The sequence below is a fragment of the Hordeum vulgare genome, chromosome 7H (assembly GCF_904849725.1).
Source record: "Hordeum vulgare subsp. vulgare chromosome 7H, MorexV3_pseudomolecules_assembly, whole genome shotgun sequence".
In the NCBI taxonomy this organism is placed as follows: Eukaryota; Viridiplantae; Streptophyta; class Magnoliopsida; order Poales; family Poaceae; genus Hordeum; species Hordeum vulgare.
Genome location: NC_058524.1, coordinates 160,352,761 through 160,424,849, shown reverse-complemented (window position 1 = coordinate 160,424,849; position 72,089 = coordinate 160,352,761). Strand labels below are relative to the sequence as shown.

The 72,089-nt window shown below is 48.2% G+C and overlaps 1 protein-coding gene across 2 annotated transcripts; it reads left to right on the top strand.

Moving 5' to 3' along the window:
- Positions 1-49,615: 49,615 nt before the first annotated feature.
- LOC123406919 (copper-transporting ATPase PAA1, chloroplastic) lies at positions 49,616-69,823 on the top strand. 2 transcript variants are annotated; one of them, XM_045099939.1, is made up of 17 exons: positions 49,616-50,233; positions 51,017-51,070; positions 51,187-51,340; positions 57,224-57,298; positions 57,416-57,693; positions 57,915-58,094; positions 58,846-58,944; positions 59,069-59,218; positions 59,969-60,115; positions 61,224-61,274; positions 61,352-61,524; positions 61,832-61,964; positions 62,320-62,417; positions 62,832-63,069; positions 68,566-68,769; positions 68,901-68,981; positions 69,133-69,823. In XM_045099939.1, exons 1-17 carry the CDS (start codon positions 49,790-49,792, stop codon positions 69,379-69,381), a joined length of 2,808 nt encoding a protein of 935 aa, XP_044955874.1. In that variant the 5' UTR covers positions 49,616-49,789; the 3' UTR covers positions 69,382-69,823. The 2 variants fall into 2 exon arrangements, with proteins under 2 accessions (XP_044955874.1, XP_044955873.1); XM_045099938.1 differs by having other exon boundaries at positions 57,915-58,145.
- Positions 69,824-72,089: the final 2,266 nt, after the last annotated feature.

Below are 72,089 nucleotides of genomic sequence, written 5' to 3'. Positions count from 1 at the left end.
TTACTTTGATAGTTTGATATGTGGGTGGACCAGCGCTTGGGTACTGCCCTTACTTGGACAAGCATCCCACTTATGAATAACCCCTCTCGCAAGCATCCGCAACTACGAAAGAAGAATTAAGACAAAGTCTAACCATAGCATTAAACTAGTGGATCCAAATCAGCCCCTTACGAAGCAACGCATAAACTAGGGTTTAAGCTTCTGTCACTCTAGCAACCCATCATCTACTTAATACTTCCCAATGCCTTCCTCTAGGCCCAAATAATGGTGAAGTATTATGTAGTCGACGTTCACATAACACCACTAGAGGAAAAACAACATACAACATATCAAATTACTGAACGAATACCAAATTCACATGACTACTATTAGCATGACTTATCCCATGTCCTCAGGAACAAAAGTAACTACTCACAAAGTATAATCATATTCATGACCAGAGAGGTAATAAGTAGCATCAAGGATATGAACATAAACTCTTCCACCAAATAATCCAACTAGCATCAACTACAAAGAGTAATCAACACTACTAGCAACCTTACAAGTACCAATCGGAGTCGTGAGACGGAGATTGGTTACAAGTGATGAACTAGGGTTTGGAGATAAGATGGTGCTGATGAAGATGTTGATGGTGACGAGTCCCCTCCGATGAGAGGAGTCTTGGTGATGACGATGGCGATGATTTCCCCCTCCGGGAGGGAAGTTTCCCTCGCAGGATCGTCCTGCCGGAGCTCTAGATTGGTTCTGCTCAAGTTCCGCCTCGTGGCGGCGGCGAAACCACGAAAAAGCTCCTCCCTGATTTTTTTTCCTGGACGAAACCCTCCATATAGCAAAAGAGGGGGGCCAGTGGGCTGCCCACAAGTCCCCATGGCGCGGCCTGGGGGGGTGGCCGCGCCGTGCAGGCTTGTGGGCACCCCCTGGTGCCCCTCTGACACTTCTTCGGCCCAGTATTTTTGATAAATTAGGAAACAAATCCCCCAGGTTGCGCCATGCAGTCTTGTGGGCACCCCCTGGTGCCCCTCTGGCACTTCTTCGGCCCAGTATTTTTGATAAATTGGGAAAAAATCCCCGTTGATTTTCACGGCGTTTGGAGTTGCGCAGAATAGGTATCTCAACTTTGCTCCACTTTGAGGCCAGAATTCCAGTTTCCGGTATTCTCCCTCTTCATGTAAACCTTGCAAAATAAGAGAGAAAAGGCATAAGAATAGTACCGTGAAGTGAAATAACAGCCAAAGAAGCGATAAATATCAACATGAAAACATGATGCAAAATGGACGTATCAGATACATGGAGGGGCCGGAATGGCGTTGGTTAGTGAAGTGGCATCGGAGGACAATCGCCTCGGTCGAGCTCACAACCGGTCCTAGGGTTTGCGACTGCGTCCCCCGATAGGCACATCGAGGTGGAGGAGGGGCAATAGAGGGGGAGGTGTCATATGGGAAGGGAGCTGCGACGACGTCATGTTAGCAGCAACATCGGAGCATGAGCACCTTTTTGTCTGAAGGACATACAAGGTTTTTAGCAAGGAAGAGAGGTGGAGCATAGATGATCATGCTTCGTGAAGGATTCCAATGGCATCTCCAAAGCCGACCCAAAAAAGTCTCTCGTATATGTCCATTTCTATGTCCGGACGTGGTGTGCACACATGATAAACGGAGGGAGCAATCCAACGCTAATTACAAAGTATCTGAGAGGGGGTATAAAAAATTGGTGGGGATCATGCATGTGGTGTGGTGTCTGGTTGGGAGGAGAGAGGGGAGAGGGGAGAGGGGAACCATGCATGTGCGGGGAGAGAGAACAAAGCAGGACCATGTGAAGCCTTTTGGTTGGTCAAGTAGATGTCCGGACTCCAGTATATCTCCCCCACTTTTGTGTGCACTTTGGCGAAAAACAGACGTTTGAGCGACTTCAGAATTGATGCAGAACTGCATTGAATTGTAAAAGTGAACAAAAATGTTCAGTCGGATAATATACTGCAGTTTTGTGGGTATGCCTTGGGGATGCCCTAACCGACCGCTAGAGTAAAATCCCATGGCTCAATGTATTTCTCAAAGAAACAGTAAAAGTAAAAAAACACATCTCAGCTAGAGAAGCATCAAAGTACAACACTGGAAACACACAGGATTGAAGCTAGCTTACCAACTTTAATTCTTTGTAATATACTAGCACATATGCCCGTGCGTTGCAACGGTAGAAAAATTGAACATGTACTCAAATTTAGTGAAAATTATATGTGCAAACACAATTGTTCTTCACTACAAAGAAAGTATTAATTGTCCCGTCCATTATTTACAAGCATGCTATCCATTGCAAAATGGAATTTGGTAAATCTATTTCAATAAGAACGTGTATTAATTGAATATGTAGTATAAGGTTAGGTTACCTCGACCCATATTTACTCAAGCTTGTGTAATACTCAGAGAAGCGAAATGACAAACAATATTGTTCAAATATAAGCGGTGCATCCCTCAAGATGAATCACGATCTTGAGTACAAATTCAAATGCTCATTTGTACAATCCATTATTTAAAAGCTTTAAATCAGATCGTCACACCACAATAACTTTGGTGCATTGTGAATCTCAAATTGTACCGCAAATATTCACAACAAGCACATGGAAGATCTATTTTGGAGGAGCTAATTCTTCAGGTTGTGAGGTTGTGGTGTTCTGCACACATTCATCTAGAGAACATGGTTGTGTGCAGCCAGACATTCAGAATGCACGTATCGTTCTCTTGTACAAATTAATACAACTTCAGGTACATCAAGATCATATTTTTTAGAACTGTGTATGTGAGCTCAGTGCGAAATATATTAGACACACACAAACTAGGATGCATCTATAATAACCATCAGTCTGCCATCTACATATTACATAAAGTCAACTTAGTCGAGAGAGCGGAACAAAATAAGGAGGGGGGAAAGGGCACAAAGGATTTAGCAAGGTGAGAAAAATCTTACTTGGACCTGTGCTGGGCAATGAGCAGTAGTACATGATGGGGTCATAGTCCTAGGGTAGGGTCATAGGCCTGTCCTACAGGTCCTACCCAAGGACTACCCCAAGCAAGGGACAGGACCTTAAGTATGCCCGACTGTATTAAGGTGCCCCCATCATCCAGTCGGTAACGGGCCCAGAATCATCCAGTCAGAGACTAAGACTCGGAGGACACCGGACCTACCGACTGGATACACACGGTGCGTTGTAACCTCCCTGGAGGGAAACTGCCATACGTTTCCGGGTGCATTAACTAGCATTTATAGCATACGTTACCTGTAACGCATGCATTCAATCGCCACTACTCCACCCTTGAATCAGAACCGTTGTGGAGGGCAGCGCGCTCTATATAAGCCGCCCTCCCCCACTGGTAAAAGGGTAAGAAAAACATTGTACTCCATATTACACTTGGTAACAAGCTCCAAGAGCACTGAGACATAGGTGTTGGAATTATGCCCTAGAGGCAATAATAAATATAGTTATTATTATAATTCCTGTATCAAGATAATCGTTTATTATCCATGCTATAATTGTATTGAATGAAGACTCATTTACATGTGTGGATACATAGACAAAACACCGTCCCTAGCAAGCCTCTAGTTGGCTAGCCAATTGATCAAAGATAGTCGATGTCTTCTGATTATGAACAAAGTGTTGTTGCTTGATAACTGGATCACGTCATTAGGAGAATCACGTGATGGACTAGACCCAAACTAATAGACGTAGCATGTTGATCGTGTCATTTTATTGCTACTGTTTTCTGCGTGTCAAGTATTTATTCCTATGACCATGAGATCATATAACTCACTGACACCGGAGGAATACTTTCTGTGTATCAAACGTCGCAACGTAACTGGGTGACTATAAAGATGCTCTACAGGTATCTCCGAAGGTGTTAGTTGAGTTAGTATGGATCAAGACTGGGATTTGTCACTCCGTGTGACGGAGAGGTATCTCGGGGCCCACTCGGTAATACAACATCACACACAAGCCTTGCAAGCAATGTGACTTAGTGTAAGTTGCGGGATCTTGTATTACGGAACGAGTAAATAGACTTGCCGGTAAACGAGATTGAAATAGGTAAGCAGATACTGACGATCGAATCTCGGGCAAGTAACATACCGAAGGACAAAGGGAATGATATACGGGATTATATGAATCCTTGGCACTGAGGTTCAAACGGTAAGATCTTCGTAGAATATGTAGGATCCAATATGGGCATCCAGGTCCCGCTATTGGATATTGACCGAGGAGTCTCTCGGGTCATGTCTACATAGTTCTCGAACCCGCAGGGTCTGCACACTTAAGGTTCGACGTTGTTTTATGCGTATTTGAGTTATATGGTTGGTTACCGAATGTTGTTCGGAGTCCCGGATGAGATCACGGACGTCACGAGGGTTTCCGGAATAGTCCGGAAACGAATATTAATATATAGGATGACCTCATTTGATTACCGGAAGGTTTTCGGAGTTACCGGGAATGTACCGGGAATGACGAATGGGTTCCGGGAGTTCACCGGGGGGGCAACCCACCCCGGGGAAGCCCATAGGCCATAAGGGTGGCGCACCAGCCCTTAGTGGGCTGGTGGGACAGCCCAAAAGGGCCCTATGCGCCATACAAAGGAAAATCAAAGAGAAAGAAAAAAAAGGGAGGTGGGAAGGAAGGGAAGGACTCCCACCCACCAAACCAAGTCCAACTCGGTTTGGGGGGGAGCCTTCCCCCCTTGGACTCGGCCGACCCCCTTGGGGCTCCTTGAGCCCCAAGGCAAGGTCCCCTCCCTCCCACCTATATATACGGAGGTATTGGGGCTGATTTGAGACGACTTTTCCACGGCAGCCCGACCACATACCTCCACGGTTTTTCCTCTAGATCGCGTTTCTGCGGAGCTCGGGCGGAGCCCTGCTGAGACAAGGTCGTCACCAACCTCCGAAGCGCCGTCATGCTGCCGGAGAACTCTTCTACCTTTCCGTCTCTCTTGCTGGATCAAGAAGGCCGAGATCATCATCGAGCTGTACGTGTGCTGAACGCGGAGGTGTCGTCTGTTCGGTACTAGATCGTAGGACTGGTCACGGGATTGTTCGCGGGGCGGATCGAGGGACGTGAGGACGTTCCACTACATCAACCGCATTCACCAACGCTTCTGTTGTACGATCTACAAGGGTACGTAGATCACTCATCCCCTCTCGTAGATGGACATCACCATGATAGGTCTTCGTGCGCGTAGGAAATTTTTTGTTTCCCATGCGACGTTCCCCAACAGTGGCATCATGAGCTAGGTTCATGCGTAAATGTCTTCTCGAGTAGAACACAAAAGTTTTTGTGGGCGGTGATGTGCGTTTTGCTGCCCTCCTTAGTCTTTTCTTGATTCCGCGGTATTGTTGGATTGAAGCGGCTTGGACCGACATTACTCGTACGCTTACGAGAGACTGGTTTCATCGTTACGAGTAACCCCGTTGCTCAAAGATGACTGGCAAGTGTCGGTTTCTCCAACTTTAGTTGAATCGGATTTGACCGAGGAGGTCCTTGGATGAGGTTAAATAGCAACTCATATATCTCCGTTGTGGTGTTTGCGTAAGTAAGATGCGATCCTACTAGATACCCCTGGTCACCACGTAAAACATGCAGTAACAAAATTAGAGGACGTCTAACTTGTTTTTGCAGGGTATGCTTGTGATGTGATATGGCCAACAATGTGATGTGATATATTGGATGTATGAGATGATCATGTTGTAATAGAAAATATCGACTTGCACGTCGATGGTACGGCAACCGGCAGGAGCCATAGGGTTGTCTTTATACTAACGTTTGTTCTTGCAGATGCGGTTACTATTTTGCTAGGATGTAGCTTTAGTAGTAATAGCGTGAGTAGCACGACAACCCCGATGGCAACACGTTGATGGAGATCATGGCGTGGCGCCGATGACAAGAAGATCGTGCCGGTGCTTTGGTGATGGAGATCAAGAAGCATGAGATGATGGCCATATCATGTCACTTATGAATTGCATGTGATGTTAATCCTTTTATGCACCTTATTTTGCTTAGAACGACGGTAGCATTATGAGGTGATCTCTCACTAAAATTTCAAGACGAAATTGTGTTCTCCCCGACTGTGCACCGTTGCTACAGTTCGTCGTTTCGAGACACCACGTGATGATCGGGTGTGATAGACTCAACGTTCACATACAACGGGTGCAAAACAGTTGCGCACGCAGAACACTCGGGTTAAGCTTGACGAGCCTAGCATGTGCAAACATGGCCTCGGAACACATGAGACCGAAAGGTCGATCATGAATCATATAGATGATATGATTAGCATAGGGATGCTTACCACTGAAACTATACTCAACTCACGTGATGATTGGACTTGAGCTAGTGTAAGTGGATCATGAACCACTCAAATGACTAGAGAGATGTACTTTTTGAGTGGGAGTTTAGCGAATAATTTGATTAAGTTAAACTCTAATTATCTTGAACATAGTCTAAGTCCACTTTGAATATATTTGTGTTGTAGATCATGGCTCACGCGACAGTCATCCTGAATTTTAATACGTTCCTAGAGAAAGCTAAGTTGAAAGATGATGGAAGCAACTTTGTAGACTGGGATCGTAATCTTAAGCTAATCTTACAAGCTGGGAAGAAGGATTATGTCCTTAATGCTGCGCTAGGAGATGAACCACCCGCTACGGCTGATCAGGATGTTAAGAACGCTTGGTTAGCACGTAAGGAGGACTACTCAATAGTTCAATGTCCAGTCTTGTATGGCTTAGAACCGGGACTTCAACGTCGCTCTGAGCGTCATGGAGCATTTGAGATGTTCCAGGAGTTGAAGTTTATCTTTCAGAAGAACGCCCGGATCGAGAGGTATGAGACCTCTGATAAGTTCTATGCTTGCAAGATGGAGGAAAACTCGTCTGTCAGTGAACATGTGCTCAAAATGTCTGGGTACTCAAACCGTCTAGCTGAGCTGGGGATTGAACTCCCGCAAGAGGCTATCACTGACAGAATCCTTCAATCACTACCGCCAAGCTATAAAGGCTTTGTGTTGAACTACAACATGCAAGGGATGAACAAGTCTCCCGGCGAGTTGTTTGCGATGCTGAAAGTCGCAGAGTCTGAACTCCGTAAAGAGCATCAAGTGTTGATGGTGAATAAGACCACTAGTTTCAAGAGAAACGGCAAAGGCAAGAAGGGTAATTCAAAGAAGAGCGGCAAGCCTGTTGCCAATCCGACGAAGAAACCCAAAGCTGGACCTAAGCCTGAAACGGAGTGTTACTATTGCAAGGGTATGGGTCACTGGAAGCGCAATTGCCCCAAGTATCTGGCAGATAATAAGGCGGCCAAAGAAAAATCAGGTATATTTGATATACATGTTATTGATGTGTACTTAACCGGCTCTTGTAGTAGTGCCTGGGTATTCGATACCGGTTCTGTTGCGCATATATGCAACTCGAAACAGGAACTGCGGAATAGACGAAGGCTGGCGAAAGATGAAGTGACGATGCGCGTAGGAAATGGTTCCAAGGTTGATGCAATCGCCGTCAGCACAGTTTCACTTCAGTTACCATCATGATTAGTGATGAACTTAAATCATTGTTATTTAGTGCCTGCGTTGAGCATGAACATTATATATGGATCTTGTTTATTGCGAGACGGTTACTCTTTTAAGTCAGAGAATAATGGTTGTTCTATTTCTATGAGTAACATCTTTTATGGTCATGCACCTAATGTGAGAGGATTGTTCATATTGAATCTTGATAGCGATACGCATATACATAACATTGAGACCAAAAGAGTTAGAGTTAACAATGATAGCACCATATTTTTGTGGCACTGCCGCTTAGGTCATATTGGTGTAAAGCGCATGAAGAAACTCCATGTTGATGGACTTTTGGAGTCACTTGACTTTGATTCACTTGACACGTGCGAACCATGCCTCATGGGCAAGATGACTAAGACTCCGTTCTCCGGAACAATGGAGCGTGCAAGTGACTTGTTGGAAATCATACATACCGATGTGTGTGGTCCGATGAGCGTGGAGGCACGCGGCGGATATCGTTATTTTCTCACCTTCACTGACAATTTGAGTAGATATGGTTATGTCTACTTGATGAAGCACAAGTCTGAAACATTTGAAAAGTTCAAGCAATTTCAGAGTGAAGTGGAAAATCATCATAACAAGAACATCAAGTTCCTACGGTCTGATCGTGGGGGTGAATATCTGAGTTTTGAGTTTGGTACTCACTTAAGACAATGTGGAATTGTTTCACAGTTAACACCGCCTGGAACACCACAGCGTAATGGTGTGTCCGAACGTCGTAATCGTACTCTATTAGAGATGGTGCGATCTATCATGTCTCTTACTGATTTGCCGTTATCGTTTTGGGGTTATGCATTAGAAAGAGCTGCATTCACTTTAAATAGGGCACCATCAAAATCCGTTGAGACGACACCATACGAACTGTGGTATGGCAAAAGGCCAAAGTTGTCGCTTCTAAAAGTTTGGGGATGTGATGCTTATGTCAAAAAGCTTCAGCCTGAAAAGCTGGAACCCAAAGCGGAAAAGTGCGTCTTCATAGGTTACCCAAAAGAGACAGTTGGGTACACCTTCTATCTCAAATCCGAGGGCAAAGTGTTTGTTGCTAAAAACGGAGCTTTTCTCGAGAAGGAGTTTCTCTCGAGAGAATTGAGTGGGAGGAAGATAGAACTTGACGAGGTTGTCGAACCTCTCATCCCTCTGGATGGTGGCACAGGGCCAGGGGAAACCTCTGTCGTTGCAACGCCGGTTGAGGAGGAAGTTAATGATGATGATCATGAAACTCCAGTTCAAGTTTCTATCGAACCACGCAGGTCGACGAGACCACGTGCTGCTCCAGAGTGGTACGGTAATCCCGTCTTATCAATCATGTTGTTAGACAACAATGAACCTGCAAATTATGAAGAAGCAATGGTGGGCCCAGATTCCAACAAATGGCTAGAAGCCATGAAGTCCGAGATAGGATCCATGTATGAGAACAAAGTGTGGACTTTGGAGGTACTACCTGAGGTCCGCAGGGCTATTCAGAACAAATGGATCTTTAAGAGGAAGACGGACGCTGACGGCAATGTGACCGTTTATAAAGCTCGACTTGTGGCAAAGGGTTTTTCACAAGTTCAAGGAGTTGACTACGATGAGACATTCTCACCCGTAGCGATGCTTAAGTCCGTCAGAATCATGTTAGCAATAGCTGCATTTTTCGATTATGAAATCTGGCAAATGGATGTCAAAACGGCGTTCCTTAACGGTTTCCTTAAGGAAGAGTTGTATATGATACAACCCGAAGGTTTTGTCGATCCTAAGAATGTTAACAAGGTGTGCAAGCTCCAGCGATCCATTTATGGACTGGTGCAAGCATCTCGGAGTTGGAACAAACGCTTTGATGAGGTGATCAAAGCATTTGGGTTTATACAAGTGGTTGGAGAATCTTGTATTTACAAGAAAGTGAGTGGGAGCTCTGTGGCGTTTCTAATATTATATGTGGATGACATATTACTGATTGGAAACAACGTAGAGTTTTTGGAGAGCATAAAGGGTTACTTGAATAAAAGTTTCTCTATGAAGGACCTAGGAGAAGCTGCTTACATTCTAGGCATTAAGATCTATAGGGATAGATCAAAACGCGTGATAGGACTTTCACAAAGCACATACCTTGATAAAGTTTTGAAGAGGTTCAAAATGGAACAGTCCAAGAAAGGGTTCTTGCCAGTTTTACAAGGTACGAGATTGAGTAAGACTCAGTGCCCAGCAACTGATGAAGATAGAGAGCATATGCGCTCCGTCCCCTATGCTTCAGCCATAGGTTCTATCATGTATGCAATGCTGTGCACTAGACCGGATGTTAGCCTGGCCATAAGTATGGCAGGTAGGTTCCAGAGTAATCCAGGAGTGGATCACTGGACAGCGGTCAAGAATATCCTGAAGTACCTGAAAAGGACTAAGGAGATGTTTCTCGTGTATGGAGGTGATGAAGAGCTCGCCGTAAAAGGTTACGTCGATGCAATCTTTGACACAGATCCGGACGACTCTAAGTCGCAAACCGGATACATATTTATTCTTAATCGGGGTGCGGTAAGCTGGTGCAGTTCCAAGCAAAGCGTCGTAGCTGATTCTACATGTGAAGCGGAGTACATGGCTGCCTCGGAGGCGGCTAAGGAGGGTGTCTGGATGAAGCAATTCATGACGGATGTTGGAGTGGTGCCAAGCGCACTGAATCCAATAACCTTGTTCTGTGACAACACGGGTTCCATTGCCTTAGCAAAGGAACCGCAGTTTCACAAGAAGACCAGACACATCAAACGACGCTTCAACCTCATCCGCGACTACGTCGAGGGAGAGGACGTAAATATATGCAAAGTGCACATGGATCTGAATGTAGCAGACCCGCTGACTAAACCTCTTCCATGGCCAAAACATGATCAACACCAGAACTGTATGGGTGTTAGATTTATTACAATGTAATTCACATGGTGATGTGAGGGCTGGATTATTGACTCTAGTGAAAGTGGGAGACTGTTGGAATTATGCCCTAGAGGCAATAATAAATATAGTTATTATTATAATTCCTGTATCAAGATAATCGTTTATTATCCATGCTATAATTATATTGAATGAAGACTCATTTACATGTGTGGATACATAGACAAAACACCGTCCCTAGCAAGCCTCTAGTTGGCTAGCCAGTTGATCAAAGATAGTCGATGTCTTCTGATTATGAACAAAGTGTTGTTGCTTGATAACTGGATCACGTCATTAGGAGAATCACGTGATGGACTAGACCCAAACTAATAGACGTAGCATGTTGATCGTGTCATTTTATTGCTACTGTTTTCTGCGTGTCAAGTATTTATTCCTATGACCATGAGATCATATAACTCACTGACACCGGAGGAATACTTTGTGTGTATCAAACGTCGCAACGTAACTGGGTGACTATAAAGATGCTCTACAGGTATCTCCGAAGGTGTTAGTTGAGTTAGTATGGATCAAGACTGGGATTTGTCACTCCGTGTGACGGAGAGGTATCTCGGGGCCCACTCGGTAATACAACATCACACACAAGCCTTGCAAGCAATGTGACTTAGTGTAAGTTGCGGGATCTTGTATTACGGAACGAGTAAATAGACTTGCCGGTAAACGAGATTGAAATAGGTATGCGTATACTGACGATCGAATCTCGGGCAAGTAACATACCGAAGGACAAAGGGAATGATATACGGGATTATATGAATCCTTGGCACTGAGGTTCAAACGATAAGATCTTCGTAGAATATGTAGGATCCAATATGGGCATCCAGGTCCCGCTACTGGATATTGACCGAGGAGTCTCTCGGGTCATGTCTACATAGTTCTCGAACCCGCACGGTCTGCACACTTAAGGTTCGACGTTGTTTTATGCGTATTTGAGTTATATGGTTGGTTACCGAATGTTGTTCGGAGTCCCGGATGAGATCACGGACGTCACGAGGGTTTCCGGAATAGTCCGGAAACAAAGATTGATATATAGGATGACCTCATTTGATTACCGGAAGGTTTTCGGAGTTACCGGGAATGTACTGGGAATGACGAATGGGTTCCGGGAGTTCACCGGGGGGGCAACCCACCCCGGGGAAGCCCATAGGCCATAAGGGTGGCGCACCAGCCCTTAGTGGGCTGGTGGGACAGCCCAAAAGGGCCCTATGCGCCATACAAAGGAAAATCAAAGAGAAAGAAAAAAAAGGGAGGTGGGAAGGAAGGGAAGGACTCCCACCCACCAAACCAAGTCCAACTCGGTTTGGGGGGGGAGCCTTCCCCCTTGGACTCGGCCGACCCCCTTGGGGCTCCTTGATCCCCAAGGCAAGGTCCCCTCCCTCCCACCTATATATACGGAGGTATTGGGGCTGATTTGAGACGACTTTTCCACGGCAGCCCGACCACATACCTCCACGGTTTTTCCTCTAGATCGCGTTTCTGCGGAGCTCGGGCGGAGCCCTGCTGAGACAAGGTCATCACCAACCTCCGGAGCGCCGTCACGCTGCCGGAGAACTCTTCTACCTCTCCGTCTCTCTTGCTGGATCAAGAAGGCCGATATCATCGTCGAGCTGTACGTGTGCTGAACGCGGAGGTGCCGTCCGTTCGGTACTAGATCGTGGGACTGACCGCGGGATTGTTCGCGGGGCGGATCGATGGACGTGAGGACGTTCCACTACATCAACCGCGTTCACTAACGCTTCTGCTGTACGATCTACAAGGGTACGTAGATCACTCATCCCCTCTCGTAGATGGACATCACCATGATAGGTCTTCGTGCGCGTAGGAAAATTTTTATTTCCCATGCGACGTTCCCCAACAGTGGCATCATGAGCTAGGTTCATGCGTAGATGTCTTCTCGAGTAGAACACAAAAGTTTTTGTGGGCGGTGATGTGCGTTTTGCTGCCCTCCTTAGTCTTTTCTTGATTCCGCGGTATTGTTGGATTGAAGCGGCTTGGACCGACATTACTCGTACGCTTACGAGAGACTGGTTTCATCGTTACGAGTAACCCCGTTGCTCAAAGATGACTGGCAAGTGTTGGTTTCTCCAACTTTAGTTGAATCGGATTTCACCGAGGAGGTCCTTGGATGAGGTTAAATAGAAACTCATATATCTCCGTTGTGGTGTTTGCGTAAGTAAGATGCGATCCTACTAGATACCCCTGGTCACCACGTAAAACATGCAACAACAAAATTAGAGGACGTCTAACTTGTTTTTGCAGGGTATGCTTGTGATGTGATATGGCCAACGATGTGATGTGATATATTGGATGTATGAGATGATCATGTTGTAATAGAAAATATCGACTTGCACGTCGATGGTACGGCAACCGGCAGGAGCCATAGGGTTGTCTTTATACTAACATTTGTGCTTGCAGATGCGGTTACTATTTTGCTAGGATGTAGATTTAGTAGTAATAGCATGAGTAGCACGACAACCCCGATGGCAACACGTTGATGGAGATCATGGCGTGGCGCCGGTGACAAGAAGATCGTGTCGGTGCTTTGGTGATGGAGATCAAGAAGCATGGGATGATGGCCATATCATGTCACTTATGAATTGCATGTGATGTTAATCCTTTTATGCACCTTATTTTGCTTAGAACGACGGTAGCATTATGAGGTGATCTCTCACTAAAATTTCAAGACGAAATTGTGTTCTCCCCGACTGTGCACCGTTGCTACAGTTCGTCGTTTCGAGACACCACGTGATGATCGGGTGTGATAGACTCAACGTTCACATACAACGGGTGCAAAACAGTTGCGCACGCAGAACACTCGGGTTAAGCTTGACGAGCCTAGCATGTGCAGACATGGCCTCGGAACACATGAGACCGAAAGGTCGATCATGAATCATATAGATGATATGATTAGCATAGGGATGCTTACCACTGAAACTACACTCAACTCACGTGATGATCGGACTTGTGCTAGTGTAAGTGGATCATGAACCACTCAAATGACTAGAGAGATGTACTTTTTGAGTGGGAGTTTGGCAAATAATTTGATTAAGTTAAACTCTAATTATCTTGAACATAGTCTAAGTCCACTTTGAATATATTTGTGTTGTAGATCATGGCTCACGCGATAGTCATCCTGAATTTTAATACGTTCCTAGAGAAAGCTAAGTTGAAAGATGATGGAAGCAACTTTGTAGACTGGGATCGTAATCTTAAGCTAATCTTACAAGCTGGGAAGAAGGATTATGTCCTTAATGCTGCGCTAGGAGATGAACCACCCGCTACGGCTGATCAGGATGTTAAGAACGCTTGGTTAGCACGTAAGGAGGACTACTCAATAGTTCAATATCCAGTCTTGTATGGCTTAGAACCGGGACTTCAACGTCGCTCTGAGCGTCATGGAGCATTTGAGATGTTCCAGGAGTTGAAGTTTATCTTTCAGAAGAACGCCCGGATCGAGAGGTATGAGACCTCCGATAAATTCTATGCTTGCAAGATGGAGGAAAACTCGTCTGTCAGTGAACATGTGCTCAAAATGTCTGGGTACTCAAACCGTCTAGCTGAGGTGGGGATTGAACTCCCGCAAGAGGCTATCACTGACAGAATCCTTCAATCACTACCGCCAAGCTATAAAGGCTTTGTGTTGAACTACAACATGCAAGGGATGAACAAGTCTCCCGGCGAGTTGTTTGCGATGCTGAAAGTCGCAGAGTCTGAACTCCGTAAAGAGCATCAAGTGTTGATGGTGAATAAGACCACTAGTTTCAAGAGAAACGGCAAAGGCAAGAAGGGTAATTCAAAGAAGAGCGGCAAGCCTGTTGCCAATCCGACGAAGAAACCCAAAGCTGGACCTAAGCCTGAACGGAGTGTTACTATTGCAAGGGTATGGGTCACTGGAAGCGCAATTGCCCCAAGTATCTGGCAGATAATAAGGCGGCCAAAGAAAAATCAGGTATATTTGATATACATGTTATTGATGTGTACTTAACCGGCTCTTGTAGTAGTGCCTGGGTATTCGATACCGGTTCTGTTGCTCATATATGCAACTCGAAACAGGAACTGCGGAATAGACGAAGGCTGGCGAAAGATGAAGTGACGATGCGCGTAGGAAATGGTTCCAAGGTTGATGCAATCGCCGTCGGCACAGTTTCACTTCAGTTACAATCATGATTAGTGATGAACTTAAATCATTGTTATTTAGTGCCTGCGTTGAGCATGAACATTATATCTGGATCTTGTTTATTGCGAGACGGTTACTCTTTTAAGTCAGAGAATAATGGTTGTTCTATTTCTATGAGTAAGATCTTTTATGGTCATGCACCTAATGTGAGAGGATTTTTCATATTGAATCTTGATAGCGATACGCATATACATAACATTGAGACCAAAAGAGTTAGAGTTAACAATGATAGCACCATATTTTTGTGGCACTGCCGCTTAGGTCATATTGGTGTAAAGCGCATGAAGAAACTCCATGTTGATGGACTTTTGGAGTCACTTGACTTTGATTCACTTGACACGTGCGGACCATGCCTCATGGGCAAGATGACTAAGACTCCGTTCTCCGGAACAATGGAGCGTGCAAGTGACTTGTTGGAAATCATACATACCGATGTGTGTGGTCCGATGAGCGTGGAGGCACGCGGCGGATATCGTTATTTTCTCACCTTCACTGACGATTTGAGTAGATATGGTTATGTCTACTTGATGAAGCACAAGTCTGAAACATTTGAAAAGTTCAAGCAATTTCAGAGTGAAGTGGAAAATCATCGTAACAAGAAGATCAAGTTCCTACGGTCTGATCGTGGGGGTGAATATCTGAGTTTCGAGTTTGGTACTCACTTAAGACAATGTGGAATTGTTTCAGAGTTAACACCGCCTGGAACACCACAGCGTAATGGTGTGTCCGAACGTCGTAATCGTACTCTATTAGAGATGGTGCGATCTATCATGTCTCTTACTGATTTGCCGTTATCGTTTTGGGGTTATGCATTAGAAAGAGCTGCATTCACTTTAAATAGGGCACCATCAAAATCCGTTGAGACGACACCATACGAACTGTGGTATGGCAAAAGGCCAAAGTTGTCGTTTCTTAAAGTTTGGGGATGTGATGCTTATGTCAAAAAGCTTCAGCCTGAAAAGCTGGAACCCAAAGCGGAAAAGTGCGTCTTCATAGGTTACCCAAAAGAGACAGTTGGGTACACCTTCTATCTCAAATCCGAGGGCAAAGTGTTTGTTGCTAAAAACGGAGCTTTTCTCGAGAAGGAGTTTCTCTCGAGAGAATTGAGTGGGAGGAAGATAGAACTTGACAAGGTTGTCGAACCTCTCATCCCTCTGGATGGTGGCGCAGGGCAAGGCGAAACCTCTGTCGTTGCAACGCCGGTTGAGGAGGAAGTTAATGATGATGATCATGAAACTCCAGTTCAAGTTTCTGTCGAACCACGCAGGTCGACGAGACCACGTGCTGCTCCAGAGTGGTACGGTAATCCCGTCTTATCGATCATGTTGTTAGACAACAATGAACCTGCAAACTATGAAGAAGCAATGGTGGGCCCAGATTCCAACAAATGGCTAGAAGCCATGAAGTCCGAGATAGGATCCATGTATGAGAACAAAGTGTGGACTTTGGAGGTACTACCTGAGGGACGCAAGGCTATTCAGAACAAATGGATCTTTAAGAGGAAGACGGACACTGACGGCAATGTGACCGTTTATAAAGCTCGACTTGTGGCAAAGGGTTTTTCACAAGTTCAAGGAGTTGACTACGATGAGACATTCTCACCCGTAGCGATGCTTAAGTCCGTCAGAATCATGTTAGCAATAGCTGCATTTTTCGATTATGAAATCTGGCAAATGGATGTCAAAACGGGGTTCCTTAACGGTTTCCTTAAGGAAGAGTTGTATATGATACAACCCGAAGGTTTTGTCGATCCTAAGAATGTTAACAAGGTGTGCAAGCTCCAGCGATCCATTTATGGACTCGTGCAAGCATCTCGGAGTTGGAACAAACGCTTTGATGAGGTGATCAAAGCATTTGGGTTTATACAAGTGGTTGGAGAATCTTGTATTTACAAAAAAGTGAGTGAGAGCTCTGTGGCGTTTCTAATATTATATGTGGATGACATATTACTGATTGGAAACAACGTAGAGTTTTTGGAGAGCATAAAGTGTTACTTGAATAAAAGTTTCTCTATGAAGGACCTAGGAGAAGCTGCTTACATTCTAGGCATTAAGATCTATAGGGATAGATCAAAACGCCTAATAGGACTTTCACAAAGCACATACCTTGATAAAGTTTTGAAGAGGTTCAAAATGGAACAGTCCAAGAAAGGGTTCTTGCCAGTTTTACAAGGTACGAGATTGAGTAAGGCTCAGTGCCCAGCAACTGATGAAGATAGAGAGCATATGCGCTCCGTCCCCTATGCTTCAGCCATAGGTTCTATCATGTATGCAATGCTGTGCACTAGACCGGATGTTAGCCTGGCCATAAGTATGGCAGGTAGGTTCCAGAGTAATCCAGGAGTGGATCACTGGACAGCGGTCAAGAATATCCTGAAGTACCTGAAAAGGACTAAGGAGATGTTTCTCGTGTATGGAGGTGACGAAGAGCTCGCCGTAAAACGTTACGTCGATGCAAGCTTTGACACAGATCCGGACGACTCTAAGTCGCAAACCGGATACGTATTTATTCTTAATGGGGTTGCGGTAAGCTGGTGCAGTTCCAAGCAAAGCGTCGTAGCAGATTCTACATGTGAAGCGGAGTACATGGCTGCCTCGGAGGCGGCTAAGGAGGGTGTCTGGATGAAGCAATTCATGACGGATCTTGGAGTGGTGCCAAGCGCACTGAATCCAATAACCTTGTTCTGTGACAACACGGGTGCCATTGCCTTAGCAAAGGAACCGCGGTTTCACAAGAAGACCAGACACATCAAACGACGCTTCAACCTCATCCGCGACTACGCCGAGGGAGAGGACGTAAATATATGCAAAGTGCACACGGATCTGAATGTAGCAGACCCGCAGACTAAACCTCTTCCAAGGCCAAAACATGATCAACACCAGAACTGTATGGGTGTTAGATTTATTACAATGTAATTCACATGGTGATGTGAGGGCTGGATTATTGACTCTAGTGCAAGTGGGAGACTGTTGGAATTATGCCCTAGAGGCAATAATAAATATAGTTATTATTATAATTCTTGTATCAAGATAATCGTTTATTATCCATGCTATAATTGTATTGAATGAAGACTCATTTACATGTGTGGATACATAGACAAAACACCGTCCCTAGCAAGCCTCTAGTTGGCTAGCCAGTTGATCAAAGATAGTCAGTGTCTTTTGATTATGAACAAAGTGTTGTTGCTTGATAACTGGATCACGTCATTAGGAGAATCACGTGATGGACTAGACCCAAACTAATAGACGTAGCATGTTGATCGTGTCATTTTATTGCTACTGTTTTCTGCGTGTCAAGTATTTATTCCTATGACCATGAGATCATATAACTCACTGACACCGGAGGAATACTTTCTGTGTATCAAACGTCGCAACGTAACTGGGTGACTATAAAGATGCTCTACAGGTATCTCCGAAGGTGTTAGTTGAGTTAGTATGGACCAAGACTGGGATTTGTCACTCCGTGTGACGGAGAGGTATCTCGGGGCCCACTCGGTAATACAACATCACACACAAGCCTTGCAAGCAATGTGACTTAGTGTAAGTTGCGGGATCTTGTATTACAGAACGAGTAAAGAGACTTGCCGGTAAACGAGATTGAAATAGGTATGCGGATACTGACGATCGAATCTCGGGCAAGTAACATACCGAAGGACAAAGGGAATGATATACGGGATTATATGAATCCTTGGCACTGAGGTTCAAACGATAAGATCTTCATAGAATATGTATGATCCAATATGGGCATCCAGGTCCCGCTATTGGATATTGACCGAGGAGTCTCTCGGGTCATGTCTACATAGTTCTCGAACCCGCAGGGTCTGCACACTTAAGGTTCGACGTTGTTTTATGCGTATTTGAGTTATATGGTTGGTTACAGAATGTTGTTCGGAGTCCCGGATGAGATCACGGACGTCACGAGGGTTTCCGGAATAGTCCGGAAATGAAGATTGATATATAGGATGACCTCATTTGATTACCGGAAGGTTTTCGGAGTTACCGGGAATGTACCGGGAATGACGAATGGGTTCCGGGAGTTCACCGGGGGGGCAACCCACCCCGGGGAAGCCCATAGGCCATAAGGGTGGCGCACCAGCCCTTAGTGGGCTGGTGGGACAGCCCAAAAGGGCCCTATGTGCCATACAAAGGAAAATGAAAGAGAAAGAAAAAAAAAGGGAGGTGGCAAGGAAGGGAAGGAGTCCCACCCACCAAACCAAGTCCAACTCGGTTTGGGGGGGAGCCTTCCCCCCTTGGACCCGGCCGACCCCCTTGGGGCTCCTTGAGCCCCAAGGCAAGGTCCCCTCCCTCCCACCTATATATACGGAATTGGGGCTGATTTGAGACGACTTTTCCACGGCAGCCCGACCACATACCTCCACGGTTTTACCTCTAGATCGCGTTTCTGCGGAGCTCGGGCGGAGCCCTGCTGAGACAAGGTCATCACCAACCTCCGGAGCGCCGTCACGCTGCTGGAGAACTCTTCTACCTCTCCATCTCTCTTGCTGGATCAAGAAGGCCGAGATCATCGTCGAGTTGTACGTGTGCTGAACGCGGAGGTGTCGTCCGTTCGGTACTAGATCGTGGGACTGATCGCGGGATTGTTCGCGGGGCGGATCGAGGGACGTGAGGACGTTCCACTACATCAACCGCGTTCACTAACGCTTCTGCTGTACGATCTACAAGGGTACGTAGATCACTCATCCCCTCTCGTAGATGGACATCACCATGATAGGTCTTCGTGCGCGTAGGAAAATTTTTGTTTCCCATGCAACGTTCCCCAACAGTAGGGCTATTACCTCCACCGTAGAGGGGCCTGAACTTATACAACCTCACCGTAGCTAGGACTCTGCCCATCTCATTCGTACCCTACACATCTACTGTCAGGCTTATACCCACGACAGTTGGCGCCCACCATGGGGCAGGCGTCTAAGCGACTTCCGACGAGTTTGCGACTACTTCCTTTCGTCATGTCGTCCGGTGGAGGTTCGAGCATGGGTCACCAGATGCTCTTGCTCCTTCGTCGTCGACGATTCGGCGTGGCTTCGGGATGCACCTCTCGACGTCGGGGCGCTTCCCCGTCGCGGGGCCACGCACTCCGTGCTGGCACTCGCGGCGTTCTTCTTCTCCAACAATCGGCTCCATTGCCGGCTTGCACCTTCGTCACGCGCCACAGCAGGCGATCTCGCAGTCCGCGCCTACAACATTGGGTGCAGCATGCCCGAGCGCGCCAATTCGCGTCCTCTCAGGTGGCAGTCCTGGAGTCTGTTGTAGTCGCCCCACGCTCCTAGTGCTCGGACTCGGTTCCGACTGAGCTTCCTATCGAGTACGTGGGTCGTGGGCCTGCAGCAGAAGTACACATGGCCAACTCCCATGAAGATCCTCGTCAAGCCGACCGAGGTGAAGTTGGCGAAGCATCCGGTGCGCGTCGTCCGCCTCGTCGTTCTACCAGCCGACACACTCGGCGGAGCAACGTGGAGGTGTTCCGCACACCTCTCCTCAACCTGGCCGCGGCTGCCCAGATTGCCGATTCCCTCCAGCCGACTGATTCAGAGGCAGGAAGGGGAATCGAACAAATCCGAGCCCTGTTGCGCACGGCGCAGCAGCAGAATTCGGCAGTCTCCGAGTAACACAATCGGATCCGCAATAGCTCCGTCCATGCAAACACGCATAGAGCGGTTCACAGCCCTGGATCTCATCAGTATCGTCGTCGCTCACGCACCCCTCCGCGGGGTGGACCCTACGGGTCCCGGCATCATGATGATCGTCATTCAGTCGGCGACACTTACGACCTAAGACCCGACGCAAGGGGCCGAATCGCTCAGCAAAGAGTCGACAGGGGTCGAGCCCACCGCGATGGCCGCGATATGGACCGTCCGAGTGGAAGCGGGGCCATCGTATCTGGCCCCGAGTGTTTTAGTCGAGCCATCCGCCCGACTGATATCCCGCCCAACTTCCGATTGGCTGCGGGAATCGGTAAATTCTCAGGAGAGTCCAAGCCCGAAACATGGCTAGACGACTACCGAGTGGCGGTCCAGACCGGAGGAGGATACGACCATGTCGCTATGAAGCACCTCCCTCTGATGCTCGACGGCTCGGCCCGAGCTTGGCTGAACCAGTTGGCCCCCTCAAGCATTTACAGTTGGGCAGATCTATCCCGAGTGTTCATCAGAACCTTCAAAGGAACGTGCAAGCGCCCTGCAGGTCTTGTGGAGCTTCAGCACTGTGTCCAGAAGCCGAATGAGCCCTTGCGCGACTTCATCCAGCGATGGACGACTCTTTACCACACGGTGGAGAACGTCACCGAGCATCAAGCAGTCTGCGCCTTCAAGGCAGGCGTGCGGTACAGGGAGCTGTACTTGAAGTTTGGTCGAACCGGCGACATCTCCATGAGCAAGATGATGGAGGTAGCAACTCGCTATGCAAATGGCGAAGAACAGGACCGCATCCGGAGCGGTAAACACAAGACAGTCGGCGACGCCGACGGAGGTAACACTCGGAAGCAGAAACCGAAGGTTTGTTGGAATTATGCCCTAGAGGCAATAATAAATATAGTTATTATTATAATTCCTGTATCAAGATAATCGTTTATTATCCATGCTATAATTGTATTGAATGAAGACTCATTTACATGTGTGGATACATAGACAAAACACTGTCCCTAGCAAGCCTCTAGTTGGCTAGCCAGTTGATCAAAGATAGTCAGTGTCTTCTGATTATGAACAAGGTGTTGTTGCTTGATAACTGGATCACGTCATTAGGAGAATCACGTGATGGACTAGACCCAAACTAATAGACGTAGCATGTTGATCGTGTCATTTTATTGCTACTGTTTTCTGCGTGTCAAGTATTTGTTCCTATGACCATGAGATCATATAACTCACTGACACCGGAGGAATGCTTTGTGTGTATCAAACGTCGCAACGTAACTGGGTGACTATAAAGATTCTCTACAGGTATCTCCGAAGGTGTTAGTTGAGTTAGTATGGATCAAGACTGGGATTTGTCACTCCGTGTGACGGAGAGGTATCTCGGGGCCCACTCGGTAATACAACATCACACACAAGCCTTGCAAGCAATGTAACTTAGTGTAAGTTGCGGGATCTTGTATTACGGAACGAGTAAAGAGACTTGCCGGTAAACGAGATTGAAATAGGTATACGGATACTGACGATCGAATCTCGGGCAAGTAACATACCGAAGGACAAAGGGAATGACATACGGGATTATATGAATCCTTGGCACTGAGGTTCAAACGATAAGATCTTCGTAGAATATGTAGGATCCAATATGGGCATCCAGGTCCCGCTATTGGATATTGACCGAGGAGTCTCTCGGGTCATGTCTACATAGTTCTCGAACCCGCAGGGTCTGCACACTTAAGGTTCGACGTTGTTTTATGCGTATTTGAGTTATATGGTTGGTTACCGAATGTTGTTCGGAGTCCCGGATGAGATCACGGACGCCACGAGGGTTTCCGGAATAGTCCGGAAACGAATATTGATATATAGGATGACCTCATTTGATTACCGGAAGGTTTTCGGAGTTACCGGGAATGTACCGGGAATGACGAATGGGTTCCGGGAGTTCACCGGGGGGGCAACCCACCCCGGGGAAGCCCATAGGCCATAAGGGTGGCGCACCAGCCCTTAGTGGGCTGGTGGGACAGCCCAAAAGGGCCCTATGCTCCATACAAAGAAAGATCAAAGAGAAAAATAAAGGGAGGTGGGAAGGAAGGGAAGGACTCCCACCCACCAAACCAAGTCCAACTCGATTTGGGGGGGGAGCCTTCCCCCTTTGGACTCGACTGACCCCCTTGGGGCTCCTTGAGCCCCAAGGCAAGGTCCCCTCCCTCCCACCTATATATACGGAGGTATTGGGGCTGATTTGAGACGACTTTTCCACGGCAGCCCGACCACATACCTCCACGGTTTTACCTCTAGATCGCGTTTCTGCGGAGCTCGGGCGGAGCCCTGCTGAGACAAGGTCATCACCAACCTCCGGAGCGCCGTCACGCTGCCGGAGAACACTTCTACCTCTTCGTCTCTCTTGCTGGATCAAGAAGGCCGAGATCATCGTCGAGCTGTACGTGTGCAGAACGCGGAGGTGCCGTCCGTTCGGTACTAGATCGTGGGACTGATCGCGGGATTGTTCGCGGGGTGGATCGAGGGACGTGAGGACGTTCCACTACACCAACCGCGTTCACTAACGCTTCTGCTGTACGATCTACAAGGGTACGTAGATCACTCATCCCCTCTCGTAGATGGACATCACCATGATAGGTCTTCGTGCGCGTAGGAAATTTTTTGTTTCCCATGCGACGTTCCCCAACAGTGGCATCATGAGCTAGGTTCATGCGTAGATGTCTTCTCGAGTAGAACACAAAAGTTTTTTGTGGGCGGTGATGTGCACTTTGCTGCCCTCCTTAGTCTTTTCTTGATTCCGCGGTATTGTTGGATTGAAGCGGCTTGGACCGACATTACTCGTACGCTTACGAGAGACTGGTTTCATCGTTACGAGTAACCCCGTTCCTCAAAGATGACTGGCAAGTGTCGGTTTCTCCAACTTTAGTTGAATCGTATTTGACCGAGGAGGTCCTTGGATGAGGTTAAATAGCAACTCATATATCTCCGTTGTGGTGTTTGCGTAAGTAAGATGCGATCCTACTAGATACCCATGGTCACCACGTAAAACATGCAACAACAAAATTAGAGGACGTCTAACTTGTTTTTGCAGGGTATGCTTATGATGTGATATGGCCAATGATGTGATGTGATATATTGGATGTATGAGATGATCATGTTGTAATAGAAATATCGACTTGCACGTCGATGGTACGGCAACCGGCAGGAGCCATAGGGTTGTCTTTATACTAACGTGTGTGCTTGCAGATGCGTTTACTATTTTGCTAGGATGTAACTTTAGTAGTAATAGCATGAGTAGCACGACAACCCCGACGGCAACACGTTGATGGAGATCATGGTGTGGCGCCGGTGACAAGAAGATCATGCCGGTGCTTTGGCGATGGAGATCAAGAAGCACGTGATGATGGACATATCATGTCACTTATGAATTGCATGTGATGTTAATCCTTTTATGCACCTTATTTTGCTTAGAACAACGGTAGCATTATGAGGTGATCTCTCACTAAAATTTCAAGACGAAATTGTGTTCTCCCCGACTGTGCACCGTTGCTACAGTTCGTCGTTTCGAGACACCACGTGATGATCGGGTGTGATAGACTCAACGTTCACATACAACGGGTGCAAAACAGTTGCGCACGCGGAACACTCGGGTTAAGCTTGACGAGCCTAGCATGTGCAGACATGGCCTCGGAACACATGAGACCGAAAGGTCGATCATGAATCATATAGATGATATGATTAGCATAGGGATGCTTACCACTGAAACTATACTCAACTCACGTGATGATTGGACTTGAGCTAGTGTAAGTGGATCATGAACCACTCAAATGACTAGAGAGATGTACTTTTTGAGTGGGAGTTTAGCGAATAATTTGATTAAGTTAAACTCTAATTATCTTGAACATAGTCTAAGTCCACTTTGAATATATTTGTGTTGTAGATCATGGCTCACGCGACAGTCATCCTGAATTTTAATACGTTCCTAGAGAAAGCTAAGTTGAAAGATGATGGAAGCAACTTTGTAGACTGGGCTCGTAATCTTAAGCTAATCTTACAAGCTCGGAAGAAGGAATATGTCCTTAATGCTGCGTTAGGAGATGAACCACCCGCTACGGCTGATCAGGATGTTAAGAACGCTTGGTTAGCACGTAAGGAGGACTACTCAATAGTTCAATGTGCAGTCTTGTATGGCTTAGAACCGGGACTTCAACGTCGCTTTGAGCGTCATGGAGCATTTGAGATGTTCCAGGAGTTGAAGTTTATCTTTCAGAAGAACGCCCGGATCGAGAGGTATGAGACCTCCGATAAATTCTATGCTTGCAAGATGGAGGAAAACTCATGTGTCAGTGAACATGTGCTCAAAATGTCTGGGTACTCAAACCGTCTAGCTGAGCTGGGGATTGAACTCCCGCAAGAAGCTATCACTGACAGAATCCTTCAATCACTGCCGCCAAGCTATAAAGGCTTTGTGTTGAACTACAACATGCAAGGGATGAACAAGTCTCCCGGCGAGTTGTTTGCGATACTGAAAGTCGCAGAGTCTGAACTCCGTAAAGAGCATCAAGTATTGATGGTGAATAAAACCACTAGTTTCAAGAGAAACGGCAAAGGCAAGAAGGGCAATTCGAAGAAGAGCGGCAAGCCTGTTGCCAATCCGACGAAGAAACCCAAAGCTGGACCTAAGCCTGAAATGGAGTGTTACTATTGCAAGGGTATGGGTCACTGGAAGCGCAATTACCCCAAGTATCTAGCAGATAAGAAGGCGGCCAAAGAAAAATCAGGTATATTTGATGTACATGTTATTGATGTGTACTTAACCGGCTCTCGTAGTAGTGCACGGTATTCGATACCGGTTCTGTTGCTCATATTTGCAACTCGAAACAGGAACTTCGAAATAGACGAAGGCTGGCGAAAGATGAAGTGACGATGCGTGTAGGAAATGGTTCCAAGGTTGATGCAATCGCCGTCGGCACAGTGTCACTTCAGTTACCGTCAGGATTAGTGATGAACTTAAATCATTGTTATTTAGTGCATGCGTTGAGCATGAACATTATATCTCGATCTTGTTTATTGCGAGACGGTTACTCTTTTAAGTCAGAGAATAATGGTTGTTCTATTTCTATGAGTAACATCTTTTATGGTCATGCACCGTATGTGAGAGGATTGTTCATATTGAATCTTGATAGCGATACGCATATACATAACATTGAGACCAAAAGAGTTAGAGTTAACAATGATAGCGCCATATTTTTGTGGCACTGCCGCTTAGGTCATATTGGTGTAAAGCGCATGAAGAAACTCCATGCTGATGGACTTTTGGAGTCACTTGACTTTGATTCACTTGACACGTGCGAACCATGCCTCATGGGCAAGATAACTAAGACTCCGTTCTCAGGAACAATGAAGCGTGCAAGTCACTTGTTGGAAATCATACATACCGATGTGTGTGGTCCGATGAGCGTGGAGGCACGCGGCGGATATCGTTATTTTCTCACCTTCACTGACGATTTAAGTAGATATGGTTATGTCTAGTTGATTAAGCACAAGTCTAAAACATTTGAAAAGTTCAAGCAATTTCAGAGTGAAGTGGAAAATCATCGTAACAAGAAGATCAAGTTCCTACGGTCTGATTGTGGGGGTGAATATCTGAGTTTCGAGTTTGGTACTCACTTAAGACAATGTGGAATTGTTTCACAGTTAACACCGCCTGGAACACCACAGCGTAATGGTGTGTCCGAACGTCGTAATCGTACTCTATTAGAGATGGTGCGATCTATGATGTCTCTTACTGATTTGTCGTTATCATTTTGGGGTTATGCATTAGAAAGAGCTGCATTCACTTTAAATAGGGCACCATCAAAATCCGTTGAGACGACACCATACGAACTGTGGTATGGTAAAAGGCCAAAGTTGTCGTTTCTTAAAATTTTGGGGATGTGATGCTTATGTCAAAAAGCTTCAGCCTGAAAAGCTGGAACCCAAAGCGGAAAAGTGCGTCTTCATAGGTTACCCAAAAGAGACAGTTGGGTACACCTTCTATCTCAAATCCGAGGGCAAAGTGTTTGTTGCTAAAAACGGAGCTTTTCTCGAGAAGGAGTTTCTCTCGAGAGAATTGAGTGGGAGGAAGATAGAACTTGACGAGGTTGTCGAACCTCTCATCCCTCTGGATGGTGGCGCAGGGCAAGGGGAAACGTCTGTCATTGCGACGCCGGTTGAGGAGGAAGTTAATGATGATGATCATGAAACTCCAGTTCAAGTTTCTGTCGAACCACGTAGGTCGACGAGACCACGTGCTGCTCCAGAGTGGTACGGTAATCCCGTCTTATCAATCATGTTGTTAGACAACAATGAACCTGCAAATTATGAAGAAGCAATGGTGGGCCCAGATTCCAACAAATGGCTAGAGGCCATGAAATCCGAGATAGGATCCATGTATGAGAACAAAGTGTGGACCTTGGAGGTACTACCTGAGGGCCGCAAGGCCATTCAGAACAAATGGATCTTTAAGAGGAAGACGGACGCTGACGGCAATGTGACCGTTTATAAAGCTCGACTTGTGGCAAAGGGTTTTTCACAAGTTCAAGGAGTTGACTACGATGAGACTTTCTCACCCGTAGCAATGCTTAAGTCCGTCAGAATCATGTTAGCAATAGCTGCATTTTTCGATTATGAAATCTGGCAAATGGATGTCAAAACGGTGTTCCTTAACGGTTTCCTTAAGGAAGAGTTGTATATGATACAACCCGTAGGTTTTGTCGATCCTAAGAATGCTAACAAGGTGTGCAAGCTCCAGCGATCCATTTATGGACTGGTGCAAGCATCTCGGAGTTGGAACAAACGCTTTGATGAGGTGATCAAAGCATTTGGGTTTATACAAGTGGTTGGAGAATCTTGTATTTACAAGAAAGTGAGTGGGAGCTCTGTGGCGTTTCTGATATTATATGTGGATGACATATTACTGATTGGAAACAACGTAGAGTTTTTGGAGAGCATAAAAGGTTACTTGAATAAAAGTTTCTCTATGAAGGACCTAGGATAAGCTGCTTACATTCTAGGCATTAAGATCTATAGGGATAGATCAAAACGCCTAATAGGACTTTCACAAAGCACATACCTTGATAAAGTTTTGAAGAGGTTCAAAATGGAACAGTCCAAGAAAGGGTTCTTGCCAGTTCTACAAGGTACGAGATTGAGTGAGACTCAGTGCCCAGCAACTGATGAAAATAGAGAGCATATGCGCTCCGTCCCCTATGCTTCAGCCATAGGTTTTATCATGTATGCGATGTTGTGCACTAGACCGGATGTTAGCCTGGCCATAAGTATGGCAGGTAGGTTCCAGAGTAATCCAGGAGTGGATCACTGGACAGCGGTCAAGAACATCCTGAAGTACCTGAAAAGGACTAAGGAGATGTTTCTCGTGTATGGAGGTGACGAAGAGCTCGCCGTAAAAGGTTACGTCGATGCAAGCTTTGACACAGATCCAGACGACTCTAAGTCGCAAACCGGATACGTATTTATTCTTAATGGGGGTGCGGTAAGCTGGTGCAGTTTCAAGCAAAGCGTCGTAGCAGATTCTACATGTGAAGCGGAGTACATGGCTGTCTCGGAGGCGGCTAAGGAGGGTGTCTGGATGAAGCAGTTCATGATGGATCTTGGAGTGGTGCCAAGCGCACTGAATCCAATAACCTTGTTCTATGATAACACGGGTGCCATTGCCTTAGCAAAGGAACCACGGTTTCACAAGAAGACCAGACACATCAAACGACGCTTCAACCTCATCCGCGACTACGTCGAGGGAGAGGACGTAAATATATGCAAAGTGCACATGGATCTGAATGTAGCAGACCCGCTGACTAAACCTCTTCCACGGCCAAAGCATGATCAACACCAGAACTGTATGGGTGTTAGATTTATTACAATGTAATTCACATGATGATGTGAGGGCTAGATTATTGACTCTAGTGCAAGTGGGAGACTGTTGGAATTATGCCCTAGAGGCAATAATAAATATAGTTATTATTATAATTCCTGTATCAAGATAATCGTTTATTATCCATGCTATAATTGTATTGAATGAAGACTCATTTACATGTGTGGATACATAGACAAAACACTGTCCCTAGCAAGCCTCTAGTTGGCTAGCCAGTTGATCAAAGATAGTCAGTGTCTTCTGATTATGAACAAGGTGTTGTTGCTTGATAACTGGATCACGTCATTAGGAGAATCACGTGATGGACTAGACCCAAACTAATAGACGTAGCATGTTGATCGTGTCATTTTGTTGCTACTGTTTTCTGCGTGTCAAGTATTTGTTCCTATGACCATGAGATCATATAACTCACTGACACCGGAGGAATGCTTTGTGTGTATCAAACGTCGCAACGTAACTGGGTGACTATAAAGATGCTCTACAGGTATCTCCAAAGGTGTTAGTTGAGTTAGTATGGATCAAGACTAGGATTTGTCACTCCGTGTGACGGAGAGGTATCTCGGGGCCCACTCGGTAATACAACATCACACACAAGCCTTGCAAGCAATGTAACTTAGTGTAAGTCGCGGGATCTTGTATTACGGAACGAGTAAAGAGACTTGCCGGTAAACGAGATTGAAATAGGTATACGGATACTGACGATCGAATCTCGGGCAAGTAACATACCGAAGGACAAAGGGAATGACATACGGGATTATATGAATCCTTGGCACTGAGGTTCAAACGATAAGATCTTCGTAGAATATGTAGGATCCAATATGGGCATCCAGGTCCCGCTATTGGATATTGACCGAGGAGTCTCTCGGGTCATGTCTACATAGTTCTCGAACCCGCAGGGTCTGCACACTTAAGGTTCGACGTTGTTTTATGCGTATTTGAGTTATATGGTTGGTTACCGAATGTTGTTCGGAGTCCCGGATGAGATCACGGACGTCACTAGGGTTTCCGGAATAGTCCGAAAACGAAGATTGATATATAGGATGACCTCATTTGATTACCGGAAGGTTTTCGGAGTTACCGGGAATGTACCGGGAATGACGAATGGGTTCCGGGAGTTCACTGGGGGGGCAACCCACCCCGGGGAAGCCCATAGGCCATAAGGGTGGCACACCAGCCCTTAGTGGGCTGGTGGGACAGCCCAAAAGGGCCCTATGCGCCATACAAAGAAAAATCAAAGAAAAAGAAAAAAAAGGAGGTGGGAAGGAAGGGAAGGACTCCCACCCACCAAACCAAGTCCAACTCGGTTTGGGGGGGGAGCCTTCCCCCCTTGGACTCGGCCGACCCCCTTGGGGCTCCTTGAGCCCCAAGGCAAGGTCCCCTTCCTCCCACCTATATATACGGAGGTATTGGGGCTGATTTGAGACGACTTTTCCACGGCAGCCCGACCACATACCTCCACGGTTTTTCCTCTAGATCGCGTTTCTGCGGAGCTCGGGCGGAGCCCTGCTGAGACAAGGTCATCACCAACCTCCGGAGCGCCGTCACGCTGCTGGAGAACTCTTCTACCTCTCCGTATCTCTTGCTGGATCAAGAAGGCCGAGATCATCGTCGAGCTGTACGTGTGCTGAACGCGGAGGTGCCGTCCATTCGGTACTAGATCGTGGGACTGATCGCGGGATTGTTCGCGGGGCGGATCGAGGGACGTGAGGACGTTCCACTACATCAACCGCGTTCACTAACGCTTCTGCTATACGATCTACAAGGGTACGTAGATCACTCATCCCCTCTCGTAGATGGACATCACCATGATAGGTCTTCGTGCGCGTAGGAAATTTTTTGTTTCCCATGCGACGTTCCCCAACAAGGTTCCGCCCACACCGCAAGCAGAAGCTGCAGCTGTCACCAGCGCCAAATTCAAGGGCAAAGGGAAAGCGCAGTTCACCCCCAAAAAGAAGCCTTTCAACAATCCCATCCTGGACCAGCCTTGTCCAATCCATACGAAGATGGATGAGGAAGGTAACCCCATATACGCAAAGCACACCACTCGGCAGTGCCGTCTCCTGATTCAGGGTTTCAGCGAAGGGCAGCCGAGTGAGAAGAATCCTGAACAGGATGAGGAGGACAAGGAGGATTCGTTCCCCCAAGTCCATGCAACCCTCATGATCTTCGCTGACGTCGAAAGCAAGAGTCGACTGAAGCTAGTGAACAGAGAAGTCAACATGGCCGTCCGATTGCCCCCAAGTTTCTCAAATGGTCTCAGACTGCGATTACCTTCGATCAGTCGGATCATCCAACACATGTCCCCACCCCAGGAAGGCAGGCTCTGGTCGTCGATCCGGTGGTGGAAGGAGTCCGACTGCGCAAAGTCCTAATGGACGGCGGCAGCGGATTGAATATTATGTATGCCGACACTCTCAAGGGAATGGGCATTCCGATGTCCAGACTCAGCGAGAGCAATATGCAGTTCCACGGAGTCGTCCGAGGGCGGAAGGCCAAATCACTCGGCCAGATCGCAATGGAGGTCATCTTCGGCTCCGACAAGAACTTTCGCAAGGAGAAGCTCACGTTTGAGGTGGTGGACTTCCAGAGCGCTTACTATGCAATTCTGGGCCGCCCGGCATATGTGAGTTTCATGGCACGACCGTGTTATGTGTACTTGAAGTTGAAAATGCCCGGTCCAAAAGGCGTTATCACCATCACCGGCAACCGTCAGCGAGCTGAGGAATGCCTGCAAGAGGGATCAAGAATCGCCGACCATCAGATGGCCGTACTCGAGCTCGACGAATACAAGAAGACAGTCGACCCTGACGACTTGATGCGCTCGAAGAAGCCAGCTTTTGAGTCCGCGTTCCAGTCGGCGGGAGAGACTAAGAAGGTCAGCATCCACCCGACGGATGAGTCAGCCGCCCCGACAAACATCTCCACCACCCTGGATCCCAAATAGGAAGCCGAGCTCACCCAATTCCTCCATGAGAACTGGGACATCTTTGCATGGAAGCCATCTGACATGCCGGGGGTACCTAGGGAGTTGGCTGAGCATCGACTGCATGTGGATCCCGCTGCTCAGCCCGTCCGAGAGCGCCTGCGCCGGTCCGCCGCGCACAAAAGGAAGGCAATCGGAGAAGAGGTGGCTAAGCTGCTAGCTGCCAGATTCGTTCGCGAGGTTCACCACTCCGAGTGGCTCGCCAATGTAGTCATGGTGCCCAAGAAGGACAAGTCACTCCGAATGTGCATTGACTTCAAGCACCTCAATAAGGTCTGCCCGAAAGACCATTTTCCGCTCCCCCGCATAGATCAAATTGTCGATTCGACTGCGGGATGTGAGCGTTTATCATTTCTTGATGCCTACTCGGGTTATCATCAGGTCCGTCTGTATGGTCCCGATGAGTTGAAAACAGCTTTCATCACCCCGTTTGGGTGCTTCTGCTACATCACCATGCCTTTTGGTCTGAAGAATGCAGGAGCTACCTTTATGCGCATGATCCAAAAATGTCTCCTCGACCAGATCGGTCGCAATGTGGAAGCATACATGGATGATATCATAGTCAAGTCCCGCAAAGGTTCCGACCTGCTGACTGACTTGGCAGAAACATTCCCCAACCTTCGTAGGTACGATATCAAGCTAAATCCTGCCAAGTGTTCATTCGGTGTTCCCAGCGGAAAGTTACTCGGTTTCTTCGTTTCCGAACGAGGGATCGATGTTAACCCCGAAAAGATCGGGACCATCGTCCGAATGGAGAGGCCGGTCACAATACACGATGTTCAACGACTCACATGTTGCTTAGCAGCTTTGAGCAGGTTCATGAGTCGACTCGGCGAAAAAGTACTTCCTATGTACCGACTCATGAAGAAATCAGATACCTTCGAGTGGACAGACGAAGCCCAAGTCGCGTTCGACGACCTCAAAGTCCTACTTTCCACCCAGCCGGTTCTTACTGCTCCGCTCAGTAAAGAGCCCCTTCTTCTATATATCGCGGCCACAAATCAAGTGGTTAGTACTGTTCTTACAGTCGAGCGAGAGGAGGAGGGCAAAGCTTACAAAGTTCAGCGGCCAGTGTACTACGTCTCCGAGGTTCTGACCCCTTCCAAGCAGAGGTATCCCCATTATCAGAAGCTTATCTATGGGATCTATTTAACTGCGAAGAAGGTTGCCCATTATTTCCAAGACCACTCGGTATCTGTCGTTTCTGATTCTCCTTTGTCGAAAATTCTCCACAATCGAGACGCGTCAGGCCGAGTGGCGAAGTGGGCGATGGAGATGCTGTACTGTGACATCAAGTTCGAGGCCAAGAAAGCTATTAAGTCTCAAGCCCTGGCTGATTTTATAGCAGAATGGGTAGAACAACAGCAACCGACTCACATCTACTCGGCTCATTGGACAATGTTCTTCGATGGGTCTAAGATGTTGAATGGATCCGGCGCTGGCGTTGTGATCGTATCACCAAAGGGTGACAAGCTCAAGTATGTGCTTCAGATACACTTTGATTCCTCTAACAATGAGGCAGAGTATGAAGCTCTTCTCTACGGATTGCGCATGGCCATCTCACTCGGTGTCCGTCGCCTGATGGTCTACGGCGATTCAGACTTGGTGGTCAACCAAGTGATGAAAGAGTGGGACGTAAGGAACCCCACTATGACAACCTAGTGCAATGCAGTCAGGAAGCTGGAGAAGAAGTTTGAAGGTCTAGAACTTCATCATGTTCCAAGACTGAAGAACCAAGCGGCGGACGAGTTGGCGAAGCTCGGATCCACTCGGAGACCCGTCCCGAGTGATGTCTGCCTCGAGCACCTCCATCTTCCTCCAGTCAAAGAAGATCCCTTCACGGAAGAGCCAGTACAACCCAAGAGCGCAACAGATCCGACTGAAGTCGATGTGCCTGCTATGGTTGATCTGGTCACAGAGATTCTGGTAATCATTCCCGATTGGACTGTGCCGATTATGGCATATATCCTAAGGCAAGAACTTCCAGAAGATGAAGTCCAAGCCCGACAAATAGTTCGCAGGTCAAAGGCGTTCACTGTCATTGACGGTCAATTGTATAAGGAGAGTGTTTCAGGCGTTCTCCAACGTTGCATTTCCCCAGAGGAAGGGCAGTTGATCCTAGAGGATATCCACTCAGGAACCTGCGGCCAACATGCTTCTTCAAGAGCAATCTTCGCCAAGGCGTTCAGGGCTGGATTCTTCTGGCTGCATGCTAACGAAATGGCCAAAGCTATGGTCGATCGATGCGAAGGCTGTCAGTTCTACTCCAACAAGTCCCACAAGCCAACATCTGCACTAAAGACAATCCCACTTGTGTGGCCATTTGCAGTTTGGGGATTAGACACAGTCGGACCATTCAAGACAGGCCAAGGAGGCTACACACATCTGTTGGTGGCAGTCGACAAGTTTACAAAGTGGATAGAAGCTAAGCCCATCAAGAAACTCGACGCCTCCACAGCCGTGAAGTTTGTCAGAGACATCATCTCCATATTCGGAGTGCCTCACAGTATAATCACGGACAATGGGACAAACTTCGACTCGGACAGATTCAAAGGTTTCTGCGCGAGTCAAGGTATCCGAGTGGATTTTGCTTCCGTAGCACATCCGCAATCCAATGGACAAGCTGAGCGTGCAAATGGACTTATCCTTCAAGGTTTGAAGCCTCGACTCTTGCGAGAGATAGGACATGCTGCTGGTGCATGGGTAATCGAGTTACCTTCAGTACTTTGGGGCCTCCGCACCACTCCAAACAGATCAACAGGGCGATCACCGTTCTTCCTCATCTATGGAGCAGAAGCGGTCCTTCTGAGTGACCTGCTTCACAATGCCCCGCGAGTCGAACTCTTCTCCGAAGCCGAAGCAGAACAAGCAAGGCAAGATGGAGTCGATCTTCTAGAGGAGGAGCGCGAGATGGCACTTACTCGCTCAACAATTTATCAGCAAGATCTGCGACGTTTTCACGCACGACATGTCAGAAGCCGCACGTTCCAGGCTGGCGATTTGGTGCTCCGAGTGGATCAGCAAAGACCACACAAGTTGGCTCCGGCCTGGGAAGGTCCTTTCATCATTTCAAAGGTGCTGAACAACGGGGCATACAGACTCTACAACATTCAGAAGGAGACCGACGAACACCGCGCGTGGAACGGAGACCTCCTCAAGCGTTTTTATACGTGATCGCCGACTGAAGCAGTGTAACGAACAAGTTTTGGAGAAATAATATACAGCAGATTCATTTCTTTTGCAGATTCAGAGTTCTTCCGTGGTTGCAGACTACGGTCACGAAAAAAAAACTTAGCTGCGATCCCGAATCGTCTAAGTAACACCTATCTCCGAGTGTGCACTTCACGTCGCACTCGGGGGCTTAGCTGCGATCCTGCATCGCCTAAGTATTAACTATCTCCGAGTGTGCACTTTACGTCGCACTCATGGGCTTAGCTGCGATCCTGCATCGCCTAAGTATTAACTTCCTCTGAGTGTGCACTTTACGTCACACTCGGGGACTTAGCTGCGATCATGCATCGCCTAAGTATTAACTTATCCGAGTGTGCACTTCACGTCGCACTCGGAGGCTTAGCTGCGATCCCGAATCGCCTAAGTGACAACTTCCTTCGAGTGTGCACTTCACGTCGCACTCGGGGACTTAGCTGCGATCCTGCATCGCCTAAGTGTTAACTATCTCCGAGTGTGCACTTCACGTCGCACTCGGGGACTTAGCTGCGATCCCGAATCGCCTAAGTAACACCTTCCTTCGAGTGTGCACTTCACGTCGCACTCGGGGACTTAGCTGTGATCCTGCATCGCCTAAGTATTAACTTCCTCCGAGTGTGCACTTTACGTCACACTCGGGGACTTAGCTGCGATCCCGAATCGCCTAAGTGACAACTTCCTTCGAGTGTGCACTTCACGTCGCACTCGGGACTTAGCTGCGATCTTGCATCGCCTAAGTATTAAACTTCCTCCGAGTGTGCACTTTACGTCACACTCGGGGACTTAGCTGCGATCCCGAATCGCCTAAGTGACAACTTCCTTCGAGTGTGCACTTCACGTCGTACTCGGGACTTAGCTGCGATCTTGCATCGCCTAAGTATTAAACTTCCTCCGAGTGTGCACTTTATGTCACACTCGGGGACTTAGCTGCGATCCCGAATCGCCTAAGTGACAACTTCCTTCGAGTGTGCACTTCACGTCGCACTCGGGGACTTAGCTGCGATCTTGCATCGCCTAAGTATTAACTTCCTCCGAGTGTGCACTTTACGTCACACTCGGGGACTTAGCTGCGATCCCGAATCGCCTAAGTGACACCTTCCTTCGAGTGTGCACTTCACGTCGCACTCGGGGACTTAGTTGCGATCCCGAATCGCCTAAGTAACACCTTCCTTCGAGTGTGCACTTCACGTCGCACTCGGGGACTTAGCTGCGATCCCGAATCGCCTAAATGACACCTTCCTTCGAGTGTGCACTTCACGTCGCACTCGAGGACTTAGCTACGATCGCGAATCGCCTAAGTAACACCTTCCTTCGAGTGTGCACTTCACGTCGCACTCGGGGACTTAGCTTCGATCCCGAATCGCCTAAGTAACACCTTCCTTCGAGTGTGCACTTCACGACGCACTCGGAGACTTAGCTGCGATCCTGCATCGCCTAAGTATTAACTTCCTCCGAGTGTGCACTTTACGTCACAATCGGGGACTTAGCTGCGATCCTGCATCACCTAAGTATTAACTTCTTCCGAGTGTGCACTTTACGTCACACTCGGGGACTTAGTTGCGATCCTGCATCGCCTAAGGATTAACTTCTTCGAGTGTGCACTTTACGTCGCACTCGGAGACTTAGCTGTGATCCTGCATCGACTAAGCATTAATTCTCCGAGTGTGCACTTCACATCACACTCGGGGACTTAGCTGCGATCCTGCATCGCCTAAGTACTAATCTTCCTTCGAGTGTGCACTTCACGTCACACTCGAGGACTTAGCTGCGATCCTGCATCGCCTAAGTACTAATCGCTCCTCCGAGTGTGCACTATACGTCGCACTCGGAGACTTAGCTGCGATCCCGATTCGCCTAAGTAATACCTTCCTCCGAGTGTGCACTATACGTTCCACTCGGAGTCTGTGTTATGATCAAGAATCACCTAAGTCCTAATATTCTACGAGTACACGTTAAGTGTTCAACTCTAAACAGCATTCAAGCAAAAGAATAAGTGTTTTCGTTGTGACTCCAACAGTCTAGAAACGATAACAGACTCGGTGCGGATCAAGCTTACCCGCACCGATCTAAAAGTATGACGGCCAACAGAAGTGGCCAGAATATCGTACAGGCAAACACTCGGCATACCGAGGATAAAGTTCGATCATGAGTCAGCTGGGCCCGCGTCAGGACTGGAGGGTTCCACAAAGGTATCCAAGTCGATTCCATCAGCAATGCGGATCGCAGTCTCCAGGAATGTCTCCATGAAGTCTTCGAATTGAAGCTTCTTCGTGTTGGCGACTTTCAAGGCTTTCAGCTTATCTTCCCGCACTTCTTTGCAATGGACTCGGACCAAGGACAACGCCACATCAGCACCGCAACGCGCTGCCGATTTCTTCCAAGATTGCACTCGGGCCGGAATCTCCCCCAGTCGCCCCAACAGAGTCTCCATCTTCTCCCGCGACTCGTCTTCCGGCCAAAGCTCCTTCTCAATGCGGCCGAAGATTTCTCTCAGTCGGTTGATGAACGGACCCACTTTGCCTACGCGGATATGAGCCCGGAGTAGATTCCGGTTGGCGTCCTCGCTGAGTGGCACATTGTCATTCATGGATCGTTCCACGGCCGCCGCTTCAGCTTCAGCGTCACCACAAAAATCTGCAACAAACGAGCAAATAGAAATTACAAACCGAGTGTTCGTCACAACATACAACCACTCGACAAATCATCATACTTACCAGCCAGACGACTCATCATCTGGACAGCCCAGTCGTTCACATACTTCTCCTGAGTTGTCCATCGTTTATTCCGAGCAGCCATTTGATCGTACACTTCGGTCCTCTGTTTCTTCAGCCTCTCCACCTCCGCCACCAACGCCCTGTTTGCCTCCAGCGCCTCCTCCAAGGATTTCTCTCGAACTTCCAGCGCGTTCTTCATGCCAGCCATGGCGAGCGTTGCGGCTTCTAGTTCACCAGCATATTGGTTCTTCTCAGCCCTCAAGGCTTCATAAGCGCTCCCCATCTCACAAGTTTTCTACAAAACGAAACAAAGGGCTATCAGCAACTTTCTCAATACACACTACATTCTTCAGACCCCTGCCGACGCAAGCAGTCGACAGCGGTCTCGGGGACTACACCTAGTGGGTTCACTAAGCGTGACCCCACTGGCATGCACCTCAAGCAGGTCTGCCCTATTGAGGTGCACGTTTTCACCTACGCCTCCGAGGCTAAAGCTACTCCACCTGTGTGCAGTTTACTCTAGGGAACTCTTACCGCAAGAGTGCTACGACTGCAGTAAGTACTTGCACTCAGAAATCTTGTCTACGGACACGACAAAAATAAAGACCAAATGTATAAAGACAACTGTCGGTGCAAGCACTCGACAGAAGTCTCGGGGACTACACCCACTGGGTTCACTCGGAGTGAACCCATTGCAAACAACAGACTATGACAACACCCGCTGGGTTACAAAAGAAAAGTAAGTACTTACTAGACTACTTACTCGGATGTCGTCGCGCAGCTCCAAGCTCCGCTGGTACAAAGCCGCAACGGAGTCATAAGCCTTCTTGGCCTCCCCGGTCATCAGCTCCGCTTGGATCATGGCTCCCTTGGCCGCTCCCACCTGCTCCTCTGGGACACACCGAATGCTGAATTCAACATTCGACGAACCGGGAATCGTGGGGAGATCCTGGGGCATCCCAAGATTCGCCCCAGTCAGTTCGTCCCCCACCGGCACTGGTTCGGTCGGTGGAGGCACTTCAGTCGGCGGAGCATCGGCGGCAGGGGCAGCAGCAGGAGGAGCAGCCTCAAGGACAGGCTCCACGACAGGCTCCGCGGCCGGGTCGGCTCTCCCTTGCCCGTCTTCGTCCGGGTGAATCGCCCCTGACAAGCCGAATAGCATGATGATTCAGAAAAAGAAAAGGATAGTACAGTCTACAGGAATAAAACACCTGACTCTCCTACAACATACCCGGCTGGGACGAGACGACGTTGTCTGTGTCCATGGGGTCATCCCCTTGGCGGACCGGAGAGGTTGTAGAAGTGGCGACCCTGTCAAGTGAAGCCCATTCGACTTGTAAAGCGGGAGTTCACTCGGATAACATAAAAGGCCGAGAGTTGGATTCGCTTACGTGGATGTGACGGGGATGGCAACCCTCATGCGCGGCAGAGCCCTCCAAGGTTTGGGCCCACTCGGTTTGGGCGCCCTGGGAGATTGGCCTGCAGGCTCAGCGGGGGCGTCCCTGGACCTCTTCGTGCCTCGAGCACTCGGGACCGCCGGAGCGGTAGGTAGAGCACTCGACAACGCGGGGGGAGCCGAAGGGACGACAGGCTCGTGTCGACGCTTACTCCGCTGTTCTGGCGGTGGAGGCGGAGAGTCGCGCTCTTCGTCTTCTTCCTCCTCCTCGCTGTCCTCCTCCTCCGACTCCCTGCTGTCCGAGACATATTCAGCGCTATCCACGCTCCCCTCCTGGCTACCTTCTTCCTCCTCCTCCTCCGGATCCCCGTTCGAGACAGGGGAGGACCAGTTGGTCCATTCCTACATGAGATTCAGTCGGAAACATTAAGCATCACACGAGGATATAAATGAACGACTGAAATCAAAACAGTTCGATATATTCGGCTAATGCTACTCACCTGATACGGTGGCGGGTTGTCCGCGCTGTAAGGCACCACTCGGCGAGCTCCTTTAGGGTTCTCGCAAGGTCCCGTGATTTGGAGCACTATCGAGGTCACCTTCTCCTCGAGTATGCCCACTGCAACGGTCCGAGTGGAATCATCGGGCCCTGTGTAGAGCCACATAGCATGGTGGCGAGCTTGTAGAGGCTGGATCCGCCGACCGATGAAGACTTCCAACAGGTCAATACCGGTGACCCCCCCTCCTGACAACATCCGCGAGTGCCTCGACCAAAGGCTGGATGTCATTCCTCTCGGCTTTCGAGAGGGCGAGTTGCTTGGGTGGAGCAGGGCGGTCTAGACTAAATGGAGGTAGCCCAGTCGACGCGTTCGGACAGGCTATGTCCTGGCAGTAGAACCACGTCGACTGCCAGTTCCTAACCGACTCGTTCAACTGGAGAGCAGGGTAGCTACTCCGACTCTTTTTCTGAAACCCTAAAGCCCCGCAGAGCTGGAGGAGATGTGTCTTGTCATCCGACTGACTAAGACGTTTGATGGTTTGAGAGCGGGCGGAGAAGATATGTTTGAATAAACCCCAATGAGGGGGGCAACCGATAAAGCATTCGCATAGAACAATGAAGGCAGAAAGGTGGGCAATGGCATTCGGAGGGAAGTGATGGAGTTGAGCACCAAAATGATTCATGATGCCTTTGAAGAAGGGGTGCGGGGGGAGAGAAAAACCTCTGTGAACATGGCTGAGGAGCAAGACGCGCTCCCCCTCCCGTGGTGCCGGCTCAATCTCGTCATCCACCGGCAACCTCCAAGACTTATGCACGAGCTGGCCGTGCTCTACCAGCTCCAGCAGGTCCCCCTCCGTCACTGTGGAGGGGAGAAAGTCTCCCTGGATCCATCCCGCTGGCAATGGCCGCTGCCGCCGCTGAGCAGCCGCAGCCTTGCCCTTCTTCTTCCTTGCCTCCATCTTGCTGGTCTGGCCCTTGGTCATGGCGGCGATGGCGAGCTTTCGAGAAGGATGGGAAGGGAAAGGTGTATGAGCACAAGAGGTGGCGAGGAAGACGAAGCAAGCAAGAGCAGAGGATTCGGCGAGCGTAACCGAAGGGTCTCGTCGGCCAGAGTTAAATAGAACACCGACTGGGTCGCTGGCGAGCGGGCCCGAAATCTTATCCGCCCAACCAGCCGCGGAGATATCGGTGGAAGAGTTGAAGGCGCGAGGATCGAGGAGTCAGGCGCTACTCGAGCGCGCTGACGTCGCCCCCGCTAAGCGCGCGGAACCCGAAATTTGAGATCCCGGAAAATCCGCCGCTGTCAGTTGACCAGTCGTGTCAAAAGATGCCGCGAAGACACTCGGTTCCCGACAGTCCGTTCCGCAGAACACATTCACTCGGATCATTGGCCAGGAGAGATAGAATGGATAGGGGCAAGCAACGCCCAAGCCGAACCTAGTCCAGTCGGATCTGAGCATCGAGCACTGCTTTGACGTTTCAACCCCAATCCATTCGGGGACTAATGATGGGGTCATAGTCCTAGGGTAGGGTCATAGGCCTGTCCTACAAGTCCTACCCAAGGACTACCCCACGCAAGGGACAGGACCTTAAGTATGCCCGACTGTATTAAGGTGCCCCCATCATCCAGTCGGTAACGGGCCCAGAATCATCCAGTCGGAGACTAAGACTCGGAGGACACCGGACCTACCGACTGGATACACTCGGTGCGTCGTAACCTCCCTAGAGGGAAACTGCCGTACGTTTCCGGGTGCATTAACTAGCATTTATAGCATACGTTACCTGTAACGCATGCATTCAATCGCCACTACTCCACCCTTGAATCAGAACCGTTGTGGAGGGCAGCACACTCTATATAAGCCGCCCTCCCCCACTGGTAAAAGGGTTAGAAAAACATTGTACTCCATATTACACTCGGTAACAAGCTCCAAGAGCACTGAGACGTAGGGCTATTACCTCCACCGTAGAGGGGCCTGAACTCATACAACCTCGCCGTAGCTAGGACTCTGCCCATCTCATTCGTACCCTACACATCTACTGTCAGGCTTATACCCATGACAGTACACGAATTGCAAGTTTAGGTTCAAATTTAAATAGTAGCAGATCATTGTATGAGCCATATGACAAAAGAACTTAATGTGCCTAATAAGCAAGAACATACATGATTAGATGTCACTGAACCGTCGGTTTTAACTAAAAATTGGTCAATACACCACACCATGTGTTCTGTAAATAATGTGATCACATGCAGGAGTCAAAACTACATACATGCGTCTCCAGAATGATGCATTCGAGGGCCCGCTGCAAGCTTATACTCCCTCCGTTCCAAAATATAAGACATTTTAGATATTTCATTACGAGACTATATACGGAGCAAAATGAGTGAATGTACACTCTAAAATATGTCTATATACATCCGTATGTACTTTATAGTGAAATCTCTAAAAGGTCTTATATTTAGGAACGGAGGGAGTAGTTGATAAGAATACCATGTATCATACCCATTAGCAGATCTATTGCACAAAGAGCTGATGTAGCCAAGCTTAAAACTCGAACAACATGCACTCGACGAGCTCAAAATCTAGGCTAAACATAATGGATTTGGACACAGCCAGATTGGTGCGAAGAAATTCAAGGTGTGAAATTGTGAAGAAATTTTACAAGAGATTATCTACCTGGATGCGCATGTAGTTGGTTGCTATGTTCTCTTCGGACGCTATTGATACGGCTTGGTCCCACCTGAAAAGCATAGACACCCACAGTCCTGTTTACCCCCGCGTACATGACGATGGTACAATTCTGTCCGTGCAAGGGCAACTCGTGCTTGTTGTGGAGCATGTGGGTGACAACCATGGCGGTCAAGTTGGCCACGCCAGCGCCGGTCCTGCCGGCGGTCATGGCCGCACATAGCCTGGTGCGCTCGTCAAGGGACACCACCTCGGTCGACCCGTCGTCACCGGAGCAAGACGGCGCACTGGCCGCCAGATCCATCGACGCCATGCCCGGATGGCCGACGCGGCACCGGATCGAGCGTCCCGTAGGGTGGGGCGCGTCCTGACGGCTTGGATCTGGAGGCGAGAGAGAGGAAAGCTTGTTCTCCTGTGTGTTAAAAAGGATTGTGGGTGGAATATAATAAAATATAGGAATTTATTCGTAAAATTTCCGATTGAACCATTTTTCACTTAAAAGGGAGTGCGGGTTGAATACTGAAAAATGCAGGGACAGTTTTGCAAAAGCGCCGTGACGACGGACGACAAAAGCACTCCGTTCTTTAGTATTAATATTAGGGAAAGATGAGCCTGTTTGGGACTGCTCCACTTCACCAAAATCAGCTTCACTTCATTAAATTTACTTTGGAGTAGTTTCATACAGAAGTTATAGCACTGTTCATCTAGTTCCAGCTTCAAGAATAGAAAATTTGGTGGAAATAATCTATTTAATTAGTTGAGGGGAAGAAATGAAGAGGTATCCACTTACTGATGACACTGACGCATAATTTCCCCAAAACTCCAGCTTTTAGAGTTTTTTAAAGCACCTTTTAAAAAACTTCATAAAAACTTTAAAGTTTTATTTTAAATTTTAATTTTTTATAAAACGACGTATCATGAAGCTATCTCGTTTGATTATTTTATAAGGAGCGAAGCAGCCCAAACAGGCTCTGGTTAGAGCAAGTCTAGTAGAACCCTCAAACCCTCAAATTCTTAAAAATAACCGATTTTTTTACAGTTTTCGTCGACAAAACGACGTAGACTAGAACCCTTAAACCCGTAAAAAAAATTAAAGGTCCAACCCGCAAACGCCATCGCAGCCTGTAGAAGTGAGGGTTGGGGGGAGAAACTGTCCCCAACCCGCACTCCACTTCCTCTCCAACGCGGGAGGGATTTTCATCCCGCTTCCGTCTCCAGCCGCCGCCTCCTCGCGCCCGCCTCGCCGTCGCCGCGCCCCCGCCGGCTGCCGCGCCCGCCGCCGCGCACGCCCCCGCGCTCGCCCCTGCCGGCCCCGCTCCCGCCGCCCCGCGCTGGCCCCCGCGCTCGCCCCTGCCGGCCCCGCTCCCGCCGCCGCGCACGCCCCGGCCGCCCCGCTCCCGCCGCCCCTCCGCAGCGCCGCCCCGCCGCAGCCCCGGCCGCCCTCCGCAGCGCCGCCTCGTCCCCGCCGGCTCTCCGCAGCGCCGCCGCCCGGCCGGCCCTCCACAGCCCCGGCCTCCCCTCCGCCGCTGCCGGCCGGCCCTCCTATTTTCACTTCTGCATTTTTAACAAGTGTTCATTTCTATTGCATTTTTCAGCTACTAATATGTTCAGGTGCACATATCTTTAGATACAAATATGTTAGTACATTTACTGCCATATCTATTTTCATTTAAAGTTATCTTCACTGCACATGTCCATTTTCACTTATATATTTCTCCAATTATAGTTTTTTCACTGCATGTGTCCATTTACATGTTGAAATGTTCCACTTTCTGCAGTGACAAATGGAGAAGATAGTCAGTTGTTTTCAGTTGAATTTGAGCACAATGGGATATTTATAGGGCAGGGTACAACTACAAACAGATGATATACAAACATTGGATGTACACATGATACTTTCGACTATTGCCATGTTGATCTATGAATTTATGAATGTATAATAGTATGCTGAGTTTGCAAGATAAAATAAGGCTGATATGTTTGGCATGAATAGAACTGACGTGAAGTAAAATGGTATACATCTTCATTTCTGAATATGTTTTCTATTAGAGTTTTAAGGGTTGGGGTTGGGGCAAAGACTAGAACCCTCAAACCCAACCCTTATAACGGAACCCAACCCTTATAACGGATTATAAGGGTTGGGTTTGAGGGTTCTTGTCTTTGCCCCTGTTTTTCAACCCTTAAAAGTGTCAAAAATGTGCAATTCTTAACCCTTAAAACTGGTTTTTGTTTTAAGGGTTTGAGGGTTCTACTAGACACTAGTTAAATGCACGTGCGTCGCCGCGGCATAACAAAATTAGAAAATAACGGATTGGTTGTGTCCTAAGTATTAGGTAAGCGCTTTTGGCCGGTGCGCCGGCCGAACCGTTCGGCCGACCGCACGCGACCGCGCGGGCGTCCGCTGACTTGACATGCAACTTTTTCCGTCTAAAATTGTTGCGACCAGCGTCATATTTGCTACAAGCGTTTTGTTTTGCTACATGTGTCCGCTAAAAAAGCTGCATTTTTTCGTTACAATCGGTGTTTTTTTACTTTTGCTACAACCGGCATCATTTTTTGCTGCAACCGTTCACTAAAAAAGTTGCATCCAGGCCATGTAGATATTTGCTACAACCGGCGTTTGACTTTTGCTACCACGCACCATCAGCTTCGTTTTTTTGCTACGATGACGTAGATATTTTTTTGCTATAAATTTTGTTTTTTGTTGCAATCGTTGAAAAAATTGTTGCATCGCGCCGAAATTTGCTGCATCGGAGAAAAAATGTTGCATGGAGATCTAACGGTGCGGACGCTCGGGGGTTGGTGGATCGTGCGGTCCGCGCGCGGCCGTCCGAAAGTTTTGGCCGACGCGCCGACGCAGAGCACTGGCCTAAGTATTACACATCGTCTTATCCCACTAATTTTATGATATCTACTTTTTTCCTTTTATTTTTCCTTTTTTTTCATATCTGATCAAGTCACTTAGATGAGCAATAACTATAGCACATCTAGATAGGCCCTAGACGGACCTTAGAAATAAAGACATTAGTCAAAACATCACTGTACTTTACGTCTTGTAATCGCACAGACTTACAAGTGTCTTGCGATAAATATCTTCTTATTGTTAATTTAACATAATCAAGGTGAGTCATAATCAAATTGTAGGTGAACATATTTATCATCAATTTAAGAGAGTCTAGCTCAATGCATTTGATCAATCTCGCACGACGTGGGGGCTATGAATTTCATGTACACTCCGTCACAAGAGCTCACATCCACGGTAAACATGCATGGTCTTCACAATAGTTCTTGTCCGGCCAGGCAAAATTGGTCACTTTTCTCAAAGTTAATCATTGTTGGTGCACTTTCCCCGACGTCTTTACCATCAAAAAGTACGATCCGACAGTCCTCATGAGAAGTTAGTCTATACAAACAAGGTAGGAAAAAAAACTTGTATGATTAAATGGAAGGGTCCATCAGTGAAAAGGGCTACGTTGGTTCGGTGGATGTGAAAAACACTGGATTATCCAGATCTCATCTCCACGCTTATTTTAGACATAAGAAGTGATATCTCACCATCAAATCCACATACTATCCTACAAATAGCATTCAGGTAAGAAACAAATGTTCAGGAAGCAGATGAGCCTAGCTAGCTCAGACATTAGTTACTGATGTTTCATGCCCTGCCCCCTCTAGCAAAAAACCGCTACCATGACTAAACAAAAATATAGAGAGAGCAACCCCTGTTATATATCTCAAAGTTCATTTAACCTCTATTCTATGTATTTAAGATTTCACACTTGCACAGAACCGCCCTGTCTTGTGTGTCTTCTTACCTTTTGTATTCTTTGATTTTGACGTTCTACCTCCACAAAGTGAAGTGAGTAACCTAGCTTCTTCTTAATTGGTACTCCCTCAGTCCCACTATAAGTGTCCCCCAAGCCGATGTATCTAGCATAGAAATACATCTAGATACATATGTTTGATGGAAACTTGATATGGGACAGAGGTAGTATAGTTCATAACCATATAAAGATGATCTGAAGAGCACACAACCAGTCCCCACATAAACTGGTCCTGGAATGCAATCGATACCTCTCAAGTCAATCTGCAGTAAACATATACAGATCTATAGGTTGAACCATCACAATAACAACTTTGAATTACTTAGTGCCAGCGTGAATAAGAAAGCGATATGCACAATAACTTACACCAAAAAAACACAGTGTTCTTGTTTGCATGTCTATCATTGTATCATTAAATCTTACCTATCAGGGGATTTGACATAATAGGTTTTCTTTCCTGGATTATTGTCCATATGGAAGCACCCAGGCTCACTTGAAATATTGCTAACTTACTATTGTTGATGTACTGGTCAGAGTCAAGTTTCAACAAGTACTATCCATTAGTAAGAACAACTTATGCACGAACCTATAGAAAGCATTCAAAATCAATTACATATAGATAATCAAAGTATATATGTCAACTTACGATTTCAGTGAAACGTTCAACTCTGATTATATCTTGATAATCAAAAAATATATATCAACTTCTGATTTCAGTGACATTAAAATACTCACAAATGTATTCAAGGAACCAACTTTCTTTTGATGTTGGACGTTTATCATGAGATAGAGAACCCATAAGCTTCCGTATTGTCACTATGAAAGCCTCCAGTCTGACCAAGGATGAACTGAATATGACCAAAATTTTGATTTAGAAAATGGTTAGTGTAATAACCGGTTTGCCGACACTTATAGATCTTAATCAAATAACCATCTTTCCAGGATGCATGGTCCCTAGCAAGGTGTGCCATTTTGCATGGCGATCCATCCCTGGAAACTTTCTCAGTGTTGGTCAGGAAGGATATTAGAACGAACTTTAAACTCTTTGTATTTTCTGTGGCATTTAATACTTGGCAACTTTAAACTCTTTGTATTTTCATGTCAAACAATAAGCATGGCATAGATACATCAACTGGAATATGATGTTGCAAAGAGCCTAGCAAATTAACAAAAATGTCTACCAATTCCATGCATGATCCAAACCAAATCTACATATGAAATTCTGAATCATACACTGCAACATTCAAGGAAACTGAAAGGGAGAAACTCCCGACATTTGGAGACATGAATTATTGCTCTGTAGCGAAGCAAACTGTAGAATGGAAGAATTGATACAAACAGGTTAATCTTCACAAACTGGAATCTTTTTGAGTGACAATATCCCCACTTATTTGCCAAGTGATGCTGAATCACTTGCTGATTACAACGGTTATCATTACAAAAGGGGGTCCCAATCTTGTCAGGCGTACGTATTGAAGGAGTAAGCTAGAACAATGACAATCTGTAGATTAGTCAAATATTCCAGTTGTGTTATTTTCTTAGACATGTGTTAGAGGCATACGTTAGTGTCCTAGTTAAGATCCAAATTAGGCATACCTTCATTTATTATCAAACTAGAAATGATCCCAAGTGCATTAGGCAACTGTAGTATAAAGCCGACAGCTAAAGAAAATTAATTACGGTTTGCATCATAGGAAATCAGAAGCACAAGATTGTACATGCTAAATAAAAGATGTAAATTTAGATTGAATAAACATCTAGATTCAGTTAGATCACAATGTTCCACATTGACATTTGATACATCTCCCTCTTGTCCCCGGTACTTAATAATGCCTTCCGACATACATATTTCCCAGAGACAAGTACTCCCTCCATGCGGAAATACTTGTCATATGAATGAATGTATCTATATGTATTTTAGTTTTCAATACATTCATTTTTATACATTCATGCGACAAGTAATTCCGGAGGGAGTATACATAATCAGATTATTATAAGTCAAAACTATATTATCAGCCAGGTCTTGGAGCTTTGTACAAACGCGTGTGTAGATCAATACTGAATTTATCATAGGTAGAGACAGAGAATCCATTTCATGCAAAGCTAGCAACATGACCAACTTCATCGAGCAATAAGAGAAGGGAAGAAGATGACAGTTAGGAGGGCAGAGGCAACAACTGCAACACAGCATCATCCAGTGGAAGCAACACATACCGGGAGCATCAACATAGTTCACATCTTCAGGCTGTGGGAACATATGGTCTTGCGGCTTTACCAGGTTTCACAACTTCCATTGGGTGCGGGCCACCGCGCTGGTGCGGATGCACCCAAGGCGACCCCCGACGTGCAACTCGGTTAAGGGCCAAAGATCCCTTGCTTTCCATCGGAGCCGGATCAGGGCCAAAGATCCCAATGTGCCCCCTTCACCAGTCTTCTCTCTCCACGCCTCAAATCGATCCCCAATGTAATCCTCTTCAGCAGCAGCGGACGACGTGTCCACGACGTTGGCTCCATATCCCTCCCGCTCAGGTCGGCTGTGCTCAGGTTGGCTGTTGCTGGAGTTATCAGTTTACAGGAAAATGCGAAAGCATCAGAGATGATGGTTGACAATATACAAGCCATGGAAAGTGAGATCACCGAGATCAGAAGGACCAGAACTACAGAGAACTCTCTAAACTGAGGATGGCATCTACCGTATACTGTAAATTTCTAGCTAAGAATTATTACTGCAGGATTGCACAAAATTTTGTAGTATTGAGCCCTACAATCGCCAAAGGAACTTATACACTGGAAAAGAAAATGATGGATACCTTTTGTGTGGATATCAACTTCGAGACTTATCTTGGCCTTCATCAACTTATACAGAAAGTAGGGTAAACAATTTATATGAAGCATGAAAAATAAACCTTCATTTCTAGCATACCTTTTTGTTTTTTATGTAATATTTCCTAACTAATTGGATGATGCCCTTATGTCACATCAACAACCGAAAAATGTTTATTTCCTATCCAAGTAGGCCAACAAACGGTTGCTCGCGATAATACAACTATGAAGGAGACATTGGCTCACAAGAACTTGAACATGGGTCTTGTATAATTGAATCCTGAATTGCTGATTAGCATGGGAGGAAAGAAGCGGGAGGAGGGCGACCATGGAGTAAGAGAGGTGGGAGCTGGGTGTACCGGAGGCGAGTTGGGCTGGCTTGGCCTCGACGGTGTTGCGGGCGAGGAGGCGGCAGAAGGTCACGACGCGGTCGCCCTGCAGCCCCGTCCCCAGCAGCTTAACCCCTTCCTACAGCAGCTGCAGGGCACAACAGAGAGGTCATCGTCGGAGTAGATTTGGGGGCAGAGCTAAGGAGAAGGGAGCAGGGTACTCACATCGTGGGGCCTAGCGTGGTCGGAGGCGAGCTTCTGGACGACCTCCATGACGTTGCGCGCGGTCGCCATGGCCGCAACCCACCGCCGGCGGCGACGTCACGCGCGGTCGCCATGACGGTCCAGATCTGGAAAAGGGTAAGAGAGGTGAGGGAAATCGATGGTGAGAGATGGCAATGGAGGGGAAATAAGGGAAGTACCTGCGCAGGCGAGATGACATGGACGGTGCAGTCGCCGGCGTCGGGCCACCTGCTGCAATGACCGGATCTGGCGGTGGACGGGGCACGAGAAGGGGAGGTGAAGGAAGGAACTGGTGGTCGTCGTCTCGGTGGGCGGCAGAGGAGAGGCGAGGAGGGGGTGCATCTAGCGGGGAGGAGCGGGTAGGGGAGAGGAGGGGGTGCATCTGGCGGGGAGGAGCGGGAAGGGGAGTGGGTTGCAGGGCAGCGAAGCAGTGGAGAACGAGAATGAGAGAGAGCGGTTTTCGGAGAACGTGGGAGGGAGGAGCTAGCGACAGGAGGGGATTGCCGATTTTCTTTACGTGGGATTGCCGATTGCCGATTTTCTTTATGTGGGAAGGTGGGATCGCTGGAAGAAGTCGAACCATCGCTAGGTTAAACCATCACGACTTTCGATCCTGCTTTAATAGTAGAGATGCTCTTAGGTAGCCCAACTTTTCAATGTGCGTGGCAACTTGCAACTGTCCAAATTGCTCGCCGTACGGGTGGCGGTACTCTACACAATCCCCGCTATCTCCGGCCCTCATCGCCGCCGCGCACACAACGGCAGTAGCAAAGCAGTGTCGGAGCCTCTGCATGTTGCCGCCGCTGCGTAGATCCTTCTAGAAGCTTCCCGAGGATGGACCCGGCCACGCCCCTCCTCGCCATCTCCAGGGCTATCTCCTCCCGCTCCAGGACCTTCCCCGCCTCGTCCCCACACAACATCCTCCTCCGCGGCCGCCCCCCCACGGCCCCGCTCGGTCGCGCCCCTGTCTTCGCCGCTTCCGCGCAGCGGCGCTTCGCCGTGAGCGGCGACCTCCTCTTCCTCTCGCTCGCGCGCCTAGCTCTCCGCGGCCCGGCCTCCCCGCGCGCGGGGCCTCGCCGCTGGTTCGCGAGCGTCTCGGCTTCCTCCCTTGCGTCGGCCGGTCCTCCCGGCGGCGGGTGCGGTAGGGGGAACGGAGATGGCGGGGGCGGCGGTGATGGAGGCGGCGATGGGTGGAAGCGGCCTCGTGCTTCCCAGGGGACGGCGGTGGCAGAGGAAGCGGCAGGGCTGGAAGCCGATACCATAATCCTTGACGTTGGGGTATGTATGTGTTGGGAATTGTAAATGCTTGCCTCCTATCTCCACGTCCCAGTGAAATTTCCCCCTTAGATGGAACCACTGTAGCTGCTATGGTAGAGACTATCTCTACTTCTCTGCTATTCACTGTAGTTAGTGGTGGTGAGTTCACTCCCTCACTCCACCTCAATCTTCCTCATTCATCTAGAACTTACCATACCCGTCGATTTGAAAATAATAAAATATACTCGTATCTTGCAATGGTGCTCTCATCGCTGCCGCAGTTACTCAGTCTGGCGTTGACCGCTTGATTGGGTTTCTTCTCTGCAGTTTTGCACATGCATTGGTTGTTATATGCTACTAATCCAATACGACTGAATCATACTCCCTCCGTTTCATAATATAAGTCTTTTTAGAGATTCCACTAGAGGACTAAATACGGATGTATATAGACATACTCCCTCCATCCCAAAATAAGTGTCTCAACTTTGTACTAGCTCTAGTAGAAACTTGTACTAAGTTTGAGACAGTTATTTTGGGACGGAGGGAGTACTTTAGAGTGTAGATTCACTCATTTTGCTCCGTATGTAGTCCCCTCGTGAAATCGCTTAAAAGACTTATATTTAGGAACGGAGGAGTATTTGTGGTTCGCACGGGCGTTATGCTAGTAATAATGACACTTCAGTTCTATATGCTATAATTGCATGGTGAAACTTCTCACGCTGTCATGGAAATTATGTTTTCTTCTAGTACTATGTAATCCGTGACTGCATTAGCCATTTTGAGGGTTTGAACTTTTGATTGCAGGGGATGTCTTGTGGGGGATGTGCAGCAAGCGTTAAACGCATTTTGGAGAATGAGGTGAGTTATTCACAAAAAAGAATAAAAAAGAATCTCACTGGCTCAGAGCTGCTTTCCGGCATGGTGTTTATTAGTTCACTAGCTATGTTTGTAAGCCAGTGTGCTTGTGTTTGCAGCCCCAGGTGGTGTCCGCAACTGTCAATCTTGCCACCGAGATGGCAGTTGTGTGGGCTGTGCCAGAAGATAGAGCTGTACAAGATTGGAAACTGCAGTTGGGTGAGAAGCTCGCTAGTCAGTTGACAACATGTGGGTACAAATCCAGCCAGCGAGGTAAACTGTTACAATTGATAATGTAGTGTCGTGAGGCTGATATAATACCATTTAATTGGATTTGTTGAGGACTGTTTGAACTTAGAGCATTGCAATGTGCAAGATCTGCTGATGGATAGGTTCCTCAATAGAAGTTGAATTGGCATGCTGCTTAAGCATTTCAGTGGTTCTTATATGCGAGATCTATGAGTGGCGCTTTAGAGGTCCAGTGTCTAATTGGTAGAGGCTAGGGTTCTACCAGGTCTCGGACGTAGGTTGTAGGGGTGGAAGTGCGTGCTGCGAGGTTGGGGACGTCGGCGCCGACGGTTGGGCGCCGTCGCGGCGTGAGAGAGAGAGAGACGGCTAGGGTTTGGGGCTCTCGTCTCCTGAGGGAAACGACAATAGAATATACTGTTTATTGTCTGCTTAATATCGAAGGGGTACATGTGTTTATATAGGAGGACAACCTCCACTAAACCCTAGATAACTTGGACTCTAATATAACTTGGACTCTAAGATAGGTAAGATAACTTGGGCTAAGCCCGTAATTAACCCTGCCCATTGGGCCTCCTCCGTTGGTACGTTGTACCGGTCATAACATCTCTCCCCGCCTTCTCAAACAGCTCGTCCTCGAGCTGAACATCTGAAAACTGCTGGCGGAAATCGTCGAGCTTCTCCCAAGTCGCTTCCTCCTCTGGCAGGCCGGTCCACTGTACCAAGACATGCCAGACGCCGCGACGTTGCTGCGCCTGCAGCACCTTCGCCACCTATGCGGAAGCTGGAAGGAGGCGGCCATCCGAAGTAGGAGGAAGGGCCGGCGTCGCTGCAGGAGGGTCCCCGCGGTAGGCCTTCAGTAAGCCGACATGGAAGACGTCGGGGGGCGAGAACCAGCTGGCAGCTCCAAGCGGTATGCGAGTGTGCCGACACGCTCCAGCACACGAAAGGGACCGGCGTAGCGAGGTCCCAATTTGCGCTTGGAGCGCGGGTCCAGAGACTGCGTGGTCCTGTGGAGGAGGCGCAGCCACACCCAATCGCCCACCGCGAACTCCACCTCGCGATGATGAGCATCGTAGTACTTCCGAGCCAGCTGCTGTGCTTCGAGAAGCCGCTGGCGTGCCTCAGCCAGAATGTCGCCGCGGGTGCGGAGTAAGTCGCCCGCCGTCTCGGACCGAGCCGTCCCAGGCTCGTAAGGGAGCATCGCCGGAGGTGGGTGCCCGTAGACCACCTCGAAAGGCGTGGTGCGCAGGGCGGAGTGATAGGAGGTGTTGTAGCAGTACTCCGCCCACGCCAACCAGTCCACCCAAGCTCGTGGACGATCACCAGTAACTCAGCGCAGGTACATGGCGATCACCTTGTTGACCACCTCGGATTGGCCGTCTGTCTGAGGGTGGAACGCCGTGCTCATGCGGAGCTTCACGCCCGCCAGTCGAAAGAGATCCGGCCAGACATGTCCCGTGAACACGGGATCACGATCGCTGACGATGGACGACGGAAAACCGTGGAGGCGGACGATGCCGTCGAAGAAGGCCCGCGCCACGGAGGCGGCTGTATATGGATGACCCAGGGCGATGAAGTGCGCGTACTTGGAGAAGCGGTCAACCACCGTGAGGATGACGGACTTGCCGCCCACCTTGGGAAGGCCCTCGATGAAGTCCATGGAAATATCCGCCCACACCTGGGAGGGTACGTCCAGCGGCTGCAGTAGACCCGCGGGTCGTAGTGTCTCCGTCTTGTTCCGCTGGCACGTCACGCACGACCGCACCCAGTCGCGGATCATCGCGCCATCACCGGGGATGTAAAAATCAACACGGAGACGATGGAGAGTCTTCTGCACGCCCTCGTGCCCTGCAGAGTGCGCCAAGGTTAGGACCTGGTGGCGCAGGTCGCCATGGTCGGGCACGAAGATGCGGCGGCCATGTAGGAGCAGCCCCTCGTCCAAGCGCCAGGGCACGTCCAGCTCGCCGGCGTCAAGACGCTGGCGCAGGCCCTGGGCGTCCACGGCCGTCGAAGTTGCCCGGCGAATGTCGTCGATGAAGGCGAAAGATGGCCCGGAGCGAATGCACATGACAGTGCCAGCCATGGCGACGTCGTCCGCGACATCCTCAGTGTCGCGGCGGGACAAGGCGTCGGCGACCGTGTTGAGACGGCTGGGGCGGTACTCAACGGTGAAGTCGAAGCCAAAGAGCTTGCTGATCCACTGGTGTTGCGGAACTATGGAGAGGCGCCGGTCCAGCAAGAACTTGAGGCTGTAGTGGTCCGTGCGCACACGGAATGACCGGCCCCAAAGATAAGGCCGCCAGTGGCGCACCGCCTGAACCAGCCTAATAAGCTCGCGCTCGTAGGCCGCGAGCTTGTGATGGCGAGCGGCGAAGGGGCGGCTGAAGAAGGCGAGCGGTCCCTCGCCCTGGTGGAGGACGGCGCCGAAGCCGATGCCAGAGGCGTCGCAGTCCACCATGAACGGCATATCAAAGTCCGGCATCTGGAGGACGGGTCCCATCGTGAGCGCCCGCTGGAGAGCCTCGAATGCCGTAGTCGCCTCCTCGTCCCAGGAGAAGGCGTCGCGTCGAAGGAGACGCGTCAGTGGCGCGGCGATGAGGCCGAAGTCCCGGATGTACTTCCGGTAGTAGCCGGCGAGGCCCAAGAAGCCGCGGAGCGCCCGCGGTGGCCGCGGGATCGGCCACGCGGCGACGGCGGCGACCTTGTCCGCGTCCATCGCTACCCCGTCCGCCGAGATGACGTGCCCCAGGTACGCGACGGAGGTCGTGCCGAACGAGCACTTCGAGCGCTTGAGGTGAAGATGATGCGCTCGAAGCTCGTTGAAGATGATGGCCACGTGTTGTAGGTGCTCCGCCCAAGATGCAATGTAGATGAGAATGTCATCAAAGAAAACAAGCACAAAGCGGCGCAAGTATGGGCTGAGCACGTCATTCATCAGGGCCTGGAAGGTCGCCGGCGCGTTGGAGAGGCCGAACGGCATCACCAGGAACTCGAAGTGGCCATGGTGAGTGCGGAACGCCGTCTTCTCGATGTCGTCAGGGTGCATGCGCACCTGATGGTAGCCCGAGCGAAGGTCAAGCTTGGTGAAGAAGCGCGCTCCGTGTAGCTCGTCCAAGAGCTCATCCACGACGGGGATGGGGAACTTGTCCTTGGACGTCAGGGCGTTGAGGGCGCGGTAGTCGATGCAGAAGCGCCATGTGCCGTCGGGCTTGCGCACAAGGAGCACCGGGGCGGAGAACGGCGATGTCGAAATCCGGATGATGCCCTGCGCGAGCATGACTGCCACCTGACGCTCGAGCTCGTCTTTCTGCAGCTGAGGGTACCGGTACGGACGCACGGCTACAGGTGCCGTGTCCGGCAGCAGGTGGATGTGGTGGTCACAGGGCCGCGCGGGAGGGAGGCCCTGTGGCTCGTCGAAGATGTCGCTGTGCTGCTGCAGGAGGTCGGCCAGGAGGGGATGCGCCTCGTCCAGTGCGGCCGCCATCAACTGGAGCTGTGGAGTCACGACGTCGGAGCCGCCGATGCCTGTCCACTGAACGCGACGGCCGCCCTCGCGCCAGAAGATGAGGGACAACACATCGAGGTCCCAAAGGATGGGGCCGAGAGTGGACAGGAAGTCGATGCCGAGGATGAAGTCGTAGCAGCCCAGGTCGATGCCGACGCAGTCGATGGAGAACGGCTCGTCGCCGATGAGGACGGGAACCTGCCGCGCCACCCCCTGGCAAGCAAGGCGGTCCCCGTTGGCGACGGTGATGCTGAACTTCTCCGAGCCCGCCGGTTGGAGTGCGAGGCGGCGCATGGCGTCCCCGGACAGGAAGTTGTGCGTCGAACCCGTGTCCACGAGTGCGGTGAGACGCTCCCCGTTGATCGTCACTGGAAGCAGCATCGTCTTTGCCGTCTTGATGCCAGCCATGGCATGAAGGGAGACGACGAAGGCGGTCGCGTTGACCGGCCCGTAGGTCGTGACGCCGGCCTCGGAGAGTGTGGTGTCGTCGAGCTCCGCGGTGAGGGCCTCCACCTCCGCGTCGTCGACGGTCTCCAAGTAGAACAGGCGGGCGCACGTATGACCCGGCGCATACGGCTCGTCGCAGTTGAAGCACAGGCCCTTGCGGCGCCGCTCGAGCTGCTCGGCCGACGTCAAGCGCCGGAAGGTGCGTGTCGGCGCGGGGGCAGCCGCAGTAGCGGCCGGCAGGGCGGGGTGTCGGGGTGGCGGCCGCCGGGGCGGGGCGGGTCGGGGGACGCGTGCCGCGGCCGGGAACGCCTGCTGCAGGGCGTTGGCGCGCTGCTCGTACGCGCGTGCGTAATACATGGCCGTCTGTAGGTCCTGGGGGTCGCGCATCTCGACGTCGATGCGGATGTGGTCGGGAAGGCCGCCGACGAAGAGCTCGGCGCGTTGGCGAGCCGTGACGTCAGGCGCATGGCAGGCCAACGTCTGGAAGCGGTCGGCGAAGTCCTGCACCGAGGTGGTGAAGGGAAGGTGACCGAGCTCGGCCAAGTGGCTCCCACGTATGGGGGGGCCGAACCGGAGGAGACACAGGTCGCGAAAGCGCTCCCACGGAGGCATCCCGCCCTCGTCCTGCTCGAGGGCGTAGTACCAAGTCTGGGCGGGGCCACGGAGGTGGTAGGAGGCGATCCACGTGCGGTCGGACGCCATGGTCCGCTGCCCCCTGAAAAACTGGTCGCACTGATTGAGCCAGTTCAGGGGGTCGACGGTGCCGTCGTAGGTGGCGAACTCCAGCTTGGTGAAGCGGGGTGGCTGCTGCACGTGTGGCGAGGCCGCGTAGGTGCCCTCGTGACAACCCAGCGCAGCGGAAGGAGAGTGCTGCGGCACCACGGAGCTCCCGGCGTACGGATCATTGTACCCGCCGAACCCCCCGAAGGTGGGGGCGGGTGGCTGCAACACCGTCGGCTGTAGTGGCGCCGTCGTGTAGGTCGGCATGTCAATCCACGTCGGTAGCGGGGACGGCGACGGCGGCCACCGGACCTGGGTGATCGGCAGGCCCTGGGGCGCGACAGTGGCCGGGGGCGGTGGCGCGAAGGGCGCCCCGGCGGAGGCGGTGGTGGCGGGGTTGCGTACGGAGCCTGGAGGAAAGTCCGGAGGTTCGAGACCGCCAGGTTGAGGTCGCGGATCGCCGAGGACATCTCCACCGGGGAGAGGACGGGGGCGGGTTCGGCCGCCAGGGCCGCGGGACCGGAGGCGGCCGGACCTGAGGTGGCCGGCGGCGGCGAGTGGTGCGGTGGCGGCGGCTGCTGCGAGGTGGCGGGGAAGGCGGTGGTGGCGGCGGCGGTGGTGGTGGGAAGGTCCGACAAACTCATCGAACCCAAGCTACCTGATACCAAATTGGTAGAGGCTAGGGTTCTACCAGGTCTCGGACGTAGGTTGTAGGGGTGGAAGTGCGGGCTGTGAGGTTGGGGATGCCGGCGCCGGCGGTTGGGCGCCGTCGTGGCGTGAGAGAGAGAGAGAGACGGCTAGGGTTTGGGGCTCTCGTCTCCTGAGGGAGACGACAACAGAATATACTGTTTATTGTTTGCTTAATATCGAAGGGGTACATGTGTTTATATAGGAGGACAGCCTCCACTAAACCCTAGATAACTTGGACTCTAACTTGGACTCTAATATAACTTGGACTCTAAGATAGGTAAGATAACTTGGGCTAAGCCCGTAACTAACCCTGCCCATTGGGCCTCCTCCGTTGGTACGTTGTACCGGTCATAACACTAATGTTGTAGCTGGACATATCTCAAAGTTCCGTTGTTACATTATGCTATGTAATGCAAGACAGATGAAATTGCTTTGTCAGTCACTTTATCTGCTTTGCCCTCCAGTTTATGTCTGAATTCCCCTCTAAATTTTAATGCCAGGCGCCAGTATATCCAGTTTCATGCAACTGTCTATTGTACTTGCAGATTCTTCAAAAGTCAGTTCACAGAATGTTTTCGAAAGAAAGATGGGCGAAAAACTGCAAAATCTGAAGCAAAGTGGTAAACTTAATTCACATCGGCAATTAAACATCAACCCTATGAGCTTCCTCCAAGTTTGAGTCTTTTCTATGCTTATAAGATGACCTACGATTAATATGGCATTGGTTCCAATTTTAGGTCGAGAACTTGCTGTATCTTGGGCACTATGTGCTGTTTGCCTACTGGGACATATTTCTCATCTCTTTGGAGTTAATGCACCATTGATGCACCTGTTTCATTCCACTGGATTCCATTTGTCTCTCTCAATATTTACATTTATTGGGCCTGGCCGAAGACTAATTATCGATGGATTAAAGAGTCTATTCAAGGGTTCTCCAAACATGAATACATTGGTTGGTTTAGGTGCTCTGTCATCTTTTGCTGTCAGCTCAGTTGCAGCCTTCATTCCAAAACTGGTAGCTCCTACTTTCTTCCTGGAAGGATTTCATTGTTGTATAGTTGCATGCATGACCTCAGATACATCAAACCATAAGAATCATGAATTTGACCTTACCACAACTGCATCATTGTCTTTGCTCTGCAGATGTTGTTGGAAAAGTCATAATTCAGGTTCCATTTAATTCTACAACTGCTCTATTTTATGGTAGTTATTTTATACCAACTGATTTTCTTGCAGGGATGGAAGACATTTTTTGAGGAACCAATTATGTTGATAGCTTTTGTTCTTCTAGGGAAGAATCTTGAGCAGAGGGCGAAGCTAAAAGCTGCTAGTGATATGACCGGATTACTCAATATACTTCCATCAAAAGCACGCCTAATGGTGGATAACGATGCTGAGCAATCATCATTCACAGAGGTCCCATGTGGTACTCTTGCTGTTGGGGACTATATATTAGTGCTGCCTGGGGTGAGTAAATATAAGTCAGAGCAACTCTAGCAGACCCCGCATCCGTCCGGCCCGCAAAACGTATTTGCAGTTTGCGAAAAAACGTCTTTGTGGGCCGGCGCGCACGGCCGTGGATGCAGACCCTGCATAACGGACCTGTAAAAAGCATATTCGTGGAATATGCTTTTTCAGACCCCGCGCGGGCTGAAATGTCCCTCCCACCAACCGCTTCCGCTTATATGCAGGGCACTGCAACGGCGAGGGGGAAACCCGTGAATACGCGGGTTGGGGCCGAGATTTTGCCGCGCCCCGCAAAAATATTTGCGGGCCGGGGCGGGATGCGGGGTCTGATCAGGCAGGTTTTTCTGCCCCGACCCGCATTTTGGCGGTTATTTTCCGGGTCGGGGCGGGATGCGGGGTCTGCTAGAGTTGCTCTCACACAGACAAACACACATTAATAGAAGTGTTTACAGCACACATGGTTTTTTATGGGTACTATTTTTGTTGCTTCCTACCTGCGCAGTTATAAATGTTTGGCATGTTATTTGCTTGTGCGTTAATGAGTAAACATACTAACATATACAGGTACAAGTGCATGATATTATGTTCTTCAGGTCCACATAGAACTTTGTTTATGTGGTTATAGCCATTATGGGTAGCTCGTGTATGATCTCATGCTACTATCCTTTTAGTATAATGTTTGCTATCATACACTGTCCAGGACCGCATTCCAGCCGATGGACTTGTGAAAGCTGGAAGAAGTACAGTTGACGAGTCAAGTTTGACAGGTGAACCTATGCCGGTAACTAAGATTGCAGGGGTATGCTTTCTGAACCACCTAATATTGTCTCATGTGGAGATATTGGTGCCTTCTGGCTCACTGAATTCAGGCAATATCTGAACATTAGCATGAGTATGGTGTTGATTCTTTTTTCCTTTGTTAGGCAGAAGTATCAGCGGGGAGCATTAATTTAAACGGTAAACTGACAGTTGAAGTTCGACGACCTGGCGGTGAGACTGTCATGTCTGACATACTTCACTTAGTGGAAGAAGCACAGACAAGGGAAGCCCCTGTTCAACGATTAGCTGACAAGGTATATTTTTAATCACATTTGAAACAGAGACTCTGGGACCAACTCTACGAGAACTACTAATTTAGGGTTAATGTCTGATATAATGCTGAATTGTTCTATTTTATCATGATGTCCATCGCAATTATGTACACATAAACATTTTGTATGTGGACGCGATGTTCAGTTTAGTGCACGAGTTCCACACATGGACCCTTTTTGTGGACTAAATAATTACGGAATATAGGTCATTGACTACTTTCTGTAATTTTTATTTGACCTAGGCAAGATTGTAATTAGCAATTTAGTAAAAATGTATCTGTCCAGTAGATACTTGAGCCTGTTTAGCACTCAGACCTATGTTCAAAACGTTTCTTGGTTCAGACAATGTGTGCACTTACTGCCGTATTCTACTTTTAAGTTCTCGATCACTTGAAATATTGATTCCATTATTTATTAAGGCCTGCTTATAATGCAGGAATACCACAGCAAACGGTCTGAACCCAATAGGACCTTGATTTTATCCTGTGCTGGGAACGGGGTCTTGGACAATTAGTACTAGCTCTTCTATATGTTTCGCATAGGGCATTTGTTACACCCTACTCTACTGTCTTTGTTCTGGTCACTGCTGACTGATCTTTGATCAGTGACAACAATCTTATAGATATTTTCATCCACTTACAATATCATAACCTGAATTAGTTATAGGTTTAGTCCTTTAGGCTATACTGTATTACTATGATTAATTGTGTCAATTATTTTATTACATAACAGGTTGCTGGGAACTTTACATATGGTGTTATGGCGCTTTCTTCTGCTACCTTTATGTTCTGGAGTATTTTTGGTTCACAACTTGTACCTGCTGCTATCCAGCAGGGAAGTGCAATGTCTCTGGCTTTGCAGCTTTCTTGCAGTGTTCTGGTATGATCCAAGGAATGCATGTTTAACAATCTTATTCTGTCTATTTGCTTTGGATAACGAGTAATGTTTTGCTTAAAGTAGCATATGCTAGTGTAAACTGCAAACTCCTTTGAATGGTGTTGTCTTAGAGAAAAAAAAAGGTCTAGTCCCAAATTCACTTATTGAGCTTTCAAAATAAATGACATGAAGAACAGCCGTCTTTGTTTGAATTGCAGGGACGTTGAATAAGTGTAGATTCTTTTCAAGATCCAACTTAAATAAATAAGTAAGTTTCTTATAAAGGAAATAAAATCATTGGGTGTAACTGGATTAATCATGCTTTTAGTTCCATACTTTTATCATTTCATGTGTCAAGAAGACTTGAGTTGCACAGGTGTAGCTGTCAGAAATCTATGTACCTCACATATGTCTATACAACTGACCAACAATTTTAATATTAAATTATGGTTTTCATTTATGTTAATGATCATGAACCTTGAAATATAGTGTTTGGTCCGACTTAAACCTAGACTATATAACATATTAAACTTTGAAAGAACATTTCTAGGTGCAATGGAAGGGGATACTATAAAATGAGAACCTGCAAAGTTTCAGAAAAAAAATATGCATGTTTTTCTGCCATGTACAAAAACAAGAGATAGATGTTCTTTCTTTTTTGTGGTTTCCAGAAAAATGTGAACCATTTTGTAGGTGTAGGGAATGAATAACTGATAAAATGAGGAGCTGAAAATTTGCATCAGAGAATGTGATCATTTGTATCCTATATGCCAAAAAGATGAGATGGATTGATATATCTTTTCCTCTTTTGCTCATGACACTAATGGTTGTATCTTTGGCTGAAAATTTGCAGGTTCTCACTCTCTAACATCTTTTATACCCATGATTGTTCTTCACATTTTTAGAAACCCCAGAATGCATAACCACCATCGGAAACCAGCTAGGACAAATGACTCTAGAAAGTTCAGGGTTTATCACAGAAGGATTTATAGTTCAGTGTTGTAGTCAGACCAAACACCATAGTTCAGTTATTTTTTTCTAATTTAACTTCTCCTTGCCTACAATGTGCCCTACTTTCTGAACGGTTAACAGTATTGATCTTCATGTGCAGGTAATTGCTTGCCCATGTGCTCTTGGTCTTGCCACACCCACTGCAGTGCTGGTATGGAACTAAAGGACACGAACCCGTTTGCCTGAATAAACATTCTGTCAACAATTATTCATGTATGCTGTTTCCAGGTTGGTACTTCGTTAGGTGCAACGAGAGGACTTCTTTTACGTGGTGGGGATGTTTTGGAGAAATTCGCGGAAGTTGATGCCATTGTGTTTGACAAGACCGGAACTTTAACAATTGGGAAGCCTGTAGTGACAAAAGTAATAGCTTCTCACAGCGAGGGAGGTGTAAATACAAAGTTAAGTGGTTTTTATTCTGTTTACTGAATTTATATGTTGTATCTAATTACTTTCCTCAAAGTTGTACTTGGTTATAATATAAAATTTTCATGCGATTATTTTTTACTTCCCATTTTATTGAAACTCACTGCAAAACATAGTTGCAAATAGGATGGGACACCCTGAAATTTGCAATGTATTTCCATGGATAGCGTTTTTCTTCCTTTCTAATCGTTTGTGTGACTTATGCACATCATGCACCCTCAGCAGCAGAAGTGAAGTTTATTTCCCAGACCTTCCTGTTGATAAACCATATTTTGTCATCAGAGATTACAGGAACAATGAATGGACAGAAGGTGACGTTCTTAGTTTGGCTGCCGGAGTAGAATCAAATACAAACCACCCACTTGGAAAAGCCATCATGGAAGCTGCCCAGGCTGCCAACTGCATCAATATGAAGGTACTCACAGCAGAAATGCTCAACAAGTCTGAGATAAAATGACCTCAGCATGCCAATTGCCTCAGTACACTGAAACGGCTGTTGTAGGATAACTGTTCTGCTACGTGAATTCAGACCATGGCTGAATCTCAATAGGGTCCATAACCACTCTTGCACCAGAGTTGAAAGGAAACAAACATCTTGCACCCTTTTCCATTTGACTGGATAATTGACATATTTCTGCTCGATAATGCTTTTATGATAAACTGGATCACCTCATTGATATTTCGGTTTCATGGCACAGTTTATTCCCCATTGGAGTTGCAGATTTTCCTGTGTTTATATGCTCGCCATTTTCCCTTGTATATGGTTACAGGCAAAGGATGGGTCCTTTATGGAAGAACCAGGGTCTGGTGCTGTGGCTACGATTGGTGAAAAACAGGTTTCGGTTGGGACATTAGACTGGATTAGGAGGTACACTTGAATTATTTATTCAATTGTTGTCCTAAATAAGACTTGTTCTTTCACTAAGTTGCCAAAGTTTGATAGTCGTATTTCCGGTATCAGTTCTGTACTAGTGACATACTCCCTCCGTTCCTAAATATAAGTCTTTTTAGAGATATCAATAGGAGACTATATACGGAGCAAAATGAGTGAATCTACACTCTAAAATAAGTCTATACATCCATATGTAGTCCCCTAATGAAACCTCTAAAAAGGCTTATATTTAGGAATGGAGGAAGTATATGTTAACTCATTCTAGCAATACAACTTTGTTTGGATTATTGCATCAATTTTCTGCTCCGTTACACTAGCTCCATGTGTAATTGTTGTGTTGCACCGAGGAACTGTGCTCACTAGTAAACAAATGTTTTGACAATATCTCAGGCATGGTGTTGTTCGTGAACCATTTCCTGAAGCAGAAAATTTTGGTCAGTCTGTTGCATATGTAGCAGTTGACGGTACTCTAGCTGGTCTTATTTGTTTCGAGGATAAGATCAGAGAAGATTCTCATCAAGTTATCAATGCCCTGTCTAAGCAAGGAATTAGTGTGTATATGTTATCTGGGGACAAGGAGAGTGCTGCTATGAATGTTGCCTCAATTGTTGGCATTCAGTTAGACAAGGTAATATCAACTAAAGTAAATTTTGCTTTGCCGATGTGGACATTTTGTTCTGGCGAATAGTCCCCGTAATAAAACAACAAACTTCTGTAATATATGACATCAAAGTACGAGAATGAACATGTTGCAGGTGCTTGCTGCCTCTTCTGCTGTTGTCTGACTTCAAGTATGCAGTTTAAATTTTTTATATACATCTTAGAAGGTGCACATGAAGAAAAATAAATATGAATTCATCTTTTCATAAAGATTTTTTTTTTAATTTGTCATAAAGTTATGATATTGTTATGTACAGTATCTTTGTAGGAAATACTGAAAAAGGCTTTCGCCCCGCTTTATAGATAAAGCAAACCACCGAAGCATAACATCCGACAACAGTCATAACACCACACACACGCCGCACTGAGGTAGCACAACAGAGGGTACAAAGGTTACGCTGTGGGCACAACACAACAAGCCCAAAGAAATAGAAACAACACGGCGGCGTGGCCTGGAGGAGGGAACACTAATCCGGTTCCGGAGGTGGCGGAGGTAGCGGCGGCGCCAAGCGGAGAGCCATCGCACGAAGACGAGAGATGATGGAGTTGATGGCGTCTCGGTCCCGCGAGCGGCTAAGCGGCCGCCAGAGCTGCAGATATCCACACAATTTGAACACTGCGTCAGTAGCACGACGAAGAGGAACACGTTGAATAACAAGTTTTTTCCGAACAGTCCACATCGTCCAGGCCAGAACCCCAACCGTCAGCCACCTAGTGTGGCGGACAGATGGTGGCGTAGCCTGGAGTTCGGCGAAAAGGTCAGGGAAGTTTGTGTGGCACCAGGCGCCATCGACCACTTCGCGGAAACAACTCTAGAGGAATTGCGCGGACACGCAAGAGAAGAATATGTGATTCGAGTCTTCTCCCGTCGCACAGAGCGGACATATGCCATCCCCTGGCCCGTTCCGCTTAAGGACCTTGACACCAGAGGGAAGGCGGCCACGAAGCCATTGCCAGAGGAATATTCGAATCTTCAAGGGGAGTCAAATCTCCCAGAGCGCCGCGAGAGGCTCGATACCCTGGGATGGCGTTATGGCCCGGTAGAGGGACTTCGTAGAGAAACGCCCTGATGGCTCTAGCCGCCAAGAGAGACAGTCGATGGATCGCTCCATGTCCGTTCATGAAGGGCGATGGACTCCAGGAGGTCCTGCCAGGCGATCGTGTCCATAGGAGTCCCGAAAGGCCGTCTAAAAGCGAGGCGCCCGAGGTCGATAAGGGCCTCCTCCATTGAGATCCGAGGCTCGACCGCGATGGAGAATAGGGCTGGGAAACGAGCAACAAAGGGGGTCTCGCCGGCCCAGCGGTCAAACCAGAACAAGGTGGATGCGCTAGAGCCAACCTCGATAGAGGTCCCAATGCGAAGGACCGGGAGCAGCTGGATGAGGGACTGCCAGAACTAAGACCCCCTAGACCGCTGGCAGAAGGCTTATTCTGAATTATGCGAAGCCAGAGGCCCCCCTCGCCCTTAGCAATCCCCCGGAGCCAGTGGGTGGGCAGAGCGATATTCATACGCTTGGAGGACATGATCCCAAGTCCACCCTGCTCGCGCGGCTTGCAGATCTCGGACCATCGCACCATGTGGTACTTCTGCTTATCTCCCTCGCCGGCCCAGAAGAATCGCGCCTGAACCGTGGCGATCTCATGGTGGAGGGTCTCTGGCAAGCTGTAGAAGCTCATCAAGAAGAGCAGCAAGCTGGACAAGGAGGAGTTGATGAGAATCGTCCTGACAGCCTTCGATAGCCACCGCACCTGCCATGGTTCAATACGGTGCTGAAGCTTGCCGACCGTAGGTCGCAGCTCCGCAACCGAGGTGGGTGTCACTAATGGGGATCCCCAGGTATGAAGTGGGGAAGGAGCCCAACTGACAATTGAGGCGGTCGGCAATGCTCTGGGCCGCGGCAGGAGGGTAGCCCAGGACCATGACCGCACTCTTATTAAAGTTTATTTTGAGACCGGACATATGTTGAAAGCAGAGGAGGAGGAATTTCAGGTACGAGATGTCATCGTCCGAGCCTTCAACCATGATGATCGTGTTGTCCGCATATTGCAGGAGAGAGACGCCAAGATCTCCCACTAGGTGCGGGACGATGCCGCGGATGTGGCCGGCCTCCTTGGCCTTGTCAAGGATGGAGGCTAGCGCATCGACCACCATGTTAAACAAGAACGGGGAGAAAGGATCACCCTAACGAACCCCACACATGGTGGGAAGTAGGGTCCGATCTCCCCATTGATGTTTACTGCGGTACGACCAGAGGAGACTATCTGCATCACCCTAGTCACCCACCGGTCGTCGAAGCCCTTACGCTGTAGAACTTCCCGAAGGAAATCCCAGCTAACAGTGTCATACGCCTTGTGAAAGTCCAGCTTCAAGAAGGGTCCCTAACAGTGTCATTTGCCTTGAGGTTTTTGGACCGGACCTCATGGATAGTCTCATGAAGGACGAGCACACCATCCAGGATGTACCGGCCTCGGATGAAGGCCGATTGATCCGAATGTGTGATCTGATCAGCAAGAAGGGTCACCCTATTGGCGTACCCCTTGGCCAGGATGCGGAAGATGACGTTGATCACCGTGATCGGCCGGAATTGGCTGATCTCAGCTGCACCCCAAACTTTTGGAATAAGCGTGATAATCCCGAAGTTAAGGCGTGCGAGGTCAATTGAGCCAATGAAGAACTCGTCAAATATGGCCATGACCTCTGGTTTAATGGTGTTCCAGAATGTTTGGAAGAACTTCACCGTCAAGCCATCCGGGCCCGGGGCGGAGGTCGGGTTCATGCCCTTGATGGCTGACCAAACCTCCTCCTTCGAGAACGGAGCCATAAGCGCCAAGTTCTCCTCCGCAGATACGCGTCGATCGGTCGGCCAAATGTCGAGGGCCAGGGACACCCCTCCCCAAGGGGAAGAGGAAAACAAGGCTTTACAAAAGCCATCTACGTGGGCGCGGACGTCTGCCGACCACTGCAACAGGGTATCCCCGTCCCAGAGCCAGGGGATGGTGTTCCGGCCGCAGCGGCCATTAGCGATGGCTTGGAAGTAGGCCGTATTGGCGTCACCCTTGAGGACCCACTTTTGGGTGCCTCGCATCTGCCAATAAGCCTCCTCGTTCGAGTAGATGACGGACAGTTGGTCCTCAAGATCGTATCGCAAAAAGCCATTCGTCGGCAGACAGACTCGAGGCGTCGGCCCTGGAGGTCGAGAAGCTGAATGGATGCTAGCAGAGCTTGCTTTTGCATCCGTAGATCCCATCCGAGGTTCGCGCCCCACCCCCTCATGAATTGGCGCGAACGCTTCGCACAGAGCTGCCATGCATCTACAGCGGAGGGTGCACGAAGGGGACGAGGTGAGCCTCCCGCCACTTATCGCACACAACCGCGACAAACCCAGCCTGGTTAAGCCAGAATATCTTGAACCAGAACCGAGGAGGTTGAGGCGGACGGTCGTCAACGGAAGAGAGGGAGGGGGACATGGTCCGACCCAATCCTAGTAATCGCCTTAAGCGAAGCAAGAGGGCAGCAAAGCTCCCACTCTGGGGAGACGAGGACCTGGTCGAGGACGGAGCGGGTCGGGTCGGCCTGGCGGTTGGTCCAGGTAAACCTGGCCCCCACTCTATCAAGTTCCCGAAGGCCAAGGTCCACGATGCAATCGTTGAACATCTGCATCCTTGGAAAGTTGACCAAGTTATTGCTTTTATCTGCCTCCAAGCGAATGAGATTAAAGTCGCCATCAACGACCAGAGGGAGCTGGGCTGCTGCTACTTTCCTCTTTAATTCTTCGAGGAAAGCCGCCGAACGGCGGTGGTCGGTCGGGCCATAGATGACGATCACCTCCCACTTGACGTTCAAAGCCCGTTCAAAGAGTTCCATGCTAACATAGAACTCTCCGCCATCCATACGACCTATCTCAAAGGTGGCATCCTTCACTCCTAGGAGGATGCCGCCCGAGTGGCTAGTGGTCCCACTAGATGGGAGCCAGTGCCAGGCAAACAGATGGGAGCTCAGGGGCTTGAGCTCCGAGAGCGATAACTCAGTTCGCAATGTCTCCTGAATGGCATCTATGTCAATCCGTTCTTCACGCATGTATTCGATCAACTGGCGGCGGCGGCCATCCTGACTGAAACCTCGGATGTTCCAGAAGAGCGTTCGCATCACTGACCCATCGGGGGGGCTGCTTGACCCCAGGACCCGAGAAGCGCTCTGGGCGCGTAGGATAGCGGTGTGGGTGCGTGTGCGGTCCCAGGCCTCGACCGGCACGACCGAGTTGCGAGGGGCCCGTGCTGGCATGGGGGAAGCGGAGACGTCCGCTCCGCCCTGGGGCTGTAAGCGAGAGCGAGCCTCGGCCAGCCGACCATCGAGAATTTCTCGAGCACAGATCGCCTTGATTTGGACCAACGGCGGGGCGACTTCGCCCCGGAACACTATCGCAGAATCAGCCGTGATTTTCGCAAGACGGCCGAGCGGAATCGATTCAAGAGCCGAGATTCAAGAGCCGAGAACGAGCAGGTAGCAGTAGAAGCAGGGATGGCAGGGGTACCTGGCTCCAGGTTCCGCGTAGCCGCCCGTAGCTCGGCCCGCTTCGGGATGGGCGGAGCAGGGCTCCCGTCGGGGTGTGCTGCCTCGAGCCGGGCACTGTGGCGAGAAGACGTGACCGGGTCGAGGACGCGCAGCCCCGCCTGGAGTAGGCCGCGGTGCACGGATAGAGCGGGTGGGAAGCCACCGGAGTGGTAATCACCGCAGACGCGAGGCCCGTGGCGTCGAAGCAGAGGGCGAGGTCGGGAGGGCCGAGCAGCACAGGGAGGCCGGGGAGACCGAACGTCGAAGTCACGGCCGCCCGCGAAGGCGAAGCCGAGAGCGCGACCCGGGAGGGGGGGGGACCGCCAGCGCCACAGGTACCACTGGGGGAGGCTTGGAGACATCCGCCAGAGGTGGCTGTGGTGACGGTGTCCAGAGCGCCGCCCGCCGGAGGGGGCTAGGGCGACAGCGCGTCGGTGTCCAGAGCCCCAAGAGTTGGGGTGGCCGCGGCCAGCATCACGGCAGGAGGTCGGGGCGACGACGGCGGGAGCACCAGCAGGCCGACGCTGGACGTGTCACTCGTCTCCGCCGAGCGGGTCAGGGAGGCTTGGCTGGAGAGCTCACGGGGTCCCCGCTCGTCGCGGACGGCAGCGAGGGGAGTGAGCATCCCGGACCCGAGCATCCTATTCATGCTTTTGATTATGCATGAAAATCTTACAGCAAGCTGAAAGCCGTTAATATGTAAATTGACTTCATCTGGTATTATCAATTTCTCATCCCCATGCACTATTGCTCGAACATAAAGATCTATATGATTGAAACCAATTCAGCCACAAAAGGAAGCATGAAGAAACGGTTGTTTCATTCATTAGGATTCTTTTTCTTACCATGATTTGTGTATCCTTTGTTACCTTTTCAGTATGATTACTTGTTTACTTAATTAAATGGTATCAGGTGATTTCTGAAGTTAAACCACACGAGAAAAAGAAGTTCATATCTGAACTTCAAAAGGAGCACAAATTAGTTGCCATGGTTGGTGATGGCATTAATGATGCTGCAGCCCTAGCTTTAGCTGACGTTGGAATTGCAATGGGTGGAGGTGTTGGTGCAGCTAGTGACGTATCTTCAGTTGTTCTCATGGGTAATAGGTTATCTCAGGTAATTCATTCACGACAGCTTGGAGTTACTCGCTGATACTGTTGCCAAATTCATTTAACTTCACTCCCCTCTTTGTGCTACTATCATCTTTCTTTTTCCTAATAAACTGCTGTGATGGGTCTTTGATGCAGCTTGTTGATGCTTTAGAGTTAAGTAAAGAAACCATGAGAACAGTGAAGCAAAATCTTTGGTGGGCTTTTCTGTATAACATTGTACGGTTCCCTTTCTCGTCTCTTTATGCCTTGCTCATGTGTTTAATAAGTTATCAACTGCCAGGATAATGTTGGACCTCAATTTTAAAGAAGTTACACTTAGATTAAAAATATATGGCTGCTGGCCTCGTTATGATGTGATACTTTGCAGGTTGGGCTACCCGTTGCTGCTGGAGCATTGCTGCCAGTGACGGGTACGATGCTGACCCCGTCGATAGCTGGAGCACTCATGGGTTTTAGTTCAGTCAGCGTGATGGCCAATTCCTTGCTTTTGAGGGCGAGGATGAGTTCAAAGCATCATGTTCAGAGCAGACAAAAGCCTCACAACACTATTTCTGATGTGTCAGACGGGGCTGGTGAGGTAGAGCAAAGTTATCCATCAAAATGGAGGAGTACCTGACTGAAGTTTAAAGTAATGACATACTAGTACTTATTACTTCACGAACATTTGATTCTAGTTCAGTCACATAGCCACAGGTGAGTAAAAACACTAATGACACTGTAATCACCAAGAGTTGACACAGTAATCACCAGGAGTCTGAAACATTATGTGATGTAAAAGTCCTCGAACCAGTGGCGGATCTTGGGTCTTATCGACAGGGTAACATACTTTCGACACACCATTTAATTAATTGTTGTGCGTGGATGAAGCATCACAAGCTCACCATGATATGGGTCAAAATTACAATAAGAAGTTCACTGGTTGGTCAGTGTAGTAGTAATATTGTGCCCATTTTAATTGTCGTGTGTGGATATTGCAAATTCAATGCATAAAATTTGTCAAAATTAGACATGTTTTGTGGTGTGTTTATATGATTATTAATTTGTGGCACTTCTATGTATTATGGTGTGTTTATATGTGACTGACCTTCTAATGTCATTTAACATCTTGATATAGGATTCTAGTGTGTACAACTTTAAACAATACCTTGATACATGCTTCCAGATCATATATCTACCTGCGTGTAGCTGAATAAAGAATCAGTGTATGAGAAATGAGCAAGTGGTATGTTCTCAAAACCCTTTGTTGGTCCCTCACTCAATGAGTTGAGCCCTTTTAGATGCAAGCGGGCATCCCGCAAAAACTGGAGACTAGTTCAAACTAAACTGAATCTAAGCAAGACAATTATAACTAACAAGATTTATTTTAACTACGTAGCGGGGCAGATCGGGCACCACTTTGCACTCCTAGCGTCAGGTGGGTATTATAAGAACATGTAGATCATATGTGCTTTGAATTATAAGAACATGTAGATCATATGTGCTTTGAAATGTTGATTATTGATCACATCAGGAGGAATTACCTCAAACACTTTTAAGTAGACAGAGATTTTCTATCTGATGTAGAATCAGTAGCTATTTTTGAAGAATGTTTCATTGTTAGTTTCAAGCTATTGTTATTGCTAGTGAAACCTTGTGTGACGAAACATGGCATTGTAATGCTGTTAAAAACAACATCAGTCCGGGTTAGTTCTAAATAAATCATATAAAGTACATCAAAATCATAGAAAAGTATTTTAAACATAGGCAAACATGACATGAATATTTCATAAATTATCGATACGTTGGAGACGTATCAGCATCCCCAAGTTTAATTTTTACTCGTTCTCGAGTAGTTAAATGATAAAAGAATTAATTTATGAAGTGTGAATTCTAGCATGGTATATAAGTTTGATTAATGATAATTTAAGTTACTTTTTCTAGCATCTTTTTCAGCAACTTTTTCATAAAAATCATTATGGCTGGGTAGCGATCAATTCACATGTCATTGTTTAGATAATGCATTCTCTTGAAACTCAACATCATATGTTCTTAGTCATTAAACAATTTCAATGCATCGTCAAGTCTAAGTAAGAGCTCCACATACTCGATTGTCATATAGTCTTTTATGATTGCTAATACTCGAAGCATATTTTTAGAACAAATAACATCCATCGAACACAGAGAAAGATAGGGGCTTAATGATTCGTCTCCAACATATTTATCATAAAGATAATTGTCAACAATAATGAATCAGGATCAAATATATTTGAGTGAATATATATGTTTGGATATTTTCCAACCACATGATACTTGTCAACTAATAGATTGGAGTTGGAATAAAAAGTTGACTCAACATGAAAATTAAGTAACATAAAAGTAAAATAGATTGTCCCTTCGAAGAGGAAAGCATGGGTTTGCACAGGTGTGAGGGCTCATTGTTTTAAAACAAAGATGAATATGTAATTGTGGGTGGTGTGCCTTTCATGTCAACATCACAAAAGAGTTTTCAATATCTTCCATGCTAATCACATTATTAACGGTTTCCAAACCGAATTGAAAATTTACCCCACTTCACTATTCAAACACATTCTCTGGCTAGCCGTATCCACGGTACCATCCAAACAATCAAAATTTTGGAGTTCTTGTTTATTTAATTTTTGTATTATGTGGGACTGGGCATTTTTTACCAGCCTCTCTCGTGCAATAACAAGTGAATAAACACTCATCTTGAGAATAACTCGCTTAGCATGGAACATAATGACTACCCTGTCGCTCCATGAACGGTATGACACACAAAACATATGTTTATTTGAATGCTTAGAGGTGGCACATGCAAATTTACTTAGAATGGCAATGAAATGCCATATATAGGTAGGTATGGTGGACTCTCATGAAAGAAACTTGGTTCAAGTATTTGGATGCATAAGTAGTATCTCTATTTAGTACGAAGTTTTGGCTAGCAAAAGGTTCTAAACAAGCACCACATGTTGGAGGATCCAAGAAAAAATAACTTCTATGCAAATATTCACGAACATAAGCATTACGTTGTCTTCCTTGTCCAACTTCAACTATTTGATCAAGTTCAAAAATAATTAATGAGTATTCACAATCATAAAAGATGTCCACGATAATATATTTGTATGTGAAAGTTCTCTTTCTTATATTAATCATTCATGAATTCCTCATATGACCAATGCAATAATTGTCAAACTTTAATAGATTTTACTTTCTAAACCAAATATGAAACTGTTACAAGACATAAAAAACACTAATAATTTCATATTTATGATATTTCATTCATTCATAATTTAGTCTTAGGATATAAGTGAATCACAAGAGCAAACA

Excerpts from the sequence above, each read along its gene's own strand:
- LOC123406919 (XM_045099938.1), top strand. The coding sequence starts at position 49,790 with ATGGACCCGGCCACGCCCCTCCTCGCCATCTCCAGGGCTATCTCCTCC. Across the intron at positions 63,070-68,565 it reads TTGGCATTCAGTTAGACAAG|GTGATTTCTGAAGTTAAACC; the intron begins GTAATATCAACT and ends AAATGGTATCAG. Across the intron at positions 68,982-69,132 it reads GGGCTTTTCTGTATAACATT|GTTGGGCTACCCGTTGCTGC; the intron begins GTACGGTTCCCT and ends GATACTTTGCAG.